Raw genomic sequence first — 72,089 nt, 5'->3', positions numbered from 1 at the left:
TTGACTCATTGGAAAAGACTCTGATGCTGGGAGGGATTGGGGGCAGGAGGAGAAGGGGACGACCGAGGATGAGATGGCTGGATGGCATCACTGACTCGATGGACATGAGTCTGAGTGAACTCCGGGAGTTGGTGATGGACAGGGAGGCCTGGCGTGCTGCGATTCATGGGGTCGCAAAGAGTTGGACATGACTGAGCGACTGAACTGAACCGAAACAAAGACAGGACAGTCAAGCAAGAGAGTAGCCAGAAATTAAATAATAAATCAATCACAAGGACTCTCAGTTCTGTTTCACAGGTGAAGATAGGCCTGATGTACATTGCAAAGATGTTTTGCAGGTACTAAAACTCCCACCAAGTGGAGGAAGCTAACTCCATGATGATCATGAGCACATAACTCCCAGCCTGGCTGGAGCCTGAGGATTGATAATGTTGACCTCTGTGACACCACGCTGTTACCTTACCATCAACTAGTTAGAGAACTGAGCCTGAGCTGATGCATACCCCCACAACCCTCTCCTTCACACTGTCTTTAAAAACCCCTCCCTGAAAGCCATTGAGGAGTTTGAGTCTTTTGAGTATTAGTTGCCTGTACTCCCTACTTGGTGCCTGCAATAAATGCCATACTTTTCTTCACAAACTGGTGTCTGTAGATTGGCTTTGCTGAGCATTGGGGGAGTGGACCCAAGTTCAATTCAGTAAGCATGAGGGTAGAGGGAGAAGTTGCAAAAGATAGCTCATTGAGATGTGGAAAGGAAATATTAGAACTTCAACTTATATTTATTCTAAATTTCTATTTTGTGACTGCTTTACAGTAAAATAATATCTAACAGTATTCATATATTCAGCATTTGCATGCAGTAGTCATTATTAAATATACCTGAGGGTTGTGTTAGATTGGATTCACTAGAAACAGACTCTGAGGTAGAAAGTTGCTTTCAGAGGTTAATTGGGAGTGCTCATGGGTGATATGCCTGCCAGGAAGAAAGGGGGCAAGCTGTTACCAAACTGGTCCTGGGTCCTCTTGCCCACTGTGCAGCAAAGCCAATTTACTGACACCAGGTTGATTTGGAAAATATTTTCCCTGTGAGTTTGTTTGAGCAATTATGGGATCCTTCTCACTAATGAATTATATCTTACTCTCTCTCCTATCTGCAATCTTTCCTCAAACTCTCAGGAACTGAGAGTTTTCACCTCCTGATCCTTTTCACTGTGGATCTTTTAACTTGCATGCATCTTCAATTCCTTTCCCAGTCCAACTGGGGGGACATGGGGTTGCCTTGTGGTGGGAGTGAAGATCCCAGAGTTGGACAGATTCAGGTTTTTCGGTCCAGGTTTACATCCTAGGGTGACTGGCTGACTTTTTTTTAGCACCAGTTTTACCATCTGTAAAAAGAAGAAAATGTTAATAGCTATCTCATATGTATCTTATTTGGACATTCACTCCCATGCGGTTGTGGTAGGAATTCCAGAAGAGAAATCATAGAAAGTTCTTAGCCCAGTGTTTGGTTCAGAGAATGTGTAAATTAAATATCAGCTGTTTAAAATTTTAGATTTTTCTTTGCTTTTTCCATTTTCCACTATATCTTTGCTCTTTTCTCACTATTCCCTAGGAAACTGTGTCTTATGGGATCTCAGAGTAAAGGGAAACCCAGTTATGCAGCCTGTCTCTGCTGTTAGCTGTCTTTTCAGCACCCTTTTTACCTTGCTAGTTCCCGTTTCTGACCACACTTCTGTAGCCTCCTCCTTTACATTGTCAGCTTGAGCATCAGATTGCGCCAAGGAATACATTTCTGTTTAATTCCTGTTTGTTTATTTATTTTTCTTAAATTGAAGTATAGTTGATTTACAATGTTGTGTTACTTTCAGGTGTACAGCAAAGTGAGTCCATTATGCCTGTGTAAATGCTTCCCAGGTTGTACAGTGGTAAAGAATCTGCCTGCCAGTGCAGTAAACTCAAGAGATGTGGGTTCGATCCCTGGGTCAGGCAGGTCCGCTGGAGTAGGAAATGACAGCCCACTCCAGTATTCTTGCCTGGGAAATCCCACGGACAGAGGAACTTGGAGGGCTAAGTCCATGGAGCCTCAGAGGGCCAGATGTGACTGAGCGCCTGTGTGCATGCACACACACACACACACACTCAAATATTCTTTTTCATATTCTTTCCCATTATGGTTTATCACAGGATATTGTGTATAGTTTTCTGTGCTATACAGTAGGTTCTTGTTGATTATCTATTTTGCGTATAGTAATTTGTATCTTCTAATCCTAAATTCCTCATTTATTCTCCTCCCCCATAACACCCCTTTCCTCTTTGCTAACCATAAGTCTGTTCTCTGTGACTATGAGTCTTTTTCTAGTTTCTAAATAAGTTCCTCTGTGTCATATTTTAGATTCCACACACAAGTGATATCATTCGGTATTTCTTTCTCTTTTTCACTTACTTCACCTAGTACGATCATCTCTAGTAAGATAATGACTGTGGTCCATCCATGTTGCCGCAACCTTTGTATCTTGTTACCCAGAGCACACCCGAAGTCCAGGCCACTGAGAGGTGCCAAGCCCTGGACACCACTGCCTGAGAGAGGCCTGCCTGCTCACTCAGCAGCATGGAATGGATTAAAGCCCTATCAGCATCTGACTGCCATGCTTAGAGCCGTGCCTGTGTGAATCCACCGAAGCAGTTCTTGATCACTGCTACCACTCTTACTGATGCAAAAACCTCATGGGCTCAGGCCAGCCAATGCTGGCCATTTACCCAAAATGCAAAGCGAAAGAGATGGGAAGGGAAAGCAACCATGTGAGCCAATAACTTTAAGTTGCTTCACAACCCTGAAGCTGTAGGTAAAAAATCATTTTGTCTGTTAAAAAGTCCTGAAGATCAATTCCTTGTCTTCATTGTTGACAACTGCTGAACTCTCTGCTCTCCAAATACTCCAAGCTGGCTCCTCGTGTACATTCACCTTTATGCTTTCATCTCTTTGTTTCCGTTTTTTAAAGAACATAATAGGCCAAATCTCCTCTCATGTCCTTCTTATGCCAAATTTCCAAGGAAGGCACATTCCTGCCAAGATCCCACCATAGGCATACACACACTAGTCCCCCAATCATACCTTTCACCAAAAGCAAAAATGCCTTTGTGTCTGCTTGCTCCTGGAGTCCCTTGAATCTGCCTGTTGTATCTGTTTTCTGCATCCCACTCCTCTCACTCCTTTCCTGCCTGAGTTTTGGAGATCCATTCATAGAGCCTGTGCAGGAAGACTCAAGGTCTTTCCAAGCACCAGATTCTTTCCAAAGTCTTTCAAAGCCCTGATTCCAGGAATCTACAAGAGTTACCCTTTTGAGCTTCTGCGAGTGACCAGCAGCCCAGTGTCACTGACAAGACTTCCTTCCTATCCTCCTGGTGCACTTTTTAGAATCCCTGTCAGTTTCATTCGCAGGCTGGGCAAGAGGCAGAAACATTCCAGCATGAAGAATAGCTGTCAACCAGTTCTCTCTGACCCCTTTTGGCCCTCACCAACCCCAGAACTCAGTCCATAGAGATGCAGCCTTCAGAATTAGCCTGTGCTTTTGTCTTTCTCCCAGAGGAGATTTTCAGACCCTTTGAAGCAGGAAGCAATCATCTGTATCATTTTTTTTTCCTTTATATGGTAGTTTTCTCTTACATGCATTCCTATGGAGCATGTGTACCATTTGTGGTCATTTTTATTAGTAATTGGAACTATAATAATATATAATTTCTTAGCAGTCTTCACCCAGGAATCTCATTGCACTTTATAAACAGCAACTAATTGGAGAGGGACGGCTGTGTATTTATTTAATGATACAGTTGTATCTTCTGTTTAAACAAAATGTTCAGTTCTTTACTGTTTATTGTCAATGTAATTTCCTTCACATAATACAAATTAATGAGGAGAGAAAAAAGCAAATTAGTTACTAATTTAAGGGTTTCCAAGCTGATTAATCAGAGTTCTTCCAGCCCACCCCCCACTTCGATGTGCTCAACTGATCAGCCATTTTTCTTCCTAAGGATATCATTTGTAGTAAAGTGTTTGTTTTGATTCCTTAACCTGTACTAATTTTCCATTTGAGTATACATCTGCATTTTCATATTTCTCTGTTCTTTTCCTTCCTCTCCCATAAAACCCACGTGCATATGAGACAAACACATGCACAGTGTCTCATTTTCATCTCTCTAGCAACTCCTGTTTCATCTAGTCTCTCAAAATTATGCCTTTCTTTCTCTTTTTTCCCACTACCTTTGAATTTAACTCAGTGGCCTCAAGGGTGAGATCTTTCAATTTGGAGTTATCTCCAAATACACATGCAGACAGTAGGATGATAGCTTTCTGCTGCTGGTAAGATTATTAACTGCTCATACGACTTTATCACAGATTTTTGTGTGTGTGTCTGACAGTTGCTTGTAAAAACTGTATTTTTCCTAAAGTTCTCCAACTGCATTTCTATCATTATCACACATCTTTGCCTTTATTGGGCCCACTGGCAAAACCCCAATGATTAATTATAAAATAAACAGCTTTCCAGCTGAGAGAGACTCTATCTCCTTTCACAGGACCAGCCCCTTCCCTCCCCCACTGGCAGGGCTATCTTCATGTGACTTGTGAAGTTGTGCTGGGTCTCGTGCTTAGAAGCACCCCTTGCTGGATGCTTTGTAGTCATGGTCTTGATATTCCTAATAACTTTATAACAAGGAACAGCATTTTCATTTTGCACCAGACACCTCAATTATGATGTCAGTCCTGCTTCGTCAGTAGTATTTGCTTCCTCCTTTTTTTAAAAAAATGTTTTTTAAAATTATCTACTTATTTAGCTACTCAGGGTCTTAGTTGTGGAATTTGGAATCTTTAGTTGTGGCATGTGGGAATCTAGTTTTCTGACCAGGGATGGAACCTGAGCCCCCTCCATTGGGAGTATGGAGTCTTAGCCACAGGACCACCAGGGAAGTCCCATTTCCTCCTTCTTTTTGCAGGTCCTAGGACCCCATGTGGGCCCATTTTCTTCTTCTTTTCGCAGGTCTTAAGACCCCACGTGGGCTTCCCAGGTAGTGATAGTGGTAAAGAACCTGCCTGCCATTGCAGGACACTTAAGAGATGAGGGTTCAACCCCTGGGTCAAGAAGATCCCCTGGAGGAGGGCAAAATAATCCACTCCAGTACTCTTGCCTGGAGAATCCCATGGACGGAGGAACCTGGCAGGATATGGTCCACAGGGTCACAAAGAGTTGGACATGACTCAACGACTTGGCACCCATGCACAGGAACCCAGGTAAAGTCAGAGAGGTTAGACTGGCCCCTTGGTGTGTATTATCACCAAGGAAGAGAATATAAGAGGCTTCTCTCACCAGGAGGAGCTTTCCACCACCCTGTTCACCTCCACTGAGAGAATCTCCTCCAAGTGTCCTAGATCACTTGGTGACTTTTACTCCCACACATTCTTCCCCCCAGCCCTAGACCTCAGTGTTTCTCTTCATAAGATTCATCACACCAACTGTTCCCCTCTCTTCCACCTTCAGGTGACTCATTTTTATCAGGCGGTTGGTGCTGATGCAACTCAGTCCTTCAATGGCAAAGACATTGAACCTGGTACCTGAGCCCCTCAGGACCTGAAATCTGAGCTCAAATATTCAGAAAAAGGCTTTTTAAGACAGTGACTGAAATGCAATCAAGAAGCAACAACCAGCAAGAGGTGGACTGGGGTGAAAAGAAGGACATGAGCTTTGAAAGAAAGGGCTAGAGAATGGCTAGAGAATCAGCAGGCAACAAAACAATAACTGGGTCTAAGGAAGAGGTTTGTGTTCATTCTTCATGAAGATATGTACAAACAAGTATGCAAATGGAGGGAAAGAAGGCAAGGAGGGATCTGGTGAGTATGGTGGTTTAATCGCTAAGTCATGTCTGACTCTTTTGACCCCATGGACTGTAGCCCACCAGCCTGTACCTAGGATTTCCCAGGCAGGAATACTGGCATGGGTTGCCGTTTCCTTCTCCAGGGGATCTTCCCAACCTAAGGGTAGAATCTGGGTCTTCTACATTGCAAGTGGGAGTCTTTACCAACTGAGCCACCAGGGAAGCCCCTTGTGAGTTTAAACTGATTGAAATGTCAACTGTCATCTGTTTTTTCAAGGCCCATTGTGGAGGAAGGGCTGGGACTCTGCTGGGAAGCAAATCTAACAGGGACTGGACCGTACCGTTCTCTTTTAAACATACACACTACACTACACCACCACATCATGACAATGTTATTTTTTCCCACCTGGCTTGTTCTGTTAGACGGCTGCCCTTAAGGATCAGGAACTTTATCTGTTTTTCAAGGAACTGCTGTGTGTTCTGCATTGGGAACAATGACATTCAATGCAGATTCAACCAGATTTGAAGAGTCATGAGCATGAGGCATACTGCTGGGAGTCCAATTGTGGTCTCGCTGTTGCTGTCTCTGTAGCTTTCGATGCATGTCTCAACTTCTCTATGCCTCAGTTGCTTCATCTGGAGACAGGATGTGGTGAGGATTAGATGGGTTAATAGACATAAAGCACTTACAATGGCTAAGCACTCAATAACTGTCAGCAATTATTATTGTGGCTGACTTTTCTCTCTGCCTTGGGAGGAAACAGAGCTGGACTGTGCAAAGGGTGTATTGAGGACATGCTTTCTGGAGCTCTGGGGCCACATTGTCTGCTCCAAGCAAGGGCTGTCATCCTTTCAGGGCGTCAGACCATCCTCCTCACCTCTTACAGCAGAAGTGGGTCTTGATTCAAAGGTACAGCTCAGAGCCTTTATCCCTCGCTTTCATCTCTGGGCAAAGGTGATACATTCCATGCTTATTTCCTGAGGAAATTTACCAGGAAAATATTTCTGACCATTCACATCCAGAGCAGACCATAGACATATGACTGTGTTATGTGGGTAATATTATTTTCAGATATTGATAAAGCTGGTGTGGTAGTGAATGAGACAGTGAGATGATGATAATATATTCAATGCATGCATAAGAACAAAGCATGTGACACTTGGGAAAAATCTTTCTGGGAAATCAGTGCATCCAAGTGGTAGAAATACTAACATAACTGATGGGACTACAGTGCCTGATGAAAGGCCATCTCTTGCCTCATCTCCGAAGTCCCTAAAAAGCAATAAATTCAAACCGATTACACAATAAAATATTTCAACATATTATTCAGTTTAATCTGCTAACACAATGCTAGACCTTGGCATTTTTCATTGCTTCTAGCTTCTTTGTGGAAAGAATTCATCCCATTAGGTGACAGCTGTCCTTGATACTAAAGTAACATTCAATCTCTCTTCTTCTTTTTTTTTTTTCAGATGCAAACCAGGGATGTTTGTGACTTGCTTTCAGAGTGTCTCATGCACTTGATGTTTTAATTATTTTCTTTAGCACAGCCAAGCTTGCCATTGGAGAATTCTTTGAATTTTCAAACAAAGCCCAATGCCACAGAAACCCTGCACAGTCTCAGAATAAAGCAATATTATATCCCAGAGAAAGCATTTGATTTCAGGTGCAACTGTGCTAACACTCATCAGCCACATCCCACCCAGCCCAGTAGATGCATATACGTGGCCTCCTGCAGGAGGAGACTGTCATTTTCTGTGACCTCCAGCTCCTTTTCCACACAAGTATCAGGTTATCTGATTCTTGCATTCACTGACCACAGCCAGAGAGCCCCTGAATGAATCAAATTATCAGAAGGTAACCTCTCCAGATAGGAGTCAAAGGAGAAGAAAAACAGCCGTATGTCCCCACACTGGTTTCCTTAACACCTTCTGTCTGAAGGAACAACGTACATGACACCATTGGGGAGATGATGGCAACAGAGGAGAGTCGTCCAGGTCATCTTTGTCCCCAAACACTGTGTATTGTCAACAGTTGCATTGTCAGTTGCTTCATCTAAGCTTTTTGAGTGCTTTTCACTGGTAAAGATAATAATGATGATACTAGGGTAAAACAACAACAACAACAACAACAAAACTTCCTATGCTAACATGTCTTCAGAGTCCAGCAGGGTAATCCTTTCATTCTTTTTGGCACAATGGCCCATGAGCATGAAGGGGAATAAAGATATAACACTGATAGGAGGATGTACTGAACCAACACACTGTGATGCTAATGGAAAACATCTCAGCCACGGTCCTACGAAGCTGTTTGCCTGAACTCTCCCTGGTTGCTGGCAATCATTTTGTGACAAGTGTCATCTTCAACAAGAGGAGAACCTTAAACATCCAGTTTGGGCACAAACATCTTTTCCTAGTGATGAGTCATTTCAGAAAAACAAGTGCTTCTACATAGATTGCCCTTGCATACACTGACCCCAGGTAAGGAGACAGTGAAGGCAGACTAATTAACAAGATGTTTTGAAGGTAATACTCAGGAGTGCCTAGCCTTCTGATTCCCATTTGTAAATATTTTCTTTTTCCTCTGCTTGTAACAAAATTTGAAGCTAGTCGGACTTCTTATTGGCTTTAGGAGGTTTTTGAGGGGGCAGAACTTCTCTCAATCTGTGTGTGAATCTGAGATTTGCTCTTAGTTTATTCAGACATGTAAAAAATGATGTAGGATGTACACAGACATTTGCACCAACAATTCTATCAGCATTTCATTGGTGTTCAAAGATCAAAAGAGCTTGATCTTTGTGTGGATGATGAGGATGAGACCCTTTGAGGTCCAGCTAACTGTGTCTTTCTTATTCTTCCTTAAGATCCTCAAAGTGATGGGAACTTTTCAGAATGTGTTCCCAAAGGGATAGCAGTCAGGACAAGGGAAAACATTTGGAAACAACTCACTAATCTAAACAAGTCTAAATGAAAAACAAAAAAAGCAAGATGCAGAGGCAACCATTTCAGGAACCAAGAGGACTCAGAGGAAAGATTTGAAGTGAGTCAGTGAAATTCTCTGATTCAGGGTTTTGATACTTAGTCTTGCTTTTTTAGTCCTGGGCTAACTGTGTTGGAAGGGGTTAGTTCTAAGAGGACAACATGACCATCTTCCACATGTGGGCTTTGTTATTTTTACATGGGACCCAGATGTCTCAGAGTACACTACATTTGGAGACAGTTTTCACCCCATGGAAAGGGAAGCCTGGAGTATAATCTTTTGGTAAACTCACAGATCTTTCAGTCATTCTCTTGCAGTTTAAATTTAACGTATCTTCCTAATTTTCTTCTTCACTGGGTCAGGGAATGATGTGTGAGTACAAAATGATGAAGCTGATGCAGGAAGAGGTAGGTTGGAAGTGAACATCTTCCTTGTGATTGGGCAAGAAAGAAGACTTTGGGTAAATTCATGAAGTTTGAGAGACATCTCAGAAGATAACTGGGTGGCAAAGATCACCTAGTATATTTGAGATGGCAGATATTCATCAACATGCTCAGGAGAAAGGACAGAGATGCAGGAGAAAGGTGAGGAGCAAGGTAAGATCTAGGGGAATAAACCTAGGTCTAGAGCCCATGAAAAAGCAAGGTGGTGATATTTTCAGGACTTACCTACCAAAAGGCCAACTTTGCCCTCACTAGATATTGACTGAATCTTTGGACAACAGTTTGTACAGCATCAGGCTAAAATTAGAAGCCTGGAGTTTTTCAAACTGGTGAGGCAACTTATTATCCATAAGCAGTTAGGTCAGTCTCAAACTATTTCAATCTACAGAGATGCCTAGTGTAAGAAGGTTTACTACCTGGCTAGTCTAGCTCAGTTGGTAAAGAATCCACCTGTAATGCAGGAGACCTGGGTTCAATCCCTGGGTTGGAAAGATCCCCTCGAGAAGGGAAAGGCTACCCACTTCAGTATTCTGGCCTGGAGAATTCCAGACTATACAATCCATAGGGTCGCAAAGAGTCAGACACGATTGAGTGACTTTCACTTTCACTTTCAGTCTTTCTTAAGAGTCATTCAGTTCAGTTCAGTTCAGTTGCTCAGTTGTGTCCAACTCTTTGCAACCCCATGAATCGCAGCACGCCAGGCCTCCCTGTCCATCACCATCTCCCGGAGTTCACTCAGACTCATGTCCATTGAGTCCGTGATGCCATCTAACCATCTCATCCTCGGTCGTCCCCTTCTCCTCCTGCCCCCAATCCCTCCCAGCATCAGAGTCTTCCAATAAATCAACTCTTCGCATGAGGTGGCCAAAGTACTGGAGTTTCAGCTTTAGCATCATTCCCTCCAAAGAAATCCCAGGGTTGATCTCCTTCAGAATGGACTGGTTGGATCTCCTTGCAGTCCAAGGGACTCTCAAGAGTCTTCTCCAACACCACAGTTCAAAAGCATCAATTCTTCGGCACTCAGCCTTCTTCACAGTCCAACTCTCACATCCATACATGACTACTGGAAAAACCATAGCCTTGACTAGACGGACCTTAGTCGGCAAAGTAATGTCTTTGCTTTTGAATATACTATCTAGGTTGCTCATAACTTTTCTTCCAAGGAGTAAGCGTCTTTTAATTTCATGGCTGCAGGCACCATCTGCAGTGATTTTGGAGCCCCCCAAAATAAAGTCTGACACTGTTTCCACTGTTTCCCCATTTATTTCCCATGAAGTGATGGGACCGGATGCCATGATCTTCGTTTTCTGAACATTGAGCTTTAAGCCAACTTTTCGCTCTCCTCTTTCACTTTCATCAAGAGGCTTTTTAGCTCCTCTTCACTTTCTGCCATAAGGGTGGTGTCATCTGCATATCTGAGGGGATTGATATTTCTTCCGGCAATCTCGATTCCAGCTTGTGCTTCCTCCAGTCCAGCGTTTCTCATGATGTACTCTGCATATAAGTTAAATAAGCAGGGTGACAATATACAGCCTTGACATACTCCTTTTCCTATTTGGAACCAGTCTGTTGTTCCATGTCCAGTTCTAACTGTTGCTTCCTGACCTGCATTCTCAAGAGGCAGGTTAGGTGGTCTGGTATTCCCATCTCTTTCAGAATTGTCCACAGTTTATTGTGATCCACACAGTCAAAGGCTTTGGCATAGTCAAGAAAGCAGAAATAGATGTTTTTCTGGAACTTTCTTGCTTTTTCCATGATCCAACGGATGTTGGCAATTTGATCTCTGCTTCCTCTGCCTTTTCTAAAACCAGCTTGAACATCAGGGAGTTCACGGTTCATGTATTGCTGAAACCTGGCTTGGAGAATTTTGAGCATTACTTTACTAGCATATGAGATGAATGCAATTGTGCAGTAGTTTGAGCATTCTTTAGCATTGCCTTTCTTTGGAATTGGAATGAAAACTGACCTTTTCCAGTCCTGTGCTCACTGCTGAGTTTTCCAAATTTGCTGGCATATTGAGTGGACCATATGTGTTCTAAAAATCTAAATGGGGACTTTCAATAACATGGAAGATGGAGAAAGCAAAGATACAATTCAAGTCCTGGAAAAGTATTTTTCCATCAGTTATTCAGTACATAACTAAACTCAAAAAATGAAATGGAAATGGTGGGGCAGAAATTTAGAGAGAAACCAGAGTCAAAGCAGTAAGTAGGAGCTGATACCATTTGCCCACGTGGCTTTCAGATGAGGTATGTCTCTAGAGTCCAGAGGTTAGGGACTAGAGAAATGGCATTGGATCCATGTGAGGTTGGCCAGCTGAAAAAGAACTCCATGCATAGAACCTAGAGTCTTAAAAATCTGCCCTTTTTGTTGAAAAAAATATAGAAAAACCTTTCCTACCAGCTCAGAAGAACAGAAATAAAAATTATTATTTGTTGAAGGCTTTGGGGGAAAGGAGAAGAGTTGTTTATGTGAAGTATAAAACCACCTGTGGGTTGTGCCAAATGTAGGTGTGGTCTGAATTTATTCTACTAGGATGGTGCAGAAAACCTAAACCATGAAATTAGCATTAGAAGCTGATTTTGGACCATTGAATGACTTGAAATCCCCAGTGACAACACATCTAAAAGGACCCAAAAATGTTTTATTTTTTTCTCCCACATTCAGAGCAATCAAGACTTTCAGGGAAAAATAGTCTCTGCAGAAGATGAGCTCACAAATTAAAAAATTACAAACCACATGAGGAAATGAATCACCATGAAGGAGAGTCAAGGCATAAAAACAAATGAAAACTCACTATCCAAATGTGACCATAATAAATCTGAGGCTCTGTAGATTTTGAAAGAATTAAATGGAACTTCTGAAAATGAAAACAATAGAGATTAAGGTTTTTAAATGTTGAAAGGATAAGTATTAGTATGATGAGAAGGTTGTGTATCAGAAGTAGATGTCTTTATTTTATACAATAATGACCAATATTATGAGAAAATGGCAAAGGAAATCAGTCCTGAATATTCATTGGAAGGACTGATGCTGAAGCTGAAACTCCAATACTTTGGCCACCTGATGTGAAGAACTGACTTATCTGAAAAGATTCAGATGCTGGGAAGGATTGAAGGCAGGAGGAGAAGGGGGACAACAGAAGATGTGATGGTTGGATGGCATCATTGACTCAATGAACATGAGTTTGAGTGAGCTCTGGGAGTTGGTGATGGACAGGAAAGCCTGGTGAGCTGCAGTCCATGGAGTCACAGAATCAGACATGACTGAGTGAACTGAACTGAAGGCAATTTCATGTCATATTTATTCATGTCCACTATGAAAGTCTATATTAAGTTCTTACAATATCAAAACCAGTTAAGATGCAGTCCCTGACCTTTGGGTGCTCATATTCTAGGACAAAAAGAATAATAGTGCAAAATGAACAATAAAATATCACAGATGAATAGGCTACAGTGAGGGCCTAAAGGAGGGAGTGACCGAATCTATTGGGGTTGGGTGGAGGGCAGTCAGAAAAAGCTTTGTAGATATTTGAGTTGAGGCTTAAAAGATGGGTGGGTATTTTCCAGATCCATAAAGAGGGAAAGCCATTAAAAGTAGAAGGTATGTGGTTAAAAAAAAAAAAAAAGGCAAGTCTGTGTCACTAAGTGTGAGGGTGAAGGAAAGGGTAGAAAGGAGATGGGGATATGTCGTGAACAGCAAATGGTGATTTTCACAGAGAGATGGAAGAAAAGCACAGTCACACTATACTTAGGAGCCAGGAGTTAGACTTTCTGGTTTAAATCTTGGGTCTGCAATTTACTGGTAATGTAGCTTAGCTCAAGTTACTTAATCTCTCTATGTCTCAATGTCTTCAGCTATAAAAGAGATAAGGACAATGCAAAATCTTAAGAAGATTGTCGTGATCATTAAATGAGATGATGAGGATCAACACCTGGCAGTTTCTAATATATTTTAAACACTTAGTTAACACTAACCCTTACTATTTTAACTGCTAATCTTTTTAAAACAGAGAGGATTTTGAGAGAGATGAATGCAAACAGCTAAGTCAAACTATCACAGTATTTTTTCAGCCAAAAGAATATTTAAGACACTATGTAAGGTGTCTAGGCTTAGTGTAATGAACAAAACAGACCCAGTTCCTTCCCTCAAGAAACTTACATCCTAAAAGGGAGGACAACTATCAAAAGGAGACAGAGAATGTTAAAATGTTAAGAGGAGGCAGAGAAAATGCACTGTGTTGGGACTTCCCTAGTGGCCCAGTGGCTAAGACTCTGTGCTCCCAAAGCAGGGGGCCTCAAGTTCAGTCCCTGGTCAGGGAACTAGATCCCACATGCTGCAACTAAGATCTGGTGCAGCCAAATAAATAATTAAATATTTTTTTCTAAAGAAAATGCATTAAGTTGAGCAGTATCCCCTGGGAACATGTTATTATTGCCATTTCTCAGATTCTACCGCAGACCTACTGAACTGAAAGCTGTGAACAGGGTCCAGCAATCTGTTTTAACAAATACTCTGATTCTGACACAAGCTAAAGTTTGAGAATTACTGCCCTAGGCTTTTGTTTCTTTACGTTTCTTGTCAGGAGGTCTCTATCGCAGTTGGAAACAGCTTAACAGCAACTGGAATGGAGCCATTGAAAATTCCAGGTTCTCTTCTTGTGCTTTCAGTTTTTCATGGGTTGTTCTGAGAGCTAATTTAGGTTTAAAAGGCCTTGTTTTTTTAAATTGAATCTTGGTAAAAATCGTAAGAAAGCAATCAATAACTAATTAGAGCCCATTTGATTTTCCCTCTTTAGGACCTCCAGGGAAATAGAGTATGGGTCTCTTGTTTCCAACAGGGGGCTCAACAGCCAGCCAAAGAAACAAGGAGAGGATCCGTACCCAGGATCAGGAACGAGGGCCACCCATACACAAAGGTTGACTGCCCAGGAGAATTTATTCTGCGGGTCCCGCCCACTGTCTAGCCTCTTGTAAGCTTCCTGAAGTACCTAAGTGGTCGGTCATAAAGTATCTTCTAAAGAAAGTAAGTTCAGTCAATGGCAAGACTTTTAATTTGTGACTGGGAATATAGAAACAATACTACTTGTGGGCTTCTTTTTTAACCTTTCTTCTGTAAATAATGCTCACCCTTTATCTTGAATATATGTTGAAGAAATATTTAATGAAATTTCATTCCAAGGGTTGCTGAATGATTCATCTTCCCAGGACTACCCCACATCTAAGTCAGGCTGGAGCAAATGGACAGTTCTATGAAAATTTGCATTTAACCTTATTTATTCTGCAAGTTCAGATATGCATGTAGTGAGATTGAGGGAATTTTCAATATATTGGTTTAATTGGAAAAATTCCATTAGACTGTTTCTCTCCCCAGTAGTCTCCACTCACTTTCCCCATCTCACCATTTCTGCATCATTTAAAAAAAAAAAAAATCACAGTGGCTAAAACACTTTAATTCCCAGATCTACCATGTATTTGCACATGACTTTAAGGGGAAGGAATTCTCCAGTGATTCTCCTATAAACATTTGTAAATGGCAGTATCTTCATGTGTAAATGGAAGGAAGGTAATGGCTTTTGCCTGATGGGTTTTTAAAAAGCAGTGTGTTTGTAAATGATTTCTGGCTTCTTTGAGTCAAAGAATTTTATCAATTAAAGCAGAAAGATTCTGACATAAAAACACCAGTTATTCCTGAGAAATACAAGAATGTCCCTACAGGAAAAACCATGAAGCTCAAAGGGCAAATGCATTAATTGAGTGAAACTAATAAATTATTGGAAAACACTTTTCTAAAACAAGAAAATGTCATAAATATGAACAACAGTGTTACTATTAACTCTAAAAAGAAGCAGAATGTCTCACATTACAGCCTACCAAAGTCATCTTTCAAGCATCTTTATTCAGAAACAATGACCTACTATAATGTTTATTTAGAAACTAAAATTCCCAGTGCGGAATAAGCACTTATTCATTGTTGGAACTCTGGAAGCTTAAAAGGCTTTATTAGATGGAGGTGGTGAAAGCAGCCTACTGGCCTTCTTACAAATGAAAGTAAGATGTGCCCAGGAGAATTACGAGAAGTGCTGAGGTCTAATCTGAAGGGGAAATTGACACCAGTAGATCAGAACCTACATAGTTGACATGTATTATTGAAAACCTAGGCTTAATAGTATAGTATCATATTTACTTTATCATTTAGAATAGTGAATAGCCCAAGGTAAAAGAAGTAAAAGTGATTATTAATAAAATATATATGTGTGTATATATATATATATAGTTGACACTATTATTTTAGAACGTTTACATTAAGGTATAAATGATGGTAAGTTCAATGTATCATGAGGACATTTGCAGTCTAATATAGGAGCTTGTTAATCTGAATTCATTTCTAATTGGAGAAATCACAACTTCTCTTTCCCTAGCAGCCACTCACTTGCCTCATCTCATCTGTGAGGTCAACATCCTAAACCTTTTGCTGCCTTGCAAACTAGACCCATACAGTGTAAAATGCAGAGAATCAATACTGTTTCTTAGCTGGAAATCTCCTGTCACCCAGACTTCTCTATCCTAACACATTTACAAGTGTCTTCATATCTCATGGGACTTGGTAAAGATAGCCAGTTTTGGAGGGAGATGTGAACGTCAGCACAAACCAAATAGATACTCAAAATCTAAGAAACCCAAAATGACTACAGAGAATGACTTATATACTATAAATTATCATAGAACCCTATAACCTCTAAAGAGCTTTGAGCTGTTTTCCCAGTGTCGGTAAGAGATCTGCACGTGTTTCTTAAGTGAATAACATATAAATCAACAAATAATCGGATTTTGTTGATTCATGTAAACTATCATTATGGAACAGAGTAAAACAGTCTGGTCTTTGCACAGTGCTTTGGTTTGGCTAAAACCTCAAGAACAATGTAGCAATAAACAATTATTCTAAAATACCATAACAAGATGGTTGAGAAGTAGGAATCATGATATGATCCTGTTTTTGAAAGTCAAATGGATGAGCTAAGTTTTTTGATCTGTATTCTCAAAATTAATTCCCCATATTAAATCTCAAATTGGCACTGAAATAGTGTTATCAGTTATACAAAGTTTCAAGGATAACTCTAAGTCCACTGAGAATCATCTATTTATTTTCAGTGTCTTCAATTTTTTGCATGTATATGATCTTTGGGGAAAAAGTAATATCTACTGCAAAGAGTTTGACTTCATATATGAATTCTGTGCACAGAGATTGACTGCTGCTGAGTCACCTGGGAGGCTCTGGGGAGAGCTACGTGGCACTGAATTTGATCATAGAAGACAGAATCATATTTTAAAAAAAATTTTCCCAGCAGTTCAGCTACACAGCAGAGATCTGCCATTTTTCTTTTCAGTGCTGGCTGCAAACACCACATGTGGGACAGAGTAGGGGGACTGGAACCTATTGGAGACTCATGGGAAGATATCTAGTCACTCTGACATGAATTGTGCTACTGTCTTATTTTCTAAATGCTCCCAAATATAATGTGACATGAATGTAGCATTTCATAGACTTAACATGTAGTCACAGAAACAATCCCATTTCATCATGATTCTAGCCCATTGGTTCTGAAGAGCAACCAGGAGAACAATTGCTGTTGTTCATTCATGTCAGACTCTCTGTGACACCATGGATTGCTGCACATCAGGCTTTCCCATCCTTCACTATATCCCAGAGCTTGCTCAAACCCATGTCCATTGAGTTGGTGATGCCATCCAACCATCTCATTCTCTGCCGCCCCCTTCTTCTCTTGCCCTCAATCTTTCCCAGCATCAGGGTCTTTTCCAATGAGTTGGCTCTTTGCAACAGGTGGCCAAAGTATTGGAGCATCAGCTTCAATGTCGGTCCTTCCAATGAATATTCAGGCTTGATTTCCTTTAGGATTGACTGGTTTGATCTCCTTGCAGTCCAAGGGACTCTTGAGAGTCTTCTCCAGCACCACAGTTTGAAAGCATCAATTCTTTCAGTGCTCAGCCATCTTTAGTGGGCTTCCCTAGTAGCTCAGCTGTTAAAGAATATGCATGCAATGCAGAAGACCCTGGTTTGATTTCTGAGTCAGGAAGATCCACTGGAGAAGGGATAGACTAACCATTCCAGTACTCTTGGGCTTCCCTCGTGGCTTAGCTGGTAAAGAATCCACCTGCAATACGAGAGACCTGGTTTCGATCCCTGGGTTGGGAAGATCCCCTGAAGAAGGGAACGACTACTCACTCCAGTATTCTGGCCTGGATAATTCCATGGACTGTAAAAGACTTTGATGCTGCGAGGGATTGGGGGCAGGAGAAGAAGGGGACGACAGAGGATGAGATGGCTGGATGGCATCACTAACTCGATGGACCCGAGTCTGAGTGGACTCCGGGAGCTGGTGATGGACAGGGAGGCCTGGCGTGCTGCGATTCATGGGGTCGCAAAGAGTCGGACACGACTGAGTGACTGAACTGAACTGAACTGTATAGTCCATGGGATCGCAAAGAGGCAGACAAGACTGAGCGACTTTCACTTTCAGCCATCTTTATAGTCCAACTCTCACATTCGTACATGACTACTGGAAAAAGCATAGCTTTGACTATACAGACCTTTGTCGGCACAGTGTCAGAGAACAATTGCCGGGGCCCCATTGATGGGGCAGGAATGAAGTACGGCCAAGCTCAAACTTAGATATTAAGTCAGGCCTTGAACCTGGGCCTGGCATCCTTTCCAGGACAGCACAGTGGCTTCACAGAGTCTTGGCAGCTTTGGGGATCCAGGAAGCGGGCTGCTGCTTGATGACGATGGTCTTTCTGGAGAACCTTGGGAGAGGTCCAAAACTGAGCGCTTAGCCTAGCACCCAGTGGACATGGACAAAATCACTGCTAAATGGATGTAAAGTCCCTTCTGTCTTGCTCCCATCTTGTTTACGTTCTTCTCTCTGCTACTTTGGAGCTAGTTATGCGGTGTGCTGAGTGTCTCTGCTCCCAGATCTCATGCTGCCCGTTCTCTGACCGTTCACCTGCCTGTTATTTCTGTCAGTAGATAGAGGTCAGCCAGATAAGGCATCAGACTTTAATCAGCCTCCTCTCCCTCTTGTTAGCATCAGTAGAAAAATCTTTACAGAATGTTTTATATTTAGCTCTCAAGGATTGGGACATCCAGGGATTATTTATGGATTTCATTACTCACTTTATTCCATTCACTATTATTGTGAAGAGCTGAGGTTTGCCTATATTCCTAACATAATTTCAAGTTTGCAGAGGGGTCCTATGCCCTAAGGCACTGAACATACTCAGTTCATTATATCTATCCATTCAATCAATTCTGCTTTACAGAATATGGAAGGATGCAAGAAATGCTTGTGCAGGATTAGAGGGTAGGAAGAGTAAAAAAAAAATTAAACTATAAATATCTTCCTTTGAACAATAGAGCTATTTATTAGAAGTTATTAAGAATTGGATTTATGCAAGCTACAATGAGGTACCACCTCACACTGGTCAGAATGGCCATGATTAAAAAATTTACAGAGGCTTCCCTGGTCCAGGGGCTGGGATGCTATGTTCCCATTGTAAGGGACCCAGGTTCGATCCCTGGTCTGGGAAACAGAAGTCACATGCCAAAACTAGGAGTTCACATGCCACAACTAAAGATTCTGAATGCTGCAACTAAGACCCAGCACAGCCAAATAAGTAAATAAATAGAAGTAAATATTTTAAAAAATGATCTACAAGTAACAAATGCTGGAGAGGGTGTGGAGAAAAGGGAACCCTCCTACACTGTTGATGGAAATGTAAATAGGGAAAACAGCATGGAGGTTTCTCAAAAAGCTAAAAAGAAAGTTGCCATATGATCCAGCAGTCCCAGGGCATATATCCAGACAAAACTATAATTTAAAAAGTTATATGCACTCCTATGTTCATAGCAGCACTATTCACAATAGTCAAGACATGGAAACAACCTAAATGTCCATCAACAGGTGACTGGATAAAGAAGATGCAGTGTACATGCATATGCAGTGGAATCCTCAGCCATAAAAAAAATGCCATTTACAGCAATGAGAACGGATCTGGAAATTACCATACTACACGAAATAAGTCAGAAAGAGAAAGACAATTCCCATATGATATCATTTATATGTGAAATCTAAAATGTGATACAAATGATTTTATCTACAAAACAGAAACAGACTCAGACACATAGAGAACAAATTTGTGGTTGCCAGGGGGAAGGAGGATTGGGGGAGGGATGAATTGGGAGTTTGGGATTAGCAGATGCAAAGTATTATATATAGAACAGATAAACATCAAGGTCCTCCCATATAACACGGGGGATTATATTCAATATCCTGTGATAATCCATAATGGAAAGGAATATGAAGGAGGATGATATAGATATGTATAACTGAATCACTTTGCTATAGAATAGAAATTAATACAACATTGCAAATCAACTACACTTCAATAAATTTTTAGGAACATTTGGTTACATTTGAAATCCAGTAGAGGAGTTGACAATTCAAGGCATACCCTGCTTGAGCTCTTTTGCAGGTGCAAAGTATCTTTGTGAGGAAATAATTCCCTCCCCATTTGTCTTTTTTATGAATTTGAGTTTGAATCTATCAAGCTGTCTTTAAACACCTGTATAGCTAAATCTGCCAAGATGCTTTTCATTGACTACCTGGTAGATGAACAAATGCTTTTTCTCGTGGCAACATGAGAAGTTGTCTGGCCATTTCCACATTCAGAGGTGAGAAATGCTTATCATAAATTGGACAAAAGGCTTTTAATGGGCCATACCTGATTAGGTTCCTATAATTTTTGAACACTCATTCTCTGCCTAGGGGAGAAAAGCAAATGGATCAGTTTATACAGCCACGTTCAGAAGCTTCTGCTTTATGTAATGTTAAATCTATTGGTTATTGTGTTTACATATATTTGGGTAGGAAAGACCCATTTGTTTTTAGGTTTCTAAATCTAATATCTTTGCAAATACTTTAATCACTTGCCTATGGAGTTTTCATTAGATTCAAAGGGTTATATAAGCTCATTTTCATTCATAAATTGCATACTCTTTTCTGCTCTTTATATCTCATTTTTACTTTGCTAGCTACAGGGGAAAAAAACTAGTGTTTTTAGTTCCTGTTTTCCAGATAATTGCTATCTTTGCTGTCCTTGGTGCAAATGTCTTCCAAGTTCCAATATAAACACATAGTGACGTGTAAAACAAGCTGGAAAATTTGTAAGGGTTTCAAGTATAGTAAAGCTGATTTTCCCCAGAGTTTTCATTTCTCTTGGCCCATTGCCTATCATCTGAGTATCCTATCCCTGGACACATAGGAAAGAACTTCCTTTTTAGATGGTTTGTTCCATTTATTGTCAGAGACAATAGCAATGAGAGTAATGACATTAAGCTCTGTTGCCAAGTCCTATAGTTCATGACTGTTTCCTGGCACTGGCGTTCGTTCTCCTCCTTTCAATTCAGATGAGAGGTCATATGTTGGTAACATGCTTAGTCATCCTTAGAAGCAGCCCTGAAAGCACTTTTGGTTGTCCTTCAACCTTAAGAAATCCAAGCTCTCCATAAGGAGGGCCATGGAAGCCAATTCCAATGGTGGACATGGCATTTTAACCACAGAATTGTCTGTTTCTAGCTTCAAACTATTAAGGGTGGTCTGTGAATATGCACACAAACCCTCAAGAAGCTCCCTATTCTACTGCAGACATATCCTGAGGCCACCTTGTTAAAGAATTTACTTTCGTAATCAGTTTCTCAGAATCAATATATCTTTTCCTATTTCCCTCCACTTGGCCATAATGTGATTAGAACAAAGAACTCTCATGCTTTGGGACTTATCAGAATTCTTGCTAAAGGAACACTGTCCAGACGTCCTTCTCTCAGGTGTGAACTCAGCTGTCTTCTTTTCTTGTGGACTTGGCAATGGCTATGAGAGCAAGAGAGCTTGGGATTGGGTCTCTAGGGGAAGCAAACGTGCCCCCATTTTCTTGGAGGGGCCTCAAGAAGGGACATATTGTGCCAAGATATTTGTTGATTTATATTTGCTGTAACAGTCACATGCTCCATCTTGCTCATCTTTCCCTGGAGGCTGTCCTTAGGAGACAGTGGCATTTTGTATTAAGTGTGATCTATTCTGGATCATTCAAAGGAGATGTTTGTACTTGGTGATTGCAGCCGTGAAATTAAAAGACGCCTGCTCCTTGGAAGGAAAGTTATGACCAATCTAGACAGCATATTAAAAAGCAGAGACACTACTTTGCCAACAAAGTCTGTCTAGTCAAAGCTATGGTTTTTCCAGTAGTCATGTATGAATGTGAGAGTCGGACTATAAAGAAAGCTGAGAGCCTAAGAATTGACGCTTTTGAACTGTGGTGTTGGAGAAGACTCTTGAGAATCCCTTGGACTGCAAGGAGATCCAACCAGTCCATCCTAAAGGAGATCAGTCCTGAGTGTTCATTGGAAGAACTGACGTTGAAGCTGAAACTCCAATACTTTGGCCACCTGATGCAGAGAGCTGACTCATTTGAAAAGACTGATGCTGGGAAAGATTGAGGGCAGGAGGAGAAGGGGACGATGGAGGATGAGATGGTTGGATGGCATCACTGACATAATTGACATGGGTTTGGGTGGACTCTGGGAGTTGGTGATGGACAGGGAGGCCTGGCATGCTGTGATTCATGGGGTCGCAAAGAGTCAGACACGACTGACTGAACTGAACTGAACTGAATGTCAGTGAATAATGCTGAAATACATAGGACTTTCCCTTTTGTTAGGAAATTGAGGACATTTTCTATCTCTAATTCCTTAATCAGTAGGAAGGAATTAATACTTGAAAATATTTGCATTGGATGACCAAGTAAGACAAACTATTCATAGCCACCTATTTATAAAGATAAGAATTTAATAAGACATGAAATCAGAGGCTGAGTTGAACAAATAAATGATCTCTGTCCCTTTCTAGAATAGTCAGAAATTTGAACAAAGCACAAATCAGAAAAATTGTTGTTAGGTTTATAAGTGCAAGTAAATAAAACCTGTCTTAAAATACGTGGCAAAGTCCCCCCATCCCTTAAAAAACACAAAATGTCTGGGTAGATTTTGTGAACACAGATACAGTGAAGTGTTGACAAAAACCAAAATATTCAATTAATTTGGAAAAGGATTAATGCCAGAATACTTTAAAGCTTTATTCCTCTCCCTAACTCAAAGATGTTTTCAGTTTTTTTCTTCCCTTTGAAAACTCAGACTCCTAATTGAAAAATACTCTGTAATTCAATATGAATGAAGTAATTGTGTTTGTATCAGGTATAGAGTTGGGTTGCTTTGGACAGTTTTAAAAGATTCTCCCTTTTAGTTCTTATCTACTTGTTCCCTGAAGGATTTCTGTATCTCTTAGGGGAAACCAGGCAGTAGCAGCAGCAATAATCTTATTTGCAAAGAGGGCAAGAGGGCACAGGGTTGGCGGCCTCAAGGGCTGGTGTTCAATATCGGCCCTGTCATCTGGAGATCACAGGTTTTGTCCCAGCCCAGATGAATAATGACCAGGAACATTTTGTGACTGATGACTGCTCTGTTTGGGGAGCGAATTGATGTCCCTCAGTTCCTAGTGAATAATGTTCTTTCTAGTAGTGACAGTAATGTCATCAGTAGGGAAAATATGTTACCAGTTAACAAAGAAACAGGGTAGAGAGCCCCACCCTCATCTCTGGGTGCCCTACTGGGCCAAGCAGGAAGTCACACTTTCACATAATACACAATGCTTTGTAAAACAACAACAACAAAAACTCTTTGAAACTGAGGTTGTCTGTTTAAGTGTTCACCTTCTTTCATTAGATTTTAAATAATTTGAGGACTTGTCATGGTAGATAGTCAATAAACATTGTTTGAATTGAAGAAATGCATGCAACAGTATGCTAAATGGAGATTGGCTTAAGGCAATCAACTTAGTAACTCAGCCCCTCAGTAGGAGCTAAGAGCCAGTCTGATCTCTACCACTCACTGGCTATGTGACCTCGGGCAGGTTACTATCTGTCCAATGGGAATAATGATCTTGGGTTGGCCAAAAAGTTCATTCATGGTTTTTTCTGTAGGTTATTTTGGAAAACCCAAATGAATATTTTGGCCAACCCAGTAGTACTTCACAGGTTAGTTGAAAGGTTTAAATGAGATGCTGCATCTCCAAACAGGTGAGATAATGCTAACCATTACTATCATTGCAAGGACAACATAAGTTCTTAGTAAATACTTGTTAAATTGTATTTTAACAAGTTACATTTCATTTACTAGTAGAGTATTATTTCCTGGATGCCTTGTTCTTACAACTTAACAATAAAGCACATTTTTTTTAAGTTAAAAGAATTAAAATGAAAACTGTGTGGTAGAAAGTGGCCAAAGAGCTTAGGGAAAATAAGCTACTATAAGAGGGATCAGAAATATATTTGTAGCACCCAGCTCAAGGGATAAAATCAATCAAACTTCTCAGTCACTGTTTCAGCTACCCAAGGTGAGTGATGATTCATACTAGGCTAGTGATAAAGAACACAAATTTAATTTATTTTGATATCCAGAATAGGTTTGATAAAGTTTTGAACTGCTGCTGTCTGGAGAACAAAGGAAGGAAAATGCAGATATCTGGTTAGAACGGTGCACCTGATCACACCCCACACAATCTTGCAATGTAGAGGAAAAGATCCTGAGTTCAGAGCCCAAGGACCAGAAGTACCAGAGATTCAACTCACTATTAACTATCCAAGTAACCCTAGCAAGATCCACACCTACATATGTGGAAGTGTGCTGTAAAACACAAGAACTTTGGGCGTGATTTGTGCTAGGCATTCTGATAAGAAAAGTTAAGTTTTCATCTTTCCATTTCCTAGCACAGAGGAAGCTTTTGATGAATACTTGTGGAATATATGGCTTTCAGTGAAGAATGGATGATAAGCAGAGGCATTGTGGTTTAATAAAATTAATATGGGCTTTAGAATCAAGAAGGCTTGCGTTCTATGTGTTCTTTACCTCACTGAGCTTTCTTCTCACAACTGTAATATGATGGTAGTAATGCATACATACTAGAGCTGCTGAATGCATATCATCATGTCAATATAAAGTGCTGATGTAATGCTTGTCACTCATAGGCACCACAAAATGTAGCTTCTTTATTCTTGATTATTAGCTAAAGGATTGGTATAGATAATAACTGAGTAAAACAAAATGAATTTTTTGAACATGAGTTAATTTACACTTGGGCTGGTGTAGTTCTTCATAGTTTTCAAAGCTTTTCAAAACACTTTACATCGTCTGATGCTACTGATATTTTCAGAGCTGGCATTTTTACTGATAAGAAAACCAAATCAGAGGTTGTAACACGTCCAAGGCCAAATAGCACTAAAGTGACTGATCCAGCGCTACATCCTGGATCTAATGATTTCTTCTCCAGTGTTCTCACAGCACAATAGCTGCCTCTGTCAGAGTTGCATGCTTTTGACATTTGTCATGATTCTGATGTTAGCCAAAAAGATTTGCGTGCTGGATAGGAAATGCTTGAAGATTTTCAAATGGATCAGACTTACCTCAAGAAGTTAAGAATTATGTTATTATCATTATTAAAATAAAGAACTGGGTACTTCCCTGGTGTCCAGTGGTTAGGACTCTGTGCTTTCACTGCAGGGGGTGCAGGTTTGATCCCTCATCAGGGAACAAGATCTCACATGCCACATGGTATGGCCAAATAAAGGCATCTCTTAAAAAAATAAATAAAGTAAAAATACTAAAATAAATAAATGAGTAAACAACTTAAGTGCTGCATTTCTTTCTCCAAGTAATGTAATTACTTAGAATTAAAAGAAAAATTATTCCATTGCTTTACCAATATTTGAGTACCCATGTTCAAAGCAATGAATAGGGGCTGCCGTTAATACTGGGGAGTCCCAGAATTTCATTTGGCTTTTAATATAAGATTGCATCTGTATATTTTAATTACTCATCCCTTTTGTCATTCCTTCCTGTCACTCTCTTTCCCATTGGATATATCATAGGGAAATACATATTTTATAATCCTGTATATTCATTACTCAGCTTTACCCAGGAACTTGTGAAGTAGCTCATAAGTAGCCCAACAAGTGTTTCTGAAAGGTTCAGAGACATACCCATTCTGTACATATCGCGGCTCCTAAGCTTATCAGAATGTACACTCCAAATTTCCCTTACCAACATTCCAGGGACACAGAGTTGAAGAACAATGATAATATCTATTGCTCACTTTCCATATTCCAAGAGTGAACCAAGAACTTCACATGTTATCACCTTCTATCAAGGAGTCACACCATAGAATATTCTAGAGGGGATGGTAAAATTTTTCTATTTGGAAACATCTAGTGGTATATTGTGGAGTTTCTTGCATATCTCAATTGTTTTTCTGTTTCTACATCATTCTTAATTTGTATTTCAGTACAGGTGGCAATGCATATTACTAACTGGGGTCAGTTTTGAGTTTCAAGATGCTATATGAAGATACTGAAATAGGTATTAGGTTGGTGCAAACGTAATTGTGGTTTTGGACCGTGAATTTTAAATCATTATAACTAGGCTCAAACACATCTTTATTAATCAAAATAGGAACCATTACAATGAACACATTTTTGCCAGTAAGAAATATGTTTGTTTATTCCTGTGGTATAAAATCTATGCTTCAGGATTTGACAAACTCTTGGAAAGCATTTTCTGCCTCCTTCTAGTTGTGGTAGCATTTTGCCTGCAAAAAAAGTTGTCGAGATGCTTGAAGTGGTAGTCAGATGTGAGAGGTCAGTAGGTGAGAGGTCAGGTGAATAAGGTGGATGAGGCAAAACTTCATAGCCCAGCTTGTTCAATTTTTGAAGCACTGGTTGTGTGACATACGGACGAGTGTTGTGAAGAAGAATTGGGCCCATTCTGTTGACCAATGCCAGCTGCAGACGTTGCAGTTTTCAGTGCATCTCATTGATTTGCTGAATATGCTTCTCAGATATAATGGTTTCACTGGGATTCAGAAAGCTATAGTGGATCAGCCCTACAGCAGACCACCAAACAGTGACCACGACCTATTTTTGGTGCAAGTTTGGCTTTGGGAAGTGCTTTGGAGTTTCTTTTCAGTTCAGCCACTGAGCTGGTCATTGGCAGCTGTGGTACACAATCCACTTTTCCTCACACGTCACAATCCTATTGAGAAATAGTTCATTGTTGTTGCATGGAATACGAGAAGATGACACTTCAAATTTTTTTTTTTTTGATTTGTGGTCAGCTCTTGAGACACTCACTTATCAAGCTTTTTTGCCTTTCCAACTTGCTTTAACTGTTTCGAATGACCATACAGTGGCTGACATTGAGTTCTTTGGCAACTTCTCATGCAGCTTTAAGTGGATCATCTTCGATGACTGCTCTCAGTCGACTGTTGTCAAATTCTGATGGCCAGCCACTGCACTGCTCGTCTTCAAGGCTCTCATCCCCTTTGCAAAATTTCTTGAACCACCACTGCACTGTATGTTCCTGAGCAGTTCCTGAGCCAAGTACATTGTTGATACTGCAAGTTGTCTTCACTGCTTTACAAACCATTTTGAACTCAAATAAGAAAATCACTCAAATTTGCTTTTTGTCTAATATCATTTCCATAGTCTAAAATAAATATAAAATAAACAGCAAGTGATAAGTCATTAGCAAAAAAAAGAATAAACCAAGAAATACACATTAAAATGATGTGTAACATAACCACATTTATTAAGAATGTATTCCAATATCAAATGGCAAATTTCAACAATGTAAAAACCACAGTTACTTTTGCACCAACCTAATATCTTATTCCCTTCAAGCCTCCAAATTTAAGAATTAAGAACACATGTTATTTGCTCTTTGCTAGAAGCATTTAGCTCATGCAGTTAACTACAATGCTTACTAAGAGAAGAATGAAGAGTTTTAATTACAGTTATTAAAAAAATAAAGATGATCTATTTTCAAACATTTGTCAATTCATCATTTGAAAAATTTAAAAACTTCTTTCAAAACTGACTGCAAACATACTTTATTTCAGACAGTAATAATGTAAAACTTCATTGTAATGCTTTTTTACTTCATTATAAAATTTTCTATTTCTCCTACTGTTCAAATAAAAATATGCTTTTATAAATAAGCTGAAAAGTAATTATCTTTTCACATGGTTCAGGATATATGATGTTATAAATTCTTTAGATTTATATATTTTACTAAATCTATGAAGTTCAGACTTAATTTATACATTATGAGTAGTATATTTGCTTTAGCTTAGTGCAAAATCATTAAACTCTTTAATTAAACAATGATTTTAAAAGGTATGGCAGGCTTCTCCCTTTATTATGTAAATAATGCTTTTTGCATTTTTTTTCTATGTTAAAAATGAATATATTAATCTAATCTGTTCTCATTTCTCAAAGTCTTCCTTGCTTTTGAGGAACAAATCAATCTTTCAGAACTTAAACCTCAAGTGTTTTGACATTAGACAGTGAAATAAGGCAGAATTCAAAGACACTGTGTGTTCTTTGTGATAATCTAGGATTTTTATTTGATTCCAGGTAACTTTGGACAATAGACATGATGGGATGTTTTCTCTTTGAATAAATAACAATTTAATTACACCACTGAAATAAAATATAGTGTGGGCTTAATACATTGTAAATATTACAGAAGTACTACTTCACTATAGTAATTTAATGACTGAAGCTACATTAAATAACAATCTTACTAGTACTTGTGTACAAAGTTTTATTACTAACAAAGATATTGCAGCGGTTGCAAGGATGTTACCAGCTCAACAAACATCTAACAATACAGTATTTCTCTAAGAAGAAAAGTAATCATGTTTGATTTACAGACAATAAAGAGCTATGTTTTCCACTTGAAACATTGGAAATAAGAATCCAGATCATCTGGTATCTTGATTCATATTATTACAAGAAAAGGTTTCCTTCCTTGGGGATGCCGATCATCCCCAGCAGGCCTAGTACACTAAGTTGATGTGAAGATAGCTTTTAGGATGCCACAGCAGTGTAAAGAAACTCTCCTATCTGAAAATTACTGATTTGTAGGCCACTGCTTAAACATCTGACTTTTTGAAAACCTATTTACATACATTCAGCCCAAACCAGTAGATAAAATGTTTTGTCTATATTACAGTAGGCATTGTTAACGTTTCATCAGAAGGCCAGTGCAAGACAATTGTTAATAACCATTGCCCAGCATTTAGGAGATCTTAAAATATCATACAAATATACAATTAAGATTGTGAGAAATCTAATTTTGCGCATGATATTGGTGGTCTCTTTTACAGACATAAGATGGCAGAAATTAATCAACAAGACAGTAACTAGAATGCTACTCATCAAGGGTCTAATTCTCATCTGGAGGTTGGGCCTTTTCCTGCTGTGTGGGTTTAGGCAGCCACAATTCCATCACACTTAATGCCACTTGGACTCAAAGTGATAGGGAATCTTGGGGATCATCTCAAGTGTAGGCATATGTCTGTAGCTTCTTCCAGATCCATGTTTCTTTTACACTTATTTCCTATGTAATGGAAAAGTAGGGGTTCTTGGAGACAGCCTCCTTTTTCTCAATGAAACTATGGGTCTGGGATTGAACGATTCATCATTACTCTGAAGAAACCAAGCAGGTTGGCAATTTGGCCCTTTCTGAAGACATATATGATGGTGAAATGCATGGTCAGAACTCATATGTCAGCCTCAGAGGAAAGAAGATAACTCTGAAGCTAGACCTTATAAAACATACTGAAATCTAAATTATATTTAAATCAATGGATCTCATTAAGGGACTAATTAATGAATGATACTAATGAATAATAATTCTAATGAGTATATTCATTGGGGAGAGCATTTGAGTCACTTGGGTTAGGAAGTGATATTTAAAGTGTCAGAGTGAATCAAACTCATTTAAATGTTTTAAAATGAAGGTGGCATAACACACACTGGATGATATTTCACAGATATTTCTTAGAATATCAATAAGCACCAAGTTTAGTGCTGTCAGCCCCATTGTCCCTTAATTGATTATATATGATTAAGATCTTGTAAGCACAACACACTATAAAATCTACTTTGCATACACACAAATACAGTTTCAAAAATGAATCCTGAAATTTTTCTACCGATAACAAGAATTTCATCTTCACCAGGTCTTCATAGCTGTGAAAAGAGCATTGGCATTGCCTGGTGAGCTCAGAGATATGTGGATTCATCTTCAGGGTAATTTGGGACTAAAGAGTGGCAAACTCTTCAATGGAAACTAGGAACCCTGGTGAGTTTTTTCATAAATAATCTTTTGTCCTTCTAAAGAGATCTTATTAATCCTCTAGCACCCTGAGCCCTCATCTGCATATGACAGAGAGGTAAAGTGAAGGAACCAGCAGGCAGATTCGAGCTGTAGAGACAATTAAAAGCATCTCGGCTTGGTCCACAAGCCATATTCAGCCTTATACTGCAAGAAACGACATTGCCCCATCAGGCTGCTTGGGTACCACATAGCTAGCAATCACCAGCTTAGCTAGCTCTCCACTTTACTTCAGGCTATGCAGGCCTATGCAGGCTATGCAAAAGCTACGTTTTATCCATTTAGGGAAAAGGAAGTCTGCAAGCAAAATCTGTCAGTGTCGAATGGCTTCTTAAGCACTATCAATGCTTACTGTGAAAGGGCCTAATTCGGAGCACCCATGGTACCACTGAGGATGAAACTGGAGCATAAGAAGAAAGCAAGCCATGTTCATCTTTATGCCTTAGCACCTCTGGCTAACCAGGAGCAGAGGAGAGCCTCTTCCTTAGCCCAAACCTATACAGGCAAAGCCAGGTGCTGGGTTGTCACCAAGGGCATCTGCTTGAACCACAGAAGCAACCACGTGACGTCCAGGCCTCCATCCCAAGGCAGCTTCTCACTGCCCTTTTCTGTCTCACTTGCTATCTGATTGGCCTTCTTACCACATGAGCCAGATCTGGTAGTCTCACTCCAGTGAGCAAGATATAGAGCTACTTAAACTGGGATCTCGCTGCCTACACATACAACTAAACTGTGTTACTACTGGGTTTTCTTCTTTCTTTTAGAACCACTTCCCTTATAAAGACTTACATTTCCATGGACTTAATCAACATTAGGCAATCAGAAACCAAAACACTTCCATTTCCTGACGTGAACTCTATACAGACCGTGACTTGAGTGTTCATGATCAATGATTCCTTGCTAAACACTGGTCTTATGAAACATCTAAAGATCAGTTTAGTAACACTTGATCCAGTTTCAAAGGGGGAGGGTTCTGAAGGTTTATGGTCAGTGTTTTTATCAACAAGATTTCCAGAAGAACTCAATTTTAGAAACTGAATTCATGTGTGAGAGTGTGGCAAGGGGAACAGCGTACACGTGGTCACAGTTTTCTCACTTTAAGACATTACTAGAACAGTTACAGGATAGAATCACACACATACACACATTAATATTCACACATACAGTAGAATTTTACTGATCCAGACAATACTTCTTTTCAATTAAGAAAAAATGAAGACTGTTGTTTGGCCACCCAGGCATGAAATCTACTTAAACCTGGAATATAAGGATGCAGTACTCTTCAAGTAAACAGCAATTGCACAGTGCTAACAACTTACATTAAGATTGACACATGCTGTCTTAAGAGGTCCAGTAAGAGCTAAAGACTAAAGAAAGTCCGTGATGTCAGCCAAAAGTCAATACGTCATGTCTCTTTTGTTCTGCCTGTAATCCATCACCCAGCAGAACAGTTAAGAGTCCAGAAGATAATACGAGTTCTCGTATGAAAATGCAGGACTAAGAAAATTTTAAGTGTCAATGAGTTCTGCTCAAGACTTTGGACAGTCTTAAAATTCTTCTTGTTGGATTAACAGAAAAATAAAACTTTATGGTTATTTCAATGTCAAATTTTAATAGAGATTTTTGAAAAAATATTAAGGTTTCTAAAGTTAGATAATGGGCAATAATGCTTTAAAAAGTGGTCTCATTGGCGTATATCCACTGCTTAGGTTCCATTGGTCTCACAGAAGCCCACCTTGCAGTTTCGCTGAACTAGACAAATATAAATAACACATAGTAAACACTAATACACATCTCACAGGACACACTGCATGTCACAAAATGGCTCTACTTTAGTCCTAAAACTGTTGTAAAAATGGAGATCTCTCAGATATCAGAAGTATCTCTGATATTTCTGGACAAGTACATTTCACATTATAACGAAAGTTGTGATTACAAAGGCATTACTCATTTAATGGCCTTTTTATACGTGTACTTGGGCTTTCAACTGTGTAGCCGAAAGTGTCTCTCTTATTTCATTGAGACTCTGCAAGGACCTTCCAGTCCCTGAAGCCACAGGCTCTCTTCCCTGTAAACCTCCAGAGAACTGAGTTTGAGGACCTCCACTATAGAAACGTTAGAGAACTGATAACTGATCATGGTGAAAATCACCTTTTCGCTGAGTGTGGTCAACTTAAAAAAATATAACCGATGAGAGGACAGACACTTCCGGGTTTCGAGCTTTAAAAAAAAGAGAGAGAATTTTTTTTCTGTGCAGCCAGGGAAGTGTCTGGCTCACAGAGCCTCGGCAGACGTGTCCGTGGACACAGACATGGTCACCTTGGCGATCTTGACCGTGCTCTTGATGCAGCTCTCTGCGGCCCTGTGGACGCTGGCTGCATTGTTGGCGTGTTTGTGCAGGCAGTCCGAGTCCCCCATGCTGTTATCAAGAGGCTGTGCGGTGCCTTCGCAGGAGGGGAACATGCTCCGGAAAGCATGTCTCAAGTCCTTGCTCCGCAGAGCATAGATGATGGGGTTCACTGTGGAATTCAGCAGGCAGAGCATGCTGCAGAACGCAAACACCGTCTTAATGAGCTTGTTCATCTTCCCAAAGACGTCGTATACCATGATCGCGAGCAGAGGGCCCCAGCAGATGATCAAAACCACCAGGATCAGGACCAGGGTCTTGGCCAGCCGAATGTCCATGCGGGCTTGGTCGGGCCGTGTCACCTGCACCTTGCCATCCTCGGACGTGTGGATGATGATGCTCTTCTGGGTACCACGCTGGATCATGCGGACAGCGTGGCTGTGCGCCTTCCAGAGGATGTACATGTAGGCATACACGATGAACAGCAGTAGCACGCTGGTGACCCCGATCCAGAACATCAGGTAGGTCTCGTCGATGAGAGGGAAAATGTCCGAGCACACGGATTGCAGTTTCTTGCAGTTCCAGCCTAGCAGGGGCAGCACGGCGATCACAATCGCGATGGTCCACATTAGGCAAAACGCCACCACAGCCTTGGGCCTTGTGACGATCCTCTTATAGGCCAGGGGCCTGTGAATCGATATGTACCTGTCGATGGCCGTGAGGAACAGGCTGCCCACCGAGGCCGTGAACGAGGCCGTGACCCCACCCAGTTTGAACAGAAACACGTTGGGGCTGTCTTTGCGGTGGAACACGTGGAAATCGACGAAGCTATAGACGAAGATGACGCTCCCCAGGAGATCCGCGACCGCCAGGCTGCCGATGAAGTGGTAAGAGGGCCGGCAGCGGAGGCTGCGGGAGTGGAGGATGACGCACAGCACCAGCAGGTTCTCCAGGACCGTGAAGGTGCCCAGTGTGAGGGACAGCACGGCGATGGCCAGCTGCTGGCTGGGGTTCAGGATCATGAAGCACTCCATGTCCATAAAGTTCTCCCCGCACTGAATGTTCTCGTCATTCTCCTTGTAGGAGGACAGGGACTTGTTGTAGAATTCGGTGAGGTTCACCTGGTCTGCTGGGACCAGTTGAGGGCTGTCCCCTGCAGTCATCTTTTCTTGGAAGGGACTTCCCCTGAAGGAAGTCAGAGGAAATTTCTGTGGGAAGTAACCTAATTTGGATGCCATGTCGCTTTTGATATCTTCGTACTGAATGTCATTGGCACCCACGTACAGGAGGTCTGTGGTGATGGTTCGGAAGGTGGTATCTGCCAGGCCGTCGAGGATGGACTTCATCCCCTCCGTCTTCAATCAGGCCACACACACAATGACTGAGAAAGAGCCCCTTAGCGGGGGACCCTGATGGGAGGGAAAACAGATAAGCTGAATGGTGAGAGAACGAGGAGAATTAAAACACACCAACCACAAAAAATCCCCCCAAACATCTGTAAACATCCCAACAATGTACCCTCATGTTAATTTATTCCTATTTCTAAACATAGGTATAATCCTTAGCCAATCATGGAACTGGGAGAATTAAAACACACCATCAACTGATGTTGGGGAAGATTAAGGGCAGGAGAAAGGGGTGACAGAGGATGAGATGGTTGGATGTCATCATTGACTCAACAGACATGAGTTTGAGCATACTCCCTGGGAGACAGTGAAGGACAGGGAAGCCTGGTGTGCTGCAGTCCACGGAATCACAGAGTCAGACATGACTGAGCAGCTGAACAACAACCACCAACAAAAAATCCCCACAGATGATTGTAAACATCCCAACTGTGTACCTTCATGTTATTTCATTCCTGTCTCAAACATAGGTAAAATCCTTTAACCAATTCAGTCAACAAGACGAGTTAGTTCCTTAGTTGAAAAAGAAAAGCTGCCCAGAGAATTCCTTGGCAATCCAGTGGTTAGGACTCCATGCTTTCACTGACAAGGGTGCCAGTTTTATCCCTGGTAGGGGAGCTAAGATTCCACAAGCTCACTGCTCCGTGAAAAAAAAATAAATAAAAATGTAGCCATGCTCTTGATTAATGTACAGAAAAATATACAATAATAAAAATAAATACATAATTTAAAAAAAAAAAAAACAAGAAAAGCTGTCCAAAGTTGATGAGGTAGAGTACACACCCAACACATCCATATCTTTCATTTTGTAAGCTCTCCAGACTTGAATCACTGTGTGAGCCCCCTGTGGCTCTCCAGGGCCTGGTTGTCAAGTGAAGGCAATGTACCTTGGGTGTGGCTGCATTTCAATTGTATTAGGGAGTGTCTGCCACCTGGCCTCTACTCTCTCTCTCACACACATGTACACACACACACAGTGTCCTGATGTTGGTGTGGGAGAGTAACCACATGTCACACAAGCTCTGCTCTTGAAGACTTGACTGCCGTGTCACACAGGTAAGACCAAGCTTATAAGACAACCAAAGAACAAGAGTGTAGAGTCAAGGATTGAGTTGGATGGCCTATGTGTTGAGTGTAAAGGCAGAGGAAGACATTGCTGCGAACTATAGGAAGCATGTGGCCATGATAGGAAGATCCAGGTTCTAGCTCTGACTCCATGGGGCAAGTTTCCTCACCCAGAGAAGACATTTGAACTGCGCCTGAGGGGCACTTCTAGAATGTCTACACCAGCCAAGAAAAATGTTATGAAGGGCAAACTTGCACTGAGGCTCACAAAACTGTGCTTCCAGAGAGTGAAATGTTATGAAGGACAAAGTTGCACTGAGGCTCACGAAACCGTGCTTCCAGAGAGTGACCGCCACCAGTGCTGGGGTGATACCAGCGCCCACTGGAGGATGGGAGACAGGCTTGATTGTCCAAAGCTTTCTAAGTGGATAACACTGCAAATAAGGATGGCTGAGAGGAAGGGTTGATTTTCAGGGCTCTTCAGTTCTCAGCTGGGCAATTTGGTTCTGTTTCAAAATAAATGGTCATAGAATTGGTTTCACTATTTATAAATGTTTGTTTAAAATGTGGCTTTTAAGCTCTTTAGCTTATAAAAATTATTTGAAATACTGAGGGAAGTCCACAATATAAGTGCACACAAATACTGTCTGATTTTGCTTATATGAGGTACCTAGAATAGTCAAATTCATAGTCAGAAAGTACATTGGTAGGTGCCAGGGAATGGGGGATCAGTGGGTGGGAAGCAGGCATGGGGAGTTGGTTTTAAATGGTGACAGAATTTCAGTTGAGGAAGGTGAAAAACTTGGGAGATGAACAACGGTGAGAGTTGTACAACAATGTGAATGTACTTAGTGCCACTGAATTGCACAGCTGAGTATGGTTAAAGGAGTATGTTCTATATTATGTGACTTTTACCACAATAAAAAAAAATATTGAAAATACTGAGGGCAGTCCAAAATGGCAATGTAGAAAGATCTTGAATGCTCCTCCTACCACAGGGCCACCATATCTTTAGCTACAAAGGGAACAATTCCCTCTGAAAAAGAGCTGAAAACCAGCTGAATGGCACTTCACAACAAACCATAAAAGGGCCACATCAAGACAGGTGAGAGAGTTAAATAATGATGTCATACTCCTGAAGCAAACATAATGTTCACTGCTAATGACCTCAATGTAAAGAAGAACTATTCGTAGCTCAGATGGTAAAGAATCTGCCTGCAATGCAGGAGACCTGGGTTCAATTCCTGGGTCAGGAAGATCCACTGGAGAAGGAAATGGCAACCCACTCTAGTATTCTTGCCTGCAAAATCCCGTGGACAGAAGAACCTGGCAGGCTACAGTCCACGGAGTTGGAAGAGTCAGACACAACTTAGTGACTGAAACCAACAACCAACATTAGAAATACAAAGTGATATCTATCCTCATTTCAAAAATCATGAAAGTCAATATTTTACTTACTAATTGTGTTCCCAAATATATAATACAGTATTGAGGAAGGGAAAGATAGTCATTAACTTGGATCCGATTAAAATGCTGAAGGAAATCCAAAGTTGGGGGTGGGGGGGCAGAATATGTGTGTGTGTGTGTGTGTGAGATTCACTTTGCTATACAGAAGAAACACATCATTGTAAAGCAACTATATGCCAATAAAATTTAAAAATGTTTAAAAATAAATAATAAAAATTATTCCCCTATTGAAAAAAAGTATTAAACTTCTAGTGAAATACAGAGATCCCACCTATATCTGAACGAATAACTCATTTATTCGTCCATCCAACAAATCATGGAGCACCCACGACATGCCAGGGACTGTATGAGGCACTAGGAACAGAACAGTAGCCAGGAGGAGCCCCTGACTACATGAAGCTCAGCATAGTAGAGGAGCAGGCCGCTGACCCTGCAAGCATGAGAAAGCATGGTGACAGCTACAGTCAAGGACATGTGTGATGCTGTGGGAGCAGCAGTCTAGGGGTTGAAGGCGGCTTCCCCCAAACGAGGATGTCTACACCAAGAGTAAGTGGAATTAATGTGGGTGGGCAGAGAAAGCCATTTTAATGACTACCTTAAGTGTCCTGAAGTGCTTCTCATTGTTTGTTTAGTAACTGGGAATAGGCTCAATGTGCTAAATGTGTCTCAACTCCCCACATTCTGCCACCTCTATGTCCAGGCCACCATCACAGCTCACCAGAACCTGAGCACCATCTTCACGGCTGGTTTTCCTGCTTTTCTCTGGACCAATCCCCTTTTGACCACTTCCCAAATAGCTGCTGTGAGGATCTTCATAAAATAGGTAGCTGATTATGCTACTTCCATTTCAACCTCTTTGCCCTAAAGACCAAGTTCAAATTCATTCACAAGGTTTCCCTTTCAGGTTCATGCTCTCCAGACCATCCGACACAGCTCTTCTCTCTGCCTTCTGTGCAGGCCCAGCTGAGTGCCTTTCAGATCTGACTCTCACTCCCTGTGCCCAGCGTTCTCCACCTTCTGTTCCCCCTAAGCAGGAAAGATCTCCACCATCATCCCAATTACCCCCAGGACAAAGTCTAGTAAAAGGCTTCTTTCCCAAGGTCATCTAACCCCTGTCTGTCTCTTCAACGCTCCTCTCGCCACTTCTGGACTTGCCACTTGCACCAGGTAATTCGGCTCCATGAACACAGCAAGTCTACTGCTTTTCAACTTGGTACATTAGTTACCACCGCTTTTCATATTCCTCTGAGCAAACATCCTTTCCCTTCCTCCATCTGGTCAAGTCCTTTCCTGCAATTTGATGTTACCACCTCCTATAGCTCCCATGATCAGAGGAAGTACCCTCTCTGGGGCTCCTAGAATATTCAAATAGAGTTCCGTCACAGCATTTACTTAATAGTCTAACATTTCTCTGTGTTTGCATATGTTTTGCCCCTCCTACCCAACAGACAGTAAGCTCACTGAGGGAAGGAATTTTATTAGTGTTTACCCACAGCATATAGTGTAATGCCTACTGTATAGAAGGGGACCCTACATATGTTGGTTGATTGAATATACGTATTTCAAAAAAGGAAAAGGTGAGGGACAGATTCTCCCAATCATGATGGGAATAAAGCATGTAGCTTGAATCAAGGTATCTTACCTAAATGGCTACCCAATCCATATGTAGGGAAAAATGGTCTATTTAGATGAGGTTGTTGATATTTTAGGGCTTCCCAGATAGTGCTAGTGATAAAGAACTCGTCTGCCAATGCAGGAGACATAAGAGACTCAAGGATTGATCCCTGGGTTGGGAAGATTCCCCTGGAGGAGGGCACGGCAACCCATTCCAGTATTCTTGCTTGGAGAATCCCATGGACAGAGGAGCCTAAGGGGCTACAGTTCGTAGGGTTACAAAGAGCTGGACATGACTGAGGCGACTTAGCGTGACTTTGATATTTTAAATGAAAGCTGCCTGCATAACGATTGTGTTAGTTGCTCCGTTGTGTCCAACTCTTTGAGACCCCATGAACTGTAGCCCACCAGGCTTCTCTGTCCATGGGATTTTTCAGGCAAGAATACTAGAGTGGGTTGCCACTTCTTTCTCCAGGGGATCTTCCTGATCCAAGGATCTAATCCGGGTCTCTCACATTGCAAGCAGATTCTTTACCCTCTGAGCCACAAGGAAAGCCCCATGTAATGATTACCTAGCCTAAATATACAAGGGAAGCTTTGGCTAGATAGTGGTTAGCAAGAATATCAACAACGTTTTATCAGACAGTGAACAAAGTTAAGTATGACAGGTAAGTCAGGAGGTCTCCCTTCACCCCTTCATGTTCCTGTAGCCCTTTTGCATGACCCCAGTGTAACCTGTACTGACAGTATGGAGACACCACTGGATCAATGGCCCTGAATCCTCCACGGTTAAATTCTGGCATTACTCAGGAACTTACAGCTAGCTCCTTTTCTGAGCTGGCTCTGTACTCCTTCCTGCACTGGCATAGGGCAAGGCACATGGGGGCTGGGAATGGCTTGACCAGAGGCAGGAGCACAAGTGCACGGACCGCACAGGGACACCCAGTGTGCACTGAGAGTCTGGTAAAGCCCAATCAAGTGTCCCAGGGAGGCAGGCTAGCTGTGGAGGCTATAAAGGATCAGAAATAAAAGACTGAAGTCCAACAGCCACAATGGCTGCCCACCGCTTCTTGATTCCCCTCTCCAAGTTTCTCCTGAGTTCCCATCTTAGCCTGGCTCCACCTGCTCACTCTCAAGTGTCTTCAGGTTCCCTGTTCAGCCATCTGTCTGTCATGTCCTTTCTCACAGCCTCAGTTCTTCCAGAAAATGCCCTACGTGCGCCCGGCATTGGGCCACAACTTTTGAGTCAACTTTGCTCTTTGTGCAAATTTACATTTGCTGAACAACTCCACTAACATATGGAAGTGTCCATATAACAGGAGGGACAGAGAGAGCGCTATAATCTGTGAGAGCCGTTAATGGCCCTGGCACATCCTCAAATCTCGCTTTTGCTTCTCAACTCCCACCCATACTTAAAACACACAGCGCACTGGCCTAGGAGATGGCTCCCTGCTCCTTGAATCACCCTACACACCTTCCTCCTTTCCTCCTACCCCTCCCTCTGTCTGAAATACTCATTTCCAAGGTCTCCGTTAGCTTATCTTTCTGAGACCTCTTTGACTTGCCCTTCCCTCCAGGCATAAGTAGTTCTCCCAATTTACCCTTCTATTATAGACTTTATTACACCATTCTCTCATGAGTTTACATATTTATTTCCATAACTAGAATGTGCTTTCCAAAAACAGGACTGGTGTCTTTTTTTTATGTGACTCACCAGCCTGACAACATGATAGCAGGTGAAGGAGCGGGGTGGGGGAAGCTGGGCTCCCTTAGACATCCTCCCACAAAGCTAATATGGTGGCAGTTGAATTTTACTGATGCATGGAAGCCGTGATTTAAAAATATATATTTGCCATTTCTTAAAATTAGAAGAGAGAAAGGTAATTAATTCAACGGACACTTGGTCTGAATACCAAAGCTTGAGCTCAGCATTTCTAAGCAGCTACTTGGGGTCAGTCCAGGACCTCCATCCGATAAGTCATCTTCTCTCAAGTAACTAATTCTCCCTTCACATTGCCTAATTAAAAACTAATTTCTTTGAAATTCTGATTATTTTTATGTACACATTCCACTCATATAATTCAAAATGTACAAAGGGATATACAGCAAAGAATCAGCCTAATCTCTCCCTTTCCAATGTTCCAATCAACCAGTTTTCTTTAGAGACATTTCTTGGTACTCCTTCCAGAGATATTCCAAGAATAGTCAAGCAAATATATATACATCTATTCCCTCTTTATTTTCCTTTTAACCAACACTAATACATACAGTGTTTTGCATGTTGATTTTAAAAGTGTACATGAAGACAGTTCCACAGCAGTACACAAAACCTCCCTCCTCATCTAGCAGCTGCCTTGAGTACCTGTTAGATGAATGTGACCAGCCTCCTACGGAGGCAGATTTAGGTTATTTATCATCTCCCACTATCACAAATAACGCAGCTGTGTCATGTTTCACATTTTTTACCGTGCTGTGAATAATCTTTCCAGATGCCCAAGTTCACATCCTAGACTTACCCTGGATTCCTCCTCCTTGGCCTCTATAAACAGGTAGACCACTAAGACTTGCTGACTTTTCCCTTTTTAAGCACATGCTGCTGCTGCTGCTAAGTCGCTTCAGTCATGTCTGATTCTGTGCGACCCCATAGACGGCAGCCTACTAGGCTCCTCTGTCCCCGGGATTCTCCAGGTAAGAACACTGGACTGGGCTGCCATTTCCTTCTCCAATGCATGAACGTGAAAAGTGAAAGTGAAGTCGCTCAGTCATGTCTGACTTTTTGAGACCCCATGGACTGCAGCCTAGGCTCCTCCATCCATGGGAGTTTCCAGGCAAGAAAACTGGAGTTTCCAGGTACTGGAGTGGGATGCCATTGCCTTCTCTGTTTAAGCACATATGGAGAGCTTATTATGTGTGGGTGGTCCTCTGAGTTTCTGATGAAAAGTAGACGCCACATCATCTCCATTTTGTAGATGGAAGGCACAGAGAGGGTAAGTAACTTGCCATTCACACAGCTGATGGGTGGCAGGGCCCGAATGAAATCAGATGTTCTGGTTCTAGAGCAATGCTGTCCCATAAAAATGGAATGCAAGCCACACAGGCAATTTTTAACTTTCCAGTATTAAGGGTACTGTGTGGATCACCACAAACTAGAGAATTCTTAAAAGAGGTGGGAATACCAGACCACCTGACCTGCCTCTTGAGAAATCTGTATGCAGGTCAGGAAGCAACAGTTAGAACTGGACCAGACTGGTTCCAAATAGGAAAAGGAGTATGTCAAGGCTGTATATTGTCACCCTGATTATTTAACTTATATGCAGAGTACATCATGAGAAATGCTGTACTGGATGAAACACAAGCTGGAATCAAGATTGCCAGGAGAAATATCAAGAACCTCAGATATGCAGATGACACCACCCTTACGGCAGAAAGTGAAGAAGAACTAAAGAGCCTCTTGATGAAAGTAAAAGAGGAGAGTGGAAAAGTTGGCTTAAAGCTCAACATTCAGAAAACTAAGATCATGGCATCTGGTCCCATTACTTCAAGGGAAATAGATGGGGAAACAGTGGAAACAGTGTCAGACTTTATTTTTTGGGGCTCCAAAATCACTGCAGATGGTGACTGCAGTCACGAAATTAAAAGATGCTTTCTCCTTGGAAGGAAAGTTATGACCAATCTAGACAGCATATTGAAAAGCAGAGACATTACTTTGCCAACAAAGGTCCGTCTAGTCAAGGCTATGGTTTTTCCAGTAGTCATGTATGGTTGTGAGAGTTGGACTATGAGGAAAGCTGAGTGCCAAAGAATTGGCACTTTTGAACTGTGGTGTTGGAGAAGACTCTTGAGAGCCCCTTGGGCTGCAAGGAGATCCAACAAGTCCATGCTAAAGGAAATCAGTCCTGAGTGTTCATTGGAAGGACTGATGTTGAAACTGAAACTCCAATACTTTGGCCACCTGATGTGAAGAACTGACTCATTAGAAAAGATCCTGATGCTGGGAAAGATTGAAGGTGAGAGGAGAAGGGGATGACAGAGAACGAGATGGTTGGATGCCATCACTGACTCAACGGACATGAGTTGAGTAAGCTCCGGGAGTTGGTGATGGACAGGAAGGCCTGGCGTGCTGCAGTCCATGGGATTGCAAAGAGTCAGACATGACTGAGCAACTGAACTGAACTGAACTGATCAAGGGTAAAAAGAAAAAGGTAAAATGTGAAATTAATCTTAATGGTATATTTTATTTAACCCAATGCATCCAAAATATTTTCAACATGTGGAACTCACATTAAATAAGAAGCTTTGGACTTCTCTGGTGGTTCAGACAGTAAAGAATCTGCCTGCAATGCAGGAGACGTGGGTTCCACCTCTGGGTCTGGAATATCCTCTGGAGAAGGAAATGGCAGCCCACTCCAGTATTCTTGCCTGAATAATTGCATGGACAGAGTATCCTGGTGGGTTACAGTCCATGGGTCACAAAGAGTTGGACATGACTGAGTGACTAACACACGTGGAACTAACCATACTTCAAGTGTTTAATAGCTACATGTGGCTAGTGGCTATCATACTGGATATCACAGGTCTGGAGTTGCTTTTAATTGTTATGGTAGATTATCTCCCTAATCTACCATCTGCCCACTTTCCCCCACTAATTCCAACTAATCAAAGCACTAGTAATGAAGAGAAGATTGAATTAGAGTTAGTACACCAAGATTAGTATCAGAGCTATATTTGGTTAAGTAGTTAATCCTTCTAAGGCTCATTATTTCATCTGTAAAATGGGAACAAGTAAGTGGAAGAGGAAAAGTGGAGGAAGATGCCTCAAAAATAGAATTGTTCTAAAAATTAAATGAAAGAAAATGTGCATGTAAAGTATTTAACATAGTGCCTGGCACAAAATTTAAGCCTGTAATAAATATTAATTATTGTTATCATTACTTAGTATAATGACTCTTTGCCATATATTATTAATTATACTTCCAGATAAGTCATTGGCTTAATTAGCTCATAGGCTGCTTATTCAATTTTTATTTTTCTCAGCACTTAGAGCATGAAGCAAATAAAAGATACACACATGGGTGAGAGAGGTGGAAGCTTTACTGAATGTCTATGATACTCCAGGCATCTGAGAGACTTTGCATATATTCTATCACTAAATTGTCATAACAACTCTATCAGGTGCTTATTTATAATCCTATTTTGCATATAAGGAAATGGAGGCCCTTATGTTTTAAATAAACTGTCCAGGTGTGAAGAATTTGTAGCTGAACCTGTGTTTCTCGGACTCCAGAGTTTCTGCCTTTGGACTTTATACTCTAAGGATGAACAATAACTAGGATAAAGCCATTCTGCATTTTATAGTATATTCAAGTCTTCCAGACTCTTACAAGCACCAATGAAGGCATTTTGCCAGCAGTAATTAAGACTACCTCCTACTAAATCACTCTTTCCTATCCCAGCCCATCTAGGTAAATCTGCCTAATGGTATGTCCTCAAGGATGAAAATGTTAGCATTTGGAAGAGCTATAATACTTTCTCAGTAAAGACAAAGAATCATGGACCTTATTTCAATAATGCAAAACATGCATGTCTGTGATTTACTCTATATTAAGATCATCACATATGTGATCACAATTTCCCATTTTAATGTGACCAAGTACTTTCATGAAAACAAACTAGCTTGTTAAAATCAGAGGCAGGGCATGGCATGGTTATGAAATATACAGTAATTTCTGTCCAGTGTAAGCCAACTTTATAATTAAAGAATGCAGTTTAACATGTACATGGATTTTGTGCGGTTCAAGAATCTTAGTAATGTCAAAATACCACTGTGCTCAGGCTATTTTAACAGTTAATGGCATCGTGGCAGGAAGACTGTTCTCTGCATTTTTGGTAATTCTTTCCTTTATTTCTACATTTGGATTATTACAGTAATTTCCACCTGATTATTTTTTTTGCAATGAGAGTGTTCTTTGAGAGTTCATTAGTAATACAGCTTAGGCTTTGTGGGGGATGCAGCTACCATTAATTTTGCTTTTGTTTGCTACTGGGAAAATCATAATTGCAAATTTTCAGCAAGATGCGTAGATGCACCTATTAAATAAGCAGTTGGTGTTTATTACTATTATACTAAAAGAATGACTGAATGACATTTAAAATGATTTTCCTAGAATTTTGCTTTTTTTAAAAATAAGCAACATACTCTAATTTAGGCTGTCATGCCTTTACACGTGCACGTGCAGTTGCTCAGTTGTGTCCAACTCATTGTGACCCTACGGACTGCAGCCCACCAGGTCCCCTGTCCGTGGGATTCTCCAGGCAAGAATACTGGAGTGGGTTGCCATTTCCTCCTCCAGGGGATCTTCCGGGTCCAGGTATTGAACTTGTGTCTCCAGCATCTCCTGCATTTGCAGGTGGATTCTTTACCACTGAGCCATCTGGAAAGTCCTTTGTAATAACAATAATAAAAATACTTTAATACATTGAATCTTATTATTTTTTAAAAATTTCAATTTTTTAGAATAATATCACCTGTTCTTTTTCTCCAGCTCTATGCACACCCACTTCTCCATCCACCACCTCCAAACTTATATATCAACCAGCAGCCTATAGTATCATCAAGAAATTTTCATGGGTTTAGCAGCATGGAATTTTTTTTAAAGTCTATTCAGAGTCCATATTTTTGCTTCTATAACTATTAAGGGTATAAAATATCCATGTTCTGCTTAGGATGAGCATGGAGTAAGTCTTCAAAACCAAACTTAAAATAGTCTTTTCTATATCAATATAATTTAATAACAGAGTATTTTAATCTTCATTGCCCCACTGAGGACCTTCTTTGTTTTAGAATGATACTTAAGTAATTTAGGTATTTGTCACTGTTGATTCTGGAGTCAAAATCCTTGTAGCATCTTGCGGGGGGGGGGAAGGCACTAAACAGTATTAGATTCCTGCATGATGTCATATCCAGGAAGGCAGAAAATCCTCTAAAAGCATCAGAAACACTGCTGCTCCCATTGTAGTTACAGACTGTATCGGCCCACCAGGCTCCTTTTCTAGATTCTAAGTTTGTAAATGCCAAGTTCATCGTGTCTAGATTGAGAGGCATTCAGGACATTAAATATAGGAGCCCTAGGCCAATTCTTCATCTGCTTGGCTAACCTCATAAAAGAGCATTGTGAATGGTTCAAGAGAAGGAAGGTGCCAGTGGATGTATTTGTTATGTTCCATTCATTTCTGGGAACAAGTCTGGTTTGTCTTAATTTGATCAAGAAAAATAACTTGTTCATGTATTTCTCTAAAGTTAGTACGGAAAATTTTAACTGCATTATGTCTAAGGCATGTCCTTCACATACATGGCAGATCTCATGTGCCAATGTTACAACTAGATGAACGATGTTTCTGTTACAGTTGAATGGGCAATTGAGTCTTTTCTCACTCTTGCCCAACCAGTTGAGCTTTGGAATTATTAAAGCAGTTTGGTTACTTATTGCATCATCTTCCACAGCAAAGTCAAAGATTGACTTAATTATCCTGATGATTCAGGCAAAAATACCAAATTCCTCTTCCTTGTGTTAATGTTCTCTTTCTCATATATTAATATAAAAGATAATTCCATTATGCTGGTAATGCTTGGTTGGTTCTGATAGCTTTAGCTTTTCTTGTATTTTGTAATATACAGCAGAAGTTATTAAATGCACCCTTTTCTCTGGTCTATTCTCACTAACAATATGAGTGTTAGATTTTTCATAAAAATACCAATATGAACTAAATAGCATTAGGATATTTATAAGGCTATATTTCAGTTCAAATTTAACCTTTATATATGCCTACTTATTTAACTTTTGAAGTCTTATTAAAACGTAAAGAATTTTAGGGCTCAAGAAATGATGCCTTTAAACAACATCAAATTAAGCACTCACTATTAGGTGACAATGCTAGAAGGAAAGCCTATCACAAAAGCAAATTAATGATACAAATGAACTGATTCCTTAGATTTGCTGACTCTTATAACCAATTCCATTAATCATTTAATTTTGCTCTGATATTGTGATGTTTCCTCCTACCAGGTGCCTTTACATTTGTGGAGGGAGAGGTGCCTGGTAGTAGGGGGAGATACCTTTTCTATATAAGCTGTAAAGAGCATAATTGAAGCAGCCATCTGTTAAAATAGAATTTGCAGCTTTTTGATTTCATAGAAGCCATGGTCCATATATAAAATACTCCATAAGATTGTCTTTATCTGGCATATGAGATTTGATCAATAAAGGTCAAAAGCAATATGCAGAACCCAGCTGGCAGGTTATCTTTACAGGTCATTGTCAAGGACAGCAATAACTTAAAATGCGTAACATGTTATCCAATGGAGCAACACACCTTTGGGTTTATTCATTCATCTTTCAATAACAGAAAAAGTATCTTCTCTTTGAATCCATGAACAGACAAAAGAAGTCCAACTGAAAATCAAGTCTTGTTTCCCCAGGCTCAAATCTCAAAGTGATTAGGTGACTAAGGTAATTAAATGCAAGACAGTGAAAATTCCAATTCCCAAATATTTTTCAATCAGAAACATTATGTGCCAGGCATCATGCTAAGGCTATGTACTATTTTTGTTTAATATCTACATAAATTAGGTGTTACTACAATTCCCATTCTACATATGAGAAAACTGAGGCTTAGAGAAGTGAAATGCTTTTGCCTAGGGTTTCCTACTAGAAAGAGTGGAGTTGGAACTTCAACCCAGGACTGCCTAAGTCAACACCTCTGCTCTCAACTTTGAGGTCCAGAAACCATTAAGACATTCTTCTTTCCATTTCTAAGGAAAAGGAAAGAACTAACTTTGAGAAAGGAGGTAATAAATATGGTACTTAATAATTTTATAAAATGAACAACTAAAATCAGAAAGAAAGATCTGCTAACAGTAAAAAAGTTGCCCAGAGCACTTGCAAATCATCCTTATCCCACAGGTTTTAGGGACAAAGTATAACAATTAACTATAAGCTATAAATCTCAGCCCTGGATTAGCACCTTCTTTGCAGTGGCTGTTGGCAAGTAATAAAATCTAACTTGTCTTTGCCATTATTAAAAAAAAAAAAACTTATATAGACCCTTTTTTTTCCTTTAGTAGTCAATTATAAGGACTGTGGACAGTAATGACAGTTTCCACAACACCTGCAAGGAATGGAGGGTGCACTTTCTTCATGTCTGAATGAGACATGATGGCTGTTAGTTGACAAAAGCTTGGAACATCCATTGCCCATACAGAGATATTCAGACTCAATGGAAATCACTCCACTTTCCACTGGGAGCAGAGTGGTTTTCTTAGGCCCAGAGAGAGACTGCCTTTCTGTGGTCAAGTTCTTAAGATCTCACCTGGAATCCAGGCAGAAGAAATCCTCAGAAGGACTCCAAACAGGGGAAGCATGTGACTGACTCCTGGCACTCAAAGGCACAGGCATAAGCTGTGTTATATGCAAGGTGGCAGATGGATATAAAGTTATAGGCCCTTTATATGCTTTGTGTAAAGTTTTTATTGGGCATGTACTCTGTGCTAAACACTGTGTGTGCACGTACTGAGTCACTTCAGTCAGTTCCAACTCTTTGCAACCCTATGAATTGAAGCCCGCCAGCCGTCCCTGTCCATGGGATTCTCCAGGCAAGAATACTGGAGGGGGTTGTCATGCCCTCCTCAGGGGATCTTCCCAACCCAGGGATCAAATCTGTATCTCTTAAAGTCTCCTGCCTTGGCTGGTGGGTTCTTTACCACTAGTGCCACCTAGGAATCCTGCTGAACACTGCAGATATTATATATCCATGTATCACACCTAGATAATGGATGTGGGTCAAGGAAACAAGGGAAACGATTTTCCCTTCCAACAAACCCTTCAAATAAGGTCCATTCATCTGCCCTTCCCCTCCCACAGAAGACAGTAGTGAGTAGGATATGAATACATGTAACAGGCAGATGGTACTTCATCATCAAACAGTACTGACTGGGGTAAATCCCCTTCCTACATGTGCTCTGAAGCTTTCTTCCTGAAGAGACGATAGGCAATGCTGAATCATTCTATAGCAGTCTTTCTTGTGTCTAAACCCTTCAGATCATGAAGACCTTGAGACCAGAGTAGAGACTTGGAGTATATGGTCTTGAATGTCCTCTGCCTGGCCCTGTGCCTGGCATTTAGTAAACAAGCATTCAGTGTTGGCAATAGCGCAGGGCTATCCTAGCAGAATGACTTTTAACTGTGGCTAGTTTTCTTTGGCATAAAGTCTGTTGATCTTTAGGGAAGTAAACCTGAGTCTTGGTCTTATACAAACATCCATCTGAGAAGAACTGCCCAGATATCAAAGTTACATGGAAGACATCAACAACTATTTATCCCAGGATCTTTGATCTCCGTTTCAAACAGAAGTTATATTGATGGCACGCAGAAGTTCTAGACAAAGGTTAGGTATTTACTTTTTATTCTGATCCTTGTTCAGCCTGGTGTATTACGAACCTCAATGTTTTGCCACATAAAAATGATGTATAAGAAGATTTTTTTTGAGATGCACAACTGTGAATGAATTCTAATTATACACTGTTGATAGACCTTTAGAGACAATATATAAAACTATGATTATAATGGACTTTTTCCTTTCCTCAAATGCATACTATTATGCACTGATTTTTCCCAAGTGGTTTCTCCATGTGCAAGAGCGTTTTCAAAACAACTTGTCAAGAGAAGTTATGTGAAAATTCAGCCACTAGATGGAGTGGCTTTTATAAGCCCTCAGGAATCAATTTGTTACTCAGTTCAGTGGATATAGTTCTTGCTTTGGTTGAGCAACTTCTCCTGCTACAACATTTTATGCGTTTTACAACTGAATTAATTTAAACATAAATAAGAAAACATGTTAGAGAGGGTTAAAATGGGTATTTACTATTGCCTACAAAAACAAAATTTCTAATTATTTTTCTGAGGTAAAAGGGCATTGAGAAAATTTAATATATTGATAAAAATTAATTGTAAGTATTTGGAGTTCTGCCTCAAGAAAGTAATTAAGAATGAGTAAAGGAAAGTAGTTATACTGAAAACAAATGACATGTTTATGCCAAGAGATGCTAAAAGTAAGAAGGGAATACCTTGGGAGCCCAAAATCAATTCTAATAACAAACTCAACTCATTTCTATTTTATGAAACATTTGGCTTTCCAATTTTCAATTATGAAATCACCAACACAGGTCATAATTCTGTGATGAAAAAGAATGGAAAATTATTTTCTATTCTTACAGAAGCTAAAATGGAATATTTCACAAGAGAAGTTAGTATCTGTTCAAATACTCATACAAATCAAGGATACAGTAGCTTTCTAAATAACTCAGTTTCCTTCCTATCATTTTCTTGCTGGAATAATTTTAAACATTTTTATTGTTAAGTTCAGGGTTCCATTTAAACGTGATTTTAAAAACTATGTACTTACATATCACCTACTTTAGTTGAAAATTACCTACTTTAATAAAAAAAATTTCAGTGTGTATGAGCAATACATGATATAAGCAGAAAAAAATATGCTTTCAAGATGCAAATTATAATGTACAAATAGAACTAGAAGAACTTGGTTTCAATAACGATGTAAAAATATGTTTTGGAAATGTAACAAATTGTATGCAAGGTCAGAATTTTCATGCCATTGAAACTATGAAGTAGTTCTATTATACTTAAGAGCTTGATTTTGAATTAAGGTTTGTGTGATACAGCTATATGATTTTGAACAGAGTTGAGGAACTAAAAGCATTGAGAAAAATGACATGAAGATAAAGAACTGGGAAATAAGATAGTTGAGCACAGGCTGGACATCTCAGCATACATCTTGAAGAATATCTGATAAATCACATGTGGTTTGGACGTGCACACCTAGTTAGTTATTTTATAGGTGTGGTTTGGAAGTGAACACCTAGTTATTTTAGAAGTTGTACATGCAAGCTCAGTCACTCAGTCATGTCTGACTCTTTGCTACGCTATGGACTGTAGCCCTCTAGGCTCCTCTGTCCATGGGATTTTTCTAAGCAAGAATACTGGAGTGGGCTGCCATTTCTTCGTCCAGGGTATCTTCCCGACCCAGGGTCTCCTTCATCTCCCACGTGGGGAGGCAGATTCTTTACCACTGAGCAACCTGGGAAACAACATTAAAGGTCAATGGCTCTGAAGGGATGCTCTTCAACCAGTAGCATCAGCGTCACCTGGAAACTAGAGAGAAACGTAGTCGCAGGTCCAACATCAGACCTACAGAATCCAAAACTCTGTGTTTCTGAGTTGGGGCACTTCTGTGTTTTCACAAGGCCTCCAGGAGAGTCTAAGACAGTCTGAGGTTTTAGAACCATTGTTAAAGATGATGGAGACCTGTGAAAAAGATTAGATGAAGGAGGAAAATAGAACTAACCTTTAAGAAGTATCGAGGTTAGGAAGAAAGAATATTCTATGAGTATAGGTTTTTCGATCATTGAAATGGATTGCAAAGGAAGCATAAAATAATATAAAATAATCTCCCACAGAAGATCTTTAAAACCAAGCTTTTTCTATTTGATTGAAACAGAACAATGTAGTCTAGCCTGAAAATGAGGGTAAGGAGTGAAGAACCTCTCAAGGATTTTCAGTCTCCAAGCTTCTCTGCACTTTTTCAGGAAAATTATTTGCTAGATCTTTTGTCCAGCAAAGAAAAGTGGCTTCAAGACATAACATGTACTTACTCAGCTGCAGACATAAATTAAAAACTGCATGCCATTTTTTCTTAATTCTATTTACAAAGCCTAGGCAAAGTTTGATAGGACCGCTAACCACATCTTTCAACACCATTGTGAAGGAACTTATGATTACTGAGCATAAAAGAACAGGAAAAAATAAAAGTATCACTCCAGCTTATTTTCTTTTTAAGCTGGAAATATTTCTGTTTGCTCTTCTTTTCCCCCAAACCATAAAATAATGTATCACAGGAGATGAACCCAGAAAATGACAAACTGAAATGGAAATTTTGCAGTAGGCCCAACCAATGCAAATCTATTGCAAATTATCTTACAGAACTACCCCGGTAATTATGCAATTTTCACTGCTTGTAGCTGGCAGAGATCTTTCAAAAATACCTACAAGTTATAAATACATGGAAATATATCCCCAAGCACTTAAATATATGACTCTGGGCAGACTGTTTCCTCTATATAATTATTTCATCAATAAAAATGGATCACAGATTACTCATAATTAGTTTCCTTAGCCGAGGACTAAAATCATTCAAAGATTTCCCCCTTTTCTGGTGTGTATGAACTTAGATCTAATTTTCTAAAGTAGTTGTATATTTTCTAAAGTCATATTCCCACATAGGCAAAAACACAGAATTCTTTGGGCAATCATTTGCTTACTTTGGTTATGAGCTAATCATGAGCTTACTTTGGTTGTGTAACTTTTTCAAATCTTTATTTCATTTTTCTTCATGTGCATATCACTTGTTCCCCACAACTTGTACAAAAGCTAGAGAAAACATTTGGAAATTCTGGTAGCTATGCATTGAAATGAGTTGAAAATATGGTCCGTTTAAGAAGTAATGCTGGAATAAACCAGAATATACAGATCACAGTGGTATTAAAATAAACTTCCCTTACAAAGGAATAAATCAAGTTGATTTAAATATAACTGAGTTAGAAGTAAACAAGAGTGACAAAGGCATACCACCTATGATATTGGTTCACTTGCTATATTAAAAACATATTTTTTAGCCGCCTGACCAACAGAGTTAGTTAGCGTTACTCGCTCAGTCGTGTCTGACTCTTTGCGACCCCACAGACTCTAGCCCACCAGGCTCCTCTGTCCATGGGTTTCTCCAGGCAAGAACACTGGAGTGGGTTGCTATGCCCTCCTCCAGGGGATCTTTCTGACCCAGGGCTCAAACCTGGGGGTCTCCTGCATTGCAGGCAGATTCTTTACTATCTGAGTCACCAGGGAAGACCAACAGAAATCAAGGTTATAAAATTTCCCCTATTCAAATGTCTATACGTGAAAGTGGAAATTTGGTTTTATTTTTTTTTAAGCATACTGGAATTTATCACCAATTTAAAGGTAAGACTCCTTTTAACTCAATTTACAGAACTCATATTGACTCCAATTATCTCCTCTAAATATATGGCCTAAAGAATGGATAAACAAATGATAAAGGAAAGAGGGGAACCCTCCCATGTCAACATAAACTTTGAAAAACATTCTCTCCTAATTACATTTTATTTTAATTATATTTAAATATACTACTGACATACACAGTTTGTGAAAGCATTTGCCAGTATATTCAACTCCCACAACAGATTGCCTGGCATGTCTTTGAAAAACGCTTCTGCTTTTCTTTAAAAAGCAATAGCATAGAATTTGCGAGTGGGAATAAAAAAATAGATATTACACTGTTGAATTTTGGAAACTATGCTGTACTTTATCTCCTGAAGTGAAAAAAATTTTTAATGCTATTCAGAGTTGATAATGATGGTAAGGAATCATGCCAAAGGTATCCAATTTCTTTTCAACGAATCCAAACTCTAAACAATTAAAAATCCAAATCAGAGTGGGAAAATAAGACATTAGATAATAAAATATCATACTTCTAGGGGAAAAAGATTTTTCATCTGTGTTAGAAGAAAAAGGAACTTAAATCCTTTCATTCAAAAATGCAAAATTTACTTTGAGAGGCTTATTCGAAAGGACAGACTATAATGCAATAATAGCACTAGGGGGTAAAAAACAATGAGTCGGCCAAAACAAAACAAAAACAAAAACACGAGTTCCCATCTGGCCAGTCTCAACTCACATATTCACTAACAAAAGAAAACAAGCAAAGCAAAACTTTGAAAGCTTTCCTAAAGTGCAGGTGTGAACATTTCCCCAGCTGGGGCTAAAACGGAACTCATAGTATTTCAGTACGACTGCAATGACTCTGCCAGACCCATTTGCTCAGATTAGGGGAGTAAACAGTTCTTTCCTCAAAAACCCATATGAATGCACCTCTGAACCTCAGAATTCCATGCTCCCTAAGTTATGAAATTAACCTGTCCAAGTGAAACTTTCAAATTAGAGGAGATTCCAAAGTTATTCACCAATCATCTATAAGAAAAGTACTTCAAATATATGGAAAGCAGCCATGAAAATTAGATCAAGAATATATTCGTCATCTCAACTGCCCTAGAAAAACTGTTACAATGAAATGTACTTTATTTTCCATGAGGCATCCTGTTCAGTAAAGAAATATAACCCGGGAAAGCTTTTTAGTAAATATTTTATGGTAAGAACTAGGGGTAATCACACTGATTACTTGAGGCAACAACTTTGACCTCTGATCACTGATGTCATAAACATACCTATTATCTATGCAGGCCTGTTTGAGATAGAAGTTCATCTAACCTCATATCATTTGAGGAGTACCAAGAGAAGCACTGGAAAACCATTAAAACAGCCTTCCCCTTTTCTCCTCACAAATTTCCCATAGTTTTAACTTACTTTTAATAGCATTATCATGTGTTTTATCCAAGAAATAGAACTATATTAATATGCATCTTGTGCCATAGTGATAACTTTGTGTGTGTGTGTGCATGCTCAGCTGTGTCCAACTCTTTGCAATCTGTGGACTGTAGCCCACCAGGCTCCTCTGTCCATGGGATTCTCCAGGCAAGAATACTGCAGTGGGTTGCCATGCCCTCCTCCAGGGAATCTTCCCAATCCAGGGATGGAGCCCATGTCGCTCATGTCTCCTGCACTGGCAGGCAGGGTCTTTACCATAGCGCCACCTGAGAAGCCCATAATAACCTTGTGTTATCCTCTCCCAACTTTCTTCCCAAGATTAATAAACAACCAGTGAAAATTGTGTTAAACACAACAGTCAGTGTTTATAAGAAACTATAATTGAATGTGATGCTGCCCATCCTGGCATCTTCGCAAGATTCTTAGAACATAGGAGACCAGAATAGATTTCCACTCTCCTGGAAAATAAGAACAGTCTTGTTTTGATTCAAGGTGGGTACTTCCTTTGGCCTTGAGTTGTCCATGTCCATCTGCACAGTTCCCTTGAATTTGGACATTTCCCCAAATTTGTAGAATTTATTTAAAATCTGAATCATATGTTCAAATATATCAAGCAACATGTCTCAATTTTTAATTTAGTTGTGATTATACATCCAGGAAAAAATTTTGTTCATATACACATATAAAGGTGTATTTATACATCCTGTCATCTTAAATTCTGCAATCTATAACTTGACATTACATATACTCTAGATGATATTTATTGTTTCTTTTAGTCCAGAAAATATTTGGGAGAAAACTAAGTTGATCTGCAATATGTTATGAGGTTAACTCAATCTAACCTAAGAATATAGATTAGTGGATAAATGGTTATCAAAACATTAAAGAGCAATTTAGTTACAAAGTGCTGAACCTTCCAATCCCTCAAAAACAGGATTCATGTGGTTATACTGTAAAGTTAACATTATCATGAGAACAGGATTAGGAAAGAGCTAGAGACTCAGAGGGAAAACAGGAGGCTAAAATTTTACCAATGCAAAATATATCCAGTGGTTTTGATTTCCTCATTAACTTTTCCACCAGCCTTCATCCATGAAAAAGAAAAAAAAAAACAGAAGAGTTTGTGGTCCCTCAAAATATAGATATGCAATATAGAAACCTGGCCTTGGCACAGTTTTTCAAACAATGTTGGGTCCAGGTGATTTCAGAGTCAGAAGCAGAATTATAAATAATTTAAGCCCAAAGGCTGGCTTCACTCTAATTTGTTAGTTCAATTAGAAGATGATGAATACAAAAATAAAAGAGACAGACTTACACTGGTGGTGACACAGCATCCCTTTTTGTAGGAATGAAAGCTCTCATCTGTGTGCTTCACGCAACGGAGCTACCATCATTACCCCAAGAATAACAGGCAGCAGACTAACAGACAGGCTCCATCTTCCTAACCAAATTCAAGATGCTATAACCAAATCTTGTTTTACTCATCATGTGTTGTTAGGTATTTCCAAATTTGATTTATTACTCTCTTTTGCAGCATTCCTGGAGAGCTAATTATGGGAAATAATCCTTTTCCTTATTAGGCCAACTGTTTTCTGGGAAGAAACATTTGGTAAGCCTGGTGAACTAAAAACTGCTATGAAAAGTTCCATTTCATAATAGTTTATTCTAATAAGCCAAGTATTCCAATTCTAATTCCACCTAATAGGCAAGACAACCTCAGAGCCTGTCTAAATTTCCTGGTGGTGAATATTAGTTCCGAGTTAAAGCAAAGATGTATGTCACACCATTGTTTTGAAAGAGTTTTTCAGGCTTTGCCTTAGTAATTTAATAAGCTGACACCGCATACTAAACACATATCAGCACAACCACTGGGATTGCTGCTTTCTTGAGAAAAGAGGTAACCCAATTCAAGGAGTTTTCTTTTGGAAGAGGCTAGGACAAGCCACAAATATAGTGGTTCTTCTGGAGAATTTCATTCCCAGCAGTTTCGTCTTGGTAACATTTAACAATTTCACTATTTTAACATTTTGAAATGCCAAAAAGAACACAGTGATCCTGCAGCTAGGCTTATTAGAGAAGAACAATCTCACAGGCGAGACAGGGAGGCACGTGGTCCACTGGGAAAAGGGTAACAGAAAAAGACAGAAAACAGTAGATAACAAACAAAGCCAAGCACTACTCCAATGTAAGATGGGACTTTTTTTTCACCGGAAGGTGAATCTTCTCTCTCCAAAGTGAATAATGTCATTTATAGCTTCTTTTAAGGGACAGGGCATAACATTCTTTTTAATATGCATATTTACTGATGCTGTCTATTAAAGGGGGAGATATGAATATAATGTGCCTTTTAACCAAGAGTATGAAAGCATAGTAATTTTCTTTATGAAAGGTCAGAACCAAGCATTATCCCACTGTGGCATTATTTTACCCCAGAAAGGCTTAGGAACACAAGGAAACCGTTTCCAGTCAAACACCTGATACCTACCTGAGCCAAGACTGCTCCTTGCCTGGAGTACAGACATCTTTAGAATAAAAAGAGTTCATTTACAGTAAGTTCTCTTGATAACCTAAAATAGTTTTTAAAAACCATATCCAAGTGTCTTGCCTAACTGTGGTAACTGTTATTGCACCTACAGTAACTGCCTGCAGTATGCAATGTTTAAAATTCTGGAGATGCATGGATTCTATTCATGTATAGGTAATCAGAAAATAATCTGTGTCACTTAAGAAACTATACCTAGCCCTTCTGAGAACATTGGTCCTAAATGAGTTAGAGAACAGAGGAGGGGCAAGGAGTATCAGGGAAAAAAAGGACAGAGAAAAAAAATCAATCAGTGTATCTTCTCCTGCAAACTGTCAGAAGGGTGGGATTAGAAAAACAACACTTTAAATCAGATAAAGTCCTATGGGAACCTTAAAGGTTGGTTGCTCTGAGCTTCTCAGGATTCTGCAAAATAGATTGATGGCAGTGGTCACCCATTGATACTCAGTGTCCACTGAGTTTCCTCAGAGAAACTGCATTTCCCCCATTGTTCAAAAGATATTAACTTGGTAATAAAAATGAGAAGTTATGGAACCCACTGAGATATATTTCAACACCTTTAAAACCAGTAGATCTGTTCTAATCTCTTATTGGATTAAATGCCCGAGGATGCTAATACGTGAAGAAAATAACAACAAAGGCAAGAACAGCACTTATCTAAAGGAAAATAAAAAAGATGCAAGACAAAATAATGAATAGTTGACTCATTTTTTTCTCATCTGTTCAACTGAAAACTAAAATCAGAAATACGCATGATGCTTTTAAACTTTCAAATGACCAAATGACAGTTTCTCAGGTCTGTCACAGCAAACACATTCTCATTCACAGGAGCTGATCATTTGTGATTGTGAGCCTTGGCAAGAAATGTCTTTTAAACAGACAACATCAACTTTTTTTCATCTAATGGCTACTTCTGAATTCAATGGTTCCATCACCATTCAAATTTAGTTATCAGTTAAATGCTAATTTCTTTTTCCTCAAAGAAAAGTGTTTCCTGTAGCTATATTTTTATATGCAAAAGTTTATTACTTGATATACATTTCTTTATATGACATTTAATAATCTGACTTTGGACAGCTTCTAGGTTTGGTGCAGAGATCGATGTATTTCTTCAGGAAGACTCAGCTGCTGATAGGGTTTAGAGACATTAAGCACCAACTCAAGCACCCGTTTTTCAAACATGCACAATTACACATTTTCCACAAACAGACATCAGTGCATACAGACAGCCAGGTGGTCACACATTCAATAACTAGTAAATGGTAGAAACCTCCAGAAGTAGCACAGACCACAGTTAACAGACTGGGGCTCTACGGCTTAGTAAACACCAGTGCACAATTCGCTCACACGGAATCAGAACTCCACGAAGGACACTTGGGAACCACACTGGTCAGCACCCGAGGGGGCGGGAGGCGGAAGAAGTATTTACAAATGCAACTCTACCAGGTCTTACCCTTCGCATCCCCCGGTCCTTGCGGGAGAAGCTCCCTCGGCACCTCTCGCCCAGCGCAGGGGCTGCTTCTCTGCTTCAACGAAACGTCCCCCCACCTGACTCTACGGAGAGCTCTGCCGGGAACCGAGGCGCCCCGCCCGGGCCAGGGGAAGGCACTGGCGCCGCGGGAGCCGAGAATGAGGCGGAGGCGGAAAAGAAGTGGAGAAGGAAGGGGTGGCCGAGGGAGTCGCGAGAGGGAGGCGGCGCCGGCGCGGGGATGCGGGCGAGGAGGGGTGGGGTGGAGCGGCGTGTGCCTCCGTCGGTCGGTCAGGAAGTCAGTCGGTCCGCTCAGCCCGCGCGCCGGCGTCCCCTGCCTCCAGCGCCAGCCCGCGACGGTGATCGGGACTGGCGCCCCCTGCGCTCGCGAGCCTCGCCCCTTGCCGGGGCTCCTCGCTGGGTCCTCCCGCTCGCCCCGCCTGGCCCGGCGTGGGGCCGCCCGTTTCCGTCAGCCCGGGCGCCCGTCGCCTCGCCCGGCGCGCGCGGTCCCCGACTCTCCCTGCGCTCGCGCTCTGGCTCCCTCTCGCTCCGGTCCCATTTATGAAGCGCGGTCCCATCACGTGTTAATGAGCCTTTGTCCTGCCCTGGCAGCGGCGGCGGCACAGACCCCGCCGAGGGAACTGTGCGGGGAGGGACCGGCGCGCGGCGCCCGCGGCTCCAAACTTTGCTGGCGCGAGGGGACCTGCCGCTGGCGCCGGCCCCGGGGCCAGAGGGGACGAGCCTCTCTGGCCCGCGTCACCTACTTCTCTTCCTCCTTCTCTGCCGCCGCCGCGGTCCCCGGGGGCCCCACTGCCATGACCTGGCTCTCCTTCCAGACTCTCACACTCTGGCCGAGCCAAGAAAGGGCTCGTGCCTGCACCGTCCCCGACCTCGAGGCCATGAATCACGCGCGCCCAGCCAGCGCGCAGCGACACCACCTTGCGCGGGGGTCACGTCTGGGCCAGCGGGCTGAGCCGGAAGGGAAGGGGGAGAGGAGAGGCGAGACTAGGCGGCGGCGAGCCCCACCCAGACCCCCCCAGTTCCGGGCCGCTTCCGCGGCGGGCGGCCACTAGCCGGGCCGGGGTCAGGCGAAGCCCGGGGACCGCGCCGCGCAGCCCCCGAGTCCCCGTGCTACCTGGCAGAGGCCACGCGGCCACCTGTTCTCCGCCCTCGGGCGCCGCCTGGTTCCGCGCCGGGCGCCTCCTCCAGCCTCCGCCTTCCCCGCCCGGCGCGGACCACTCGGGCGCGCCCCACCCGGCCGGCCCCGGCTGCAAACATTTGGGCTCCGTAGGCGGCTGGCTCTGCGCCTTCCTGCCCGGCGCGCCCCCTCCCCAGCCGGGGTTGGGGGGACCCCGCGCCTCGCACCTTCTTGCAGGAAGAGGACGCCCCCTTCCAAAGCCGGGCGGGGGGCGCCCGGGGCTCGCGGGCAGCCGCGGCAGGCGCCTGGGGATCCGTGGTGCACCCGGCTGCCGCGGCAGGAATTAGGGGACATGCTCGTTAATTGGTTCCACTATCAGCCGCTGTCTGCCTCCCGTGTGCACGGATCAAACCTTAATTGGTCTTTACATTTATCATGGTGAATTGCGAACCTACAAACAAGCCCCAGCCGCTGTTTCAGCAGAAAAGGCCCTCCCCCTTCCCCCGGGGCCAGGCGGGGCTGTAGCGGCGGCGATCCTGGTTATTGAGACATCTTTCTCTCTCCGGAGTTGGGTTGGGGGAGGACTGCCTGGTTTCCACCTGATGCAGCCAGGTCCTCCGGCCCCAACAGCCCCGCGGAAAACCCTTGGTTCGGTTCCTTCACAAGCTCTCCTCTCCTTGACAGCCTCAGCATTCGTTTTATGACATCCCGCTAGGATCCGGCAGTTTCTGCCCAGTCCTCATCCTGCACGGGCTCTGGTTCTGATCTCTAATCTCGCCTTGCCCAAGCCCAGAGCTCAACAATCTGAACAGATCTGGGCCCCATATTTGGACTACGTGATGAGAATCCGGAAAAGCGAGCCTCTCAAGGAAAGGAGAATTGATGCAGAGGAAACCCATGGATGGTGGGTTGAGAGTCCTGGATAAGGGGAGGCTGTTGAGTGCCTTTTGGAAATCTCAATCCAAATCACAGAAAATACGCAGGGCTCCACTGAAGGCTTTGAAGATCCCTTAAACTGCTTTAGGCTAGAAAAAGTATTTCCCATTTCCCTATCAGGGAAATGGACATTTGCAATAGAGTCCACAGCGGAAATGATTAATTTCTGCTAGGTAGGTAGACGGAATAAGTTATAAACAAAGATCTGATGGACCGGTCAATCGATGGCGAGTGGGTAGATGCGGGATTAAATCTGATGCCTGGGGCAGACTCTGCTTCCGTCTGAAAAAGCCCCTTCAACCACTTGCAAAGTGAAGACAGCTCTATCTAGAGATTTAAAGGGGGTCGGGGGAGGGGGGAGCATTTGTTCCTTTTTTTCTTTTCTTTTTAGGGGTCATGGTTGTTTATTTTACTTTTACCTTACACCCTTGGCAGGGGGATATATTCGCAAAGTTTTGCCCCCTTGTGACCTTACAGACTTTAATGTCCCAAGTGACCTGGCGATTTGATAAGAACTAGTTTGCCACTTCCTGGTAGCGTAGGTTCAGATGTTTGCTAGTAGGATCTAGACAGCCCTTTTGATGATGATAGGTCGTCTTTCGGGTGACAGGAAAGGCTAGGAAGTTGGGCTTCTGGAGGGCTCTTAGGCAGCGGGGTTTCACATGGGAGCTGCCACGTTTCTCTGTAGCATGATGACCTGTGCTCTAGGGGTGGCCGAGGAGTTTAGTATCCTTTGGAAATACAACGCTGACACTTGTGGGGTACCCATTATAAGACATTCTCCCAATTACCAGTCTGCCCCTTGGTGGTCAACCTCAAAAATTTAAGGGTGGAAACCATTTATAACCTAGGGAAGGAATTCCATGGAAATCTTATATCTCAACTCAGCCACACCAACTTTTGCTTTGCCCTAAAGAAGAGCAATCTAATTATTTTAATTATCTCTAAGTCATCCTAAATCTCTTTTGATTGATGGTGGATCTCTTCACTGAATTCTGAAATTCCAAGCAGCAACCAAGGATCCAAAATGACCTGAAATCTATTTGTTGAGTGACTGGCCAAAGTGACCTGTAGACAGTCACTCATTAAGAATCTAATCAAGTAGTGACTCCAGCAGCTATAACTGTTTAGCCTGTTATTCTGTTGTTGTTCAAGATGAGGCCTCGGGAGGTGGGGGAGAGAAGGCTGGAGCCTGACAGCTGGTGAATTGTACTCACTTTCCATTTAGAGCTCAAGGATAATGCTCAATAATGGAGTCAAAATTTGACTTGTGACCTGGCATTTTATCACCACGAGTGAATGCTTTGTTGGAAGTGAGAGAGTTATTATGTTGTTTAGAAAATGCCATTCTTGTAGGCATGCTTGTCTATCTTTAAAATTTAAAATCTGTCTTCAGCTCATCAGGGTGGTAGACTGTCAGTCAAAGAATGGCTATACTTTTCCCTTGGAGCTGGAAGATGGGCAGACGGCTGATAGTGTGAAAGCAAGATGCTCCTCTGTGCCTCCGAGTTCACATTTGGCAAGGATCACCTTTATATGGGAGGAAATGATTTGGTTTTCACATGTGGTTGGCCAGCCAATGTCCTCATAAGGGAGTCAGCAAGAATGACAAATACAAGCTGTCAGCATCCCGTTCAGGAAGACTGTGTTGAAGGCACACATATATTTAACCTAAGACATTGAATGATCCTTGGTTATCACAAACCTACGTTGAATTTGAACCTATGCCCTCCTGGGGAAAGACACAAAGAGCCCCTTAGTGGGTTTCACTAGTCCTTGCATTGCTACATATGAGGCTGTCTGGTTTTTTAGTTCTTTATCCTTTTAAAATTAGAACAGGGCTATGATGAGCCAATTTACTGCCGTGCTGTGTAATTTAGGTTATTCACTCAGTGAAATGTAGAGGATGAGAGAACAGTGAAGACTGCATATTTCAACTTCAAAGAAAGATAGATCTCAATTTATTTCTGCCAAAGTATTGATAGTTATATTGGACATAGAACATTAGAGAAGCGTGTTCTGCCTCCCTAAGATAGACGCTGATCCAAAAGGAGTCGTAATCCAGTTTCTTTTTAAACTTGTTTTGGTTGGTGGTACCTCTCTCCCACTCCCCAAAGGAGTGATCTGTTGGGAATGATGAGTAATGGTTTACCAGTTTGGGAACTGAAAGCAGAAACATCACTTTCTTTTAGATTTGGGGGAGTTCTTTCTGAGTTTGGGTTTCACGTATTTGTTTGTTTGGCCTTTTTTTTTTTTTTTTTTTTTTTGGTATTTTCAGTGTGTCGCTCACACCACAGGGCTGGAATGCTCTCAGATTAAAGACATTTTCAGAGTGATATGATGACGACACAATTCATTCTCATTTGGAGCATTGCTTTAGAGTTCGACAGTTATTATTGGGTTTCCTTTGAAGCATTAAAGCAGTATGTTTTTCAGTGGCTTTGCCTTGTGAGATGGGAATTTATTCTTTATTCCCAATCTAAAAGGTGATTGACAGCAAGCCTGCAGACTGGGCTGAAGCTCTGTCATCCCAAGCTTGAGATCTGAAATGTTTGTTCAGGAGATGCTCGATCAGTGATGCAAGCAACCTAAAGACCCGCACCACTTCTGCATGTTTCTGAAGCTGGTGATGAGGAATGACGTTCTATCTCACTCCACCATTAGAAATTAAACTTCATGAAATCTGTTGTAGGTCGAGAAGCTGGTTGCTAGGGTAGGAAATGAATGGGATGAGGAAGGGAAGATGTTGCGCTTCTCTGACCTTGGGGGACACTGCCTTATGTTAGGCACAAAGAAAATCACTGCCACCTCTCAGTGATCTTTCCATATAACTAAACACATGCTCATTAGGGCTTTTTTTTTATTTTCACCTTCTCACCTTCTTTCATTAAACCCCACTTTTAAACATCCCAGCTGAGCAGCAGCAAGGAAGGCTGAGAAATGACAGGAAGGCATTTTTCCTTTTTTCATGTTTTGTTTTTCATCACCAAGCAGAGGATCAGTAATGAGGAGATGGATCATCCTTTCATTTCAAATCATATGAGGAGTATGTTCTAACATACAATAAATAAGCACAAGGCGCAAATAAGGGGAGTGAGAAAACAGGTTAATAAGGCTTTTTTCCCCCTCGATTAAACCCTGGCAAAATAGTCATCAAAACTCTATAATTAAAAAGGCTGCAAATACTATATGTCTAAATATTTCCTTTAAAACAATAGTTCAGGCAGCAGTATTATCACAACAAAATATGGCAAATAATAGAAAAACAGGGCTAAATAATACGTATGTCTTAAATAGTCATCTGGCCTGCCTTCTAAGTAAATCCTTTTCCCCGTATTCTTCATGGTTCTTTCAACTGCAGGTGAGAACATAAAATTGACCATCTATCTTAGATTATGAAAGTTAGCAGAAATAATGAACATAAAACTCCCAACCTGGTGCCTGAAACTGAGGCTCTCAATAAACTGTCTTGCTTTCTGTCACCACTACTGTTATATTGTAGTTGCATTTGTATTCACTGTCTGGAGAGGACCGCAGGATGGCTGGAGGCGTTGAATCCTCAAACCAGAGGGCAGGCAGGCAGCTGATTCATAAACAAAGTGCTCACATTTGGTGGGTTTCTTCAGGCTCAGCTGTGACTTCTTTGCTGTTGCTCCCATTCTAAACAGATGCTGTGGATTATCTGCCTTATACGGTAGTCTGGATATACCGATTCCCATAGAAGTCCCCATTAGCCATTGCCTGCAGTTCACTAGCTTTTCCTTGAAATGCAGCTGCCAGTAAAAATGAGAATTGGCGAAAACCAATGGGGTGTACGATTAGTCTGTGGATTCGTTTTCTGTTGAATCTAAAACACTTTAAAGAAACAGTAACAGCTCAGACTTTACTGTTTCAACAGCATTGAAGAATTGAAAGGATCTTATTGTTTTCTAATTTTAGTTTAAAGAACTATTGATTTAGACAGGATGTAGATGAATTCTGAGAATAGAACATCTTGGGGATATAGATTTGAATCCACAGTTATGGCATCAATGACCCAGGCTATCACTTACCCTTCTAGACCTCACTCTTCTGTTCTGTGGGATGGGAGTACCACTAACTGTCTTAATTCTTTTAAACTATTCTTGAACATGGTTAATAAGACAATAAAGGTGGGAACACAATGGGAAAAGCTTTAGCTAAAATTCAACGAAAGATTTTATTACTCTTAGTACTTTATCTGTTGTCATGGTCCACTGATTTCTTAGCTGTATAAAATTATGTAGAATATTTTAGTTATTCTGCTCATGTCAATAGACAGTAATAAATAATGAATCTTAGAGCTCCAAAGACAATGATTTTGTATTTAAAGCCCAGAGAAGAAGATGTAGGGTGCTAATAACCAAGTTGAAGACTCTTAGGCAAGAATACTGGACAATGGATAATTATGTACATTGAAGAGAATTTCAGTCCCTGGCATGATGGTATGTCTCTACACTGGTAAACTGATTGATTCACGTGTGCTTATCGATACTGCATGATGCAAATTGTTGCCCACTTTTTCCACTTAAGGAGATATACTTTCCTGATGCATAAAAATCTGGAAAATGTGCAATTTACTACTCCTTTAAAATGTCATTTTTCTCAAAATTGATTGCTGAGGGTTAAGGCAACATAACTCATATCCTCTCTATTGTAGGTACTGAGTAAAATAAGAGTAACTTCATCTCTATAGAGTGTGTGGTTTTCAGGCATCAGAAGGACAACTGTAAGGGTAGAAATCCCATATAAGAAGTTAATTTAGAAGCTGGTAATAATTTTTCAGATATGATCACATGTATCATTTCAACACAACAGTCTAGAAAATGAAATCATGTGACAATTTTATACAGTCAAAGTCATGAAAGAATATGAAAGGGTACATCAAACCACAGTAAATAGTATTTTAAAAAAACCCTTCAGTTCTGAAGTTTTCTATCATGATCCACTATGAGGAGAACACCAGTATCAAGGCCATGCCTCCACTCTGTCACCTTCTGGAGGAAGGTTTTCATTTCTCTTTCTCTAGTTCTTTCTTCCTTTAGTAGGTGCTTTTGTTAATAAGGAGCTTGTTGAGTGGGAAGGTGGGAGAGATAAGAAAGGAAAAAGAAATAAAAGGAAAAAGAAACAGGAGGAAAGTAGAAAGGAAAAAAAAATTTCTCAAGGATATCACTATCTCTTCAGTTCAGTTCAGTTCAGTTGCTCAGTCGTGTCCTACTCTTTGCGACCCCATGAATCACAGCACGCCAGGCCTCCCTGTCCATCACCATCTCCCGGAGTTCATTCAAACTCACGTCCATAGAGTTGGTGATGCCATCCAGCCATCTCATCCTCTGTCGCCCCCCTTTCCTCCTGCCCCCAATCCTTCCCAGCATCAGAGTCTTTTCCAATGAGTCAACTCTTTGCATGAGGTGGCCAAAGTACTGGAGTTTCAGCTTTAGCATCATCATTTCTTCCAAAGAACACCCAGGGCTGATCTCCTTCAATCCCTTAAATACTGAAAATGAGAAATTTGAGATGGTTTGTGAAACTTGTGATCTGACACTTTGCCTAATATGAAACAGTAATAGTCCTCAGCTTTCACAGGCGGCCCCAAGGGTCTGACTTTGGAGAATTCCTGGCATATTCTGTGAAGGCAGCTCTTGACTAATTTGTTTCCACTCTAAGAGGACTCAGAGAAATGACCTGGTATAGAAATAACCCTGAAAGTGAAAGCACACTGAGCTATAATATGGACATTTCATTTTATTTTATTAAAAAAATGATTCAGACAACACAATGTCAAGACGACATCTTTTAGTGACATCACAGTAAAATGTTGGATCTAATGTACTCAGTGGGTTATATCACTGCTCAAGCTGATCATTTCATTCTCAGCCTTTATTATTATTTTTGAGTAAAAGCAGCATTTTAAAAACTACTGTTTTCATAAAAGTGAAACATGTTCATTATAATTAAAAATTTTGTGATAGAAAGGACAAAGTCAGAGTTCCCACTTCATACTCCAATTTCCCAACTCTTTACTCAAAAGCATTTGCTATTAAGGGTGATATATATCCTGCTGTCCATTGTTTGTATATAGAATTGGCTAAGTGAATGAAAGGACAAAGTCCTAGGAATGGAATTTAGGAGTGAAAGTTTTGTGTATTTCAAACACTGTAAGAAAATGCCAACAGTATACTGAGCCTTTTTTAAAAGTTTTTTTTTTTTTTCATGTCCGCCGTTTTAAGTCTTTTTTTGAATTTGCTACAATATTGCTTCTGTTTTATGTTTGTTTTTTTTTTTACCTCAGGGCATGTGGTATCTTAGCTCCCTAACCAGGGATCAAACCATCACCCCCTGCATTAGAAGGCAAAATCTTTCCACCAGACCGCCAGGGAAGTACCTGTATATACTGAGTCTTTTAAATAGGCATAATCAATCATGTATACACACAACTAGAGTGAAGTGAGAACCCAGGCTGGTACCATCACTCCAACAGCATTGAACCTATTCAAAGATGGTAGACTGGTACTGCACCCTAGGGGCTTTGGAAATTTGTAGGAAAAAGGTTATTCTGTTGTCACCATGACTGGAAGGGTGGAATAAGGCTTGGAACATTAGACATGGTGCAATGCATAGGGCAAGTCTCACCCGATGAACAATTGTCCTCTGTCCCATACAGTATACAAATGTTTGCGTGGGCATTCATGTTGATGAAGAATCTTTATTATCCTGGACCCAGAGCCTGGCTACATTTTACATATAAATTCATCCAAAGTTTTTTGTTGCTTTTTTTCCTTTGTCATGTTTTTAACACACATGGAATTTTCCAGGAATACAACCACCATGTAAATACAGAGTTAAACATTTTGGAAAATTGTATCACTGTGGCATTTTAAGTCCTAAGCCAACATGTCTTTACTGGTCTCTATTTATAACTAGTGCGTGCACAGTGATTCTATGTATAATCTGACTATGCCACCACTATGCCCAAGCTTCTACATAATGATATATATGTTTATTATATAAATTACTTGCCTTTTGGTTCTTTTTATGTTGTACTTAGGGCAAGATGTTCATCATTTTTTAAATGTGAGGGACTTCCCTGGTGGCGCAGTGGATAAGAATCTGCTTGCCAGTGCAAGGGACATGGGTTCTGTCCCTGGTCTAGGAATATTCCACATGCCTAGGAGCAACTAAACCCATGTGCCATAATTATTGAGCCTGTGCTCTAGAGCCCACAGACCACAACTACTGAGACCATATGCCACAACTACTGAAGTCCAAGAGCCTAGAGCCTGTGTCCACAACGAGAGAAGCCACACAATGAGAAGCCCGAGCACCTCAATGAAGAGTAGCCCCCACCTGCCCACAACTAGAGAAAGCCTGAGCAAGGCAATGAAGTCCTAGTATAGCCAAAAATAAATCCATTATTTAAAAAATAAAATAAAAAACATGTGTGTAGTGAATTATATCATCTATGAATTTTTATTTCATTTTACTTAAGGTTATACTACAAAATACTTGTCATTAAAAGACACTGTGTCTGCCAGGTATGGAAACCCACAGTGGTAGGGAACATCCACGTTCCTCTGATCAGGTGGGTTGGGCTCATTTATCTTCTGAGCATGCTTAGGTCTGGGATGCCTTCTTCACCCTCCAGGCCCCAGAACCCACAGGGAGAGAGTTACTCCAATCCTACTTACACAGCAGCTCCAGAGAACCAACCCAGCCATGACAGCCCTGTCCCTGATCAGAAGGACAGTGCAGTTCGTGGGCAGAAGAGCTTCTCTCTGTTTCTAGGAGAAAGCAAATTGGTCAGCCTACTGACCATGAGTGTACTGAAGAGAAGAAATAACATGAAGACACTTACTGCCCTGAGTCTCGCCCAGCACATTGTCATGGTCAACCAGGGGACAAGAGGCTGCATAGATCAGTGAAAATTCTCACCACTACTAGAAATAGGTGGGCAGTAAAATCTTATAGGCGACAGAGAGTTGTTGCTATTATTATTATTTTCAATTGGAAATAGTGCCATCAATTTTTTTCATTATAAAAGTAATAAATGCTTACTGTAAAAATGTAGAGTATAAAAAGTATGAATAATAAAATCTAAAGTAATTTATAATCTGGTTACCCAGAAATGATCATTAATATTTGGAGCATATTTGTCTAAACTGGTTACTCTAACTCTGTACATAATTGTACGCGTATATTTTATAAGTATGAGTAATATCATACAGTCTGATTTCACTTTAAAGGGAATGTATCACCTAAAAATAAATCCTGGATATTAATGTAATTATATATGTTAAATTATGTATGTTAATGCCATTAACCTACTGTGTTATTTTTTTCCTTTGTGGTTGCTTCAAGTTCATTTCACGCTTATCGTACTTCTAAAAATATTTATCCATGTTTGTCTAAGTTCCCTAAAAGTACATGTTTAGTGGAAAGACAATTTCTTTTTATTTGTTATGTTCCCCTAGAACATAAGTTCTTATATGGAAGTAGGAACTTGTAACCTCAAAGTCTAGAATAGAACTTGCAAGGAAAGTGTTCAATAAAAGTAAATGAATCAAAACATATGCATCTATTCCCCCCAAAACAAGACACTGCATTTCTTATATAAGAACATAAGGAAATACATTTCTTTTATCTCATATAAGACAAAACTTTTTTCAGTCATGAACAAAATCAACATTTTATGGAAATGTCTTGATTCCATGTGAGAAAGCTTAAAAAGAAAAGAAAAGAAAAAGATATGATATGGGATGAGACAATATTCCGGGTGGCAACACCTTGATGGAGAGCCCATGGGCTATATATATAGTCTGACCCTTAGCTCTGCATGAGAATGAACACCAGGTTGTCCTTGGGTCCTTAATTGATCTAGATCCCCTAAGACGTGCTGTGTTATGGTAACCAAACTCACAACAGACTGATGTATGTATGCTAAAATGACAATGAATGATGAGAACTGCACCCTGTGATTCTTCTGATCATCACAGTCTCTTTCAAAGCACAGAAAGGTAAATGGCTATCAGAAGGGACTTGGTAGGCATGAGAACCTAGAAAGAAAGTTTGGTGACCTTGTGCTGTGCTTAGTCGCTTGGTCTTGACTGATTCTTTGCAACCCCATGGTCCCCACCAGGCCCCTCTGTCCATGGAATTCTCCAGGCAAGAATATTGGAGCGGGTTGCCATTCCCTTCTGCAGGGTGACCTTACTAGCAGCTATCATGAACCTAAGGGAGTCTAATACACCCACACCCATTACAAGCACCTACTGATGGAATGAAACAGTCCTGTTAGCTGTCCAGGGCATCTCTCTGCTGGACCACATTCAGAGAATCCATTCTTGTTCACGTCTCATGAAGCTGCCCCACTTTCTGGTAACAGAAAGGGAATATATGTGATGTAAGTAAATTATGAAACATTAGTAAAATAAATACTTATGAACATAGCTACCCAACTTAAGAGCCAGTCAATTTACTTTTTAAAATGTCCGTTTGTACTCTTTTCCTGTCCCATATGCTGTCTCCCCCGACAGAGTACCTGACATTTGTATTATTCTGCCTTGCTTTTTTCTTTTTAAGTAAGTGAAGTTGCTCAGTTGTGTCCAACTCTTTGCTACTCCATGGACTGTAGTCCACCAGGCTCCTCCGTGCATGGGATTTACCAGGCAAGAATACTGGAGTGGGTTGCCATTTCCTTCTCCAGGAGATCTTCCCGACCCAGGAATTGAACCCAGGTCTCCCACATTGTAGGAAGATGCTTTACCATCTGAGCCACTAAGGAAGTTCTTTTAAAGTTCTTTTTAAGTAAACTTTATCACAAATTTATCACCAAAATTACTGTTTTCAGTATTTATAGAAATGTTGTGGTACTTTATAGATTGCTTATTTCCCTCAGTATTAAGCAGACAAAATTCACCCAGCTTGGTTTTCTTTTTTTAATACTTCTATTTATTTTCACTTCTGAATAGAATATCTTTTCATGAATATACCACAATTAATTTAACCGTTTTCTTTTAAAGGATTCTTGTTGCTACAAACATTGTGTGCATATCTCCAGATAAAAAAGAAGAATTTCTCATGAATAAATATACCAAAAAATAGAAATGCTGGATTATACTATATGGAAATATTTGACTTATGTTTGTAATGTTAGATTATTTTCCAAAAATGTCTGTATTCTTCACTCTCCTATTCAGTGTAGAATATTCTACTTGCTTCACATCACTATCAAACCTTGGAGTTTTCAGATTTTTAATTGTTTTCTAATTTAGTAGGTATATATTTTTCTTAAAATTTTTCATTTTATATTGGAGTATATAACTGATTAACAAAGTTGTGTTAGTTTCAGGTTCACAGCAGAGTTAGTTATACACATATATGCATCTATTCTTTTTCAATATGTTTTGTTATTAATATAATTTTTATTGATTACCATTGAAGTTGAACATCTTTCATATGTTTATACATGTTTCTATTCCCCTTTTTGTGCATGTCCTGTCCATGTCTTTTGTTCATTTTTATTGTATATATAAGGTATAATTTGTTGTTTTCTTATTGATTTGTGGAAGAGAGATAATGAATGAGAGAAAGAATTGGTTCTGGATAATGATGCGTTACAGGTTACATGTGTTGTGACTACCTTCTTTCATTTTGTAGCTTGGTTTTTTAACTTTTTTTTTTTTCAGTTCAGTTCAGTCGCTCAGTCATGTTCGACTCTTTGTGACCCCATGAATCGCAGCACGCCAGGCCACCCTGTCCATCACCAACTCCCAGAGTTCACTCAGACTCACGTCCATTGAGTCAGTGATGCCATCCAGCCATCTCATCCTCTGTCGTCCGCTTCTCCTCCTGCCCCCAATCCCTCCCAGCATCAGTCTTTTCCAATGAGTCAACTCTTCGCATGAGGTGGCCAAAGTACTGGAGTTTCAGCTTTAGCATCATTCCCTCCAAAGAAACCCCAGGGCTGGTCTCATTTGGGATGGACTGGTTGGATCTCCTTGCAGTCCAAGGGACTCTCCAGAGTCTTCTCCAACACCACAGTTCAAAAGCATCAATTCTTCGGTGCTCAGAAATACATATTCAGTGTATCCCAGAGTCATCAATATGTTATTTTCTTCTATTATTTCTATGTGTTTTAAATTTACATTTTAATTTTTTGTGCTATGAGTTTTTAAAACATTGTTTACTTACCAAATATAAGGATGGAGAGTTATAAAAATTGATCTTTTTGTTATGGATATATAACATATTTGCATCATTTGTGGTCAGAAAACCTGATTACATAATACAAATTCTCTGAAATTTATTGAGACATTCTATGGCATGCAGTTCTCTCCTTAAATGTAATGAAAGCATTCCATTTTAAAAACAAATTGTGATGGGTGATGAAAAGTGTATGCTGTACTGTATTGTGGAACAGAAGAGATCTTGGGGCAAGTGAAATGAACCACCACCAACCATATCAAAGGCTGGTCTTCACCCAAAGAAGGTGATGTTGTACATATGGTGGGTTGGAAGGGAGCCCTCTATTATGAGCTCCTTCTGGAAAACCAAATGATTAATTCCAACAAGTACTGCTAGTAATTAGACCGAATGAAAGCAGCACTCCACAGAAAGCATCCAGAATTAGTCAACAGAGAACATATAACCTTCCATCAGAATAATGCAAGACCTCGTGTTTCTTTGATGACCAGGCAAAAACTGTTACAGCTTGGCTGGGAAGTACTGATTCATTTGCCGTGTTCACTGGACATTTCACCTTCAAATTTCTATTTATTTTGGTCTTTACAAAATTCTCTTAATGGAAAAAACTTTAATTCCCTGGAAGACTTAAAAGGTACCTGGAGCCATTCTTGGATCAAAAAGATAAAACATTTTTGGAAGATGGAATTATGAAGTTGCCTGAAAAATGATAGAAGATAGTGGAACAAAACAGTGAATATATTGTTCAATAAAGCTTTTGGTGAAAATGAAAAATGTGTCTTTTATTTTTACTTAAAAGATAAAGGAACTTTGGGGGCAATCCAATAGCAATATTGATTCTTCCAATCTAAGAACATGGTATAGCTTTCCATCTGCTTGTGTTGTCTTCAGTTTCTTTCATCAGTGTCTTACAGTTTTCAGAGTATAGCTCTTTTGCCTCCTTAGGTAGGTTTATTACTAGGTATTTTATTCTTTTTGAGTGATGTAAATGGGATTGTTTCCTTAATTTCCCTTTCTGATATTTGGTTGTTAGTATATAGAAATGCCACGGATTTCTGTATATTAGTTTTGTATTCTGCAACTTGACCAAATTCATTGAAGAGCTCTAGTAGTTTTCTGGTGGCATCTTTAGGATTTTCTATGTATAGTATTATGTCATCTGTAAACAGAGACAGCTGTACGTCTTTCTTTCCAACTTGTATTCATTTCTTTTTCTGCTCTGCCTGCCATGGCTAGGACATCCAAAACTATGTTGAATAAAAGTAATGAGAGTGGGCATCCTTGTCTTGTTCCTGATAATAGAGTGAATGCTTTCAGCTTTTTGCTGTTGAGTATGATGTTAGCAGTAGGTTTGTCAATATGCCCTTTATTATGTTGAGGTATGTTCCTTCTGTGTCTGCTTTCTGGAGAGTTTTTTTTTTGTTTTATCATAAATGGATGTTGAATTTTATCAAAAGCTTTTTCTACATCTATGAAGATAATAATATAGTTTTTAATTTTTGGTTTGTTAATGTGGTGTATCACATTGATTCACATGCAGATATTGAAAAATCCTCACATCCCTGGGATAAATCCCACTTGATCATGGTGTATGAGCCTTTTAATGAATTGTTGGATTCAGTTTGATAGCGTTTTTTGAGAATTTTTTCATCTATGTTCATCAGTGATATTGGCCTATAATTTTCTTTTTGTGTGTGTGTGTGATATCCTTGCCTG

At 40.5% G+C, this 72,089-nt stretch overlaps 1 protein-coding gene across 1 annotated transcript; it reads right to left on the bottom strand.

The window, feature by feature from the left end:
- Positions 1 to 27,712: 27,712 nt before the first annotated feature.
- On the bottom strand, positions 27,713 to 57,255 carry CNR1 (cannabinoid receptor 1). The gene is made up of 2 exons (XM_040238815.1): positions 57,065 to 57,255; positions 27,713 to 33,405 (listed from the first exon to the last, which is right to left on the bottom strand). Exon 2 carries the CDS (start codon positions 33,340 to 33,342, stop codon positions 31,924 to 31,926), a length of 1,419 nt encoding a protein of 472 aa, XP_040094749.1. The 5' UTR covers positions 33,343 to 33,405; positions 57,065 to 57,255; the 3' UTR covers positions 27,713 to 31,923.
- Between the last annotated feature and the right edge of the window lie 14,834 nt (positions 57,256 to 72,089).

Source organism: Oryx dammah, unplaced genomic scaffold, assembly GCF_014754425.2.
Source record: "Oryx dammah isolate SB20612 unplaced genomic scaffold, SCBI_Odam_1.1 HiC_scaffold_4, whole genome shotgun sequence".
Classification (NCBI taxonomy): Eukaryota; Metazoa; Chordata; class Mammalia; order Artiodactyla; family Bovidae; genus Oryx; species Oryx dammah.
The sequence above is the reverse complement of the archived record's forward strand: the minus strand, read 5'-3'. Positions and strand labels throughout refer to the sequence as shown.

Bases quoted from the DNA above. Each gene is read 5' to 3' on its own strand.
- CNR1 (XM_040238815.1), bottom strand. From the start codon at position 33,342: ATGAAGTCCATCCTCGACGGCCTGGCAGATACCACCTTCCGAACCATC.